The 69723-nt window shown below is 46.6% G+C and overlaps 9 protein-coding genes across 14 annotated transcripts; 5 read left to right on the top strand and 4 right to left on the bottom strand.

Annotated features, from left to right (window-relative positions):
* The first annotated feature begins 5705 nt into the window (after positions 1-5705).
* LOC127306741 (uncharacterized) lies at positions 5706-6425 on the top strand. The gene has a single exon (XM_051337436.2). It carries the CDS (start codon positions 5802-5804, stop codon positions 6201-6203), a length of 402 nt encoding a protein of 133 aa, XP_051193396.1. The 5' UTR covers positions 5706-5801; the 3' UTR covers positions 6204-6425.
* Positions 6426-17090: 10665 nt separating this feature from the next.
* On the top strand, positions 17091-17890 carry LOC127306742 (uncharacterized). The gene has a single exon (XM_051337437.2). It carries the CDS (start codon positions 17268-17270, stop codon positions 17703-17705), a length of 438 nt encoding a protein of 145 aa, XP_051193397.1. The 5' UTR covers positions 17091-17267; the 3' UTR covers positions 17706-17890.
* Positions 17891-21769: 3879 nt separating this feature from the next.
* LOC127306744 (uncharacterized) lies at positions 21770-23662 on the top strand. The gene is made up of 3 exons (XM_051337441.2): positions 21770-21974; positions 22961-23121; positions 23211-23662. Exons 2-3 carry the CDS (start codon positions 23016-23018, stop codon positions 23351-23353), a joined length of 249 nt encoding a protein of 82 aa, XP_051193401.1. The 5' UTR covers positions 21770-21974; positions 22961-23015; the 3' UTR covers positions 23354-23662.
* A 1399-nt stretch (positions 23663-25061) lies between these two features.
* LOC127306743 (uncharacterized) lies at positions 25062-26668 on the bottom strand. The gene is made up of 3 exons (XM_051337438.2): positions 26130-26668; positions 25779-25918; positions 25062-25334 (listed from the first exon to the last, which is right to left on the bottom strand). The coding sequence occupies exons 1-3, from the start codon at positions 26343-26345 to the stop codon at positions 25172-25174; spliced, it is 519 nt and encodes a 172-aa protein (XP_051193398.1). The 5' UTR covers positions 26346-26668; the 3' UTR covers positions 25062-25171.
* A 2080-nt stretch (positions 26669-28748) lies between these two features.
* LOC127309427 (uncharacterized) lies at positions 28749-29548 on the bottom strand. The gene has a single exon (XM_051340292.2). It carries the CDS (start codon positions 29472-29474, stop codon positions 29034-29036), a length of 441 nt encoding a protein of 146 aa, XP_051196252.1. The 5' UTR covers positions 29475-29548; the 3' UTR covers positions 28749-29033.
* Positions 29549-29730: 182 nt separating this feature from the next.
* On the top strand, positions 29731-32685 carry LOC127306746 (uncharacterized). The gene is made up of 5 exons (XM_051337444.1): positions 29731-29864; positions 30423-30622; positions 30929-31013; positions 32173-32241; positions 32318-32685. Exons 1-5 carry the CDS (start codon positions 29781-29783, stop codon positions 32408-32410), a joined length of 531 nt encoding a protein of 176 aa, XP_051193404.1. The 5' UTR covers positions 29731-29780; the 3' UTR covers positions 32411-32685.
* Positions 32686-32815: 130 nt separating this feature from the next.
* Positions 32816-34875, bottom strand: LOC127306745 (purine-uracil permease NCS1-like). Its single transcript, XM_051337443.2, has one exon. The coding sequence runs from the start codon at positions 34726-34728 to the stop codon at positions 33109-33111; it is 1620 nt and encodes a 539-aa protein (XP_051193403.1). The 5' UTR covers positions 34729-34875; the 3' UTR covers positions 32816-33108.
* Positions 34876-50508: 15633 nt separating this feature from the next.
* LOC127306747 (uncharacterized) lies at positions 50509-53981 on the top strand. Of its 6 annotated transcripts, none has more exons than XM_051337449.2 (5): positions 50525-50651; positions 51322-51424; positions 52721-52818; positions 52918-53039; positions 53399-53981. In XM_051337449.2, the coding sequence occupies exons 3-5, from the start codon at positions 52740-52742 to the stop codon at positions 53624-53626; spliced, it is 429 nt and encodes a 142-aa protein (XP_051193409.1). In that variant the 5' UTR covers positions 50525-50651; positions 51322-51424; positions 52721-52739; the 3' UTR covers positions 53627-53981. The 6 variants fall into 6 exon arrangements, with proteins under 6 accessions (XP_051193405.1, XP_051193406.1, XP_051193409.1 ...); XM_051337447.2 differs by having other exon boundaries at positions 50526-50651; positions 52713-52818; XM_051337445.2 differs by lacking the exon at positions 51322-51424 and having other exon boundaries at positions 50509-50651; positions 52713-52818.
* Positions 53982-68520: 14539 nt separating this feature from the next.
* Positions 68521-69499, bottom strand: LOC127309428 (uncharacterized protein At1g08160). The gene has a single exon (XM_051340293.2). The coding sequence runs from the start codon at positions 69309-69311 to the stop codon at positions 68718-68720; it is 594 nt and encodes a 197-aa protein (XP_051196253.1). The 5' UTR covers positions 69312-69499; the 3' UTR covers positions 68521-68717.
* Positions 69500-69723: the final 224 nt, after the last annotated feature.

The following is a 69723-nucleotide window of genomic DNA, read 5'->3' as shown; positions in this document are numbered from 1 at the left end:
GATATAAATAATAACCACTTTATTATTGCCTCTAGGGCATATCTCCTTCATTGGGACGTATCAACGGCGCGGCCGCCGCCGCCACTAGGCGACCCCAATCTCCGCCCACCCGTATGATCTCAGCCTCCAGGAGATTGAGCCATCGTTTACGCTTGCCGTTTGACCGATGACATCGAGCTATGCTTCCTACAGCCCTTCTAAGATGTACTGCTCCATCGACATCTGTGTATTTGGACGACCACCACATCTGCTCCATATGTATTGACAAAGGCACAATTAAATTTTAGGGGCTTTACAGTCTTTACACAACACAACACAAGGAGAAGCTCAATTTTCATAAGCCGAAAAGAAGGGTCCAAGACAGTTTACTAGAGCTTCTCCCCACCGGAGTTTTTCCCCACCGAAATCCATAAGCCGGCTTCTCTATAAGCATAATCCCAAAAGAAGTGGCCCTATAACTAGTGAAGTATGGACCAACCTTGTCATTCACCTTGACACTAAGGGTCCCTCCAGTAACAACTTTCCTGATCCAGATCATCCAGTTATCACTGAATCCTTTTTGCTTGCAACAGTCAAACATGAATTCCCAATTTACTTTATCATATACTTTTTTAAAATCAATTTTCAAAACAACCCCTTGCTGTTTTCTAAATTTGTTTTCCCTAAGGACCTCTTGTAACAACATTACTTGATCAGTGATGTATCTTCCTTTAACAAAAGCAGTTTGACAGGAGTGCAACAACTTGTTCATTACAGGAGCTGCTCTGACAGCCAAGGCTTTGGTCACAATCTTGAAGAAAACTTGTAACAAACAAATAGGCCTGAATTTGTCTATAACATCAGCATCAGCAGATTTTGGGATCAAAGTAATAATATCTGATAATTGATTCTATCAAGATCAATTTTGTGATCAAACAAGTCATCAAACACTTCCATGACTTCATGTTTAACAATCTCCCAACAATGTTGGTAGAATTCAATAAGAAAACCATCAGGCCCATTAGATTTATTTTTTTCCATCTGGTCAACAATATCTTTGACTTCTTCCATAGAAAATCTTCTATCCATGTCTAGACGATCTATGTTATTCAATTTCTCCCTTTCTTTCTAGATCTCACTGTCCAAGCTGATACCTGTATCAGCTACAGGTCCTCCTTACAGAAGAAAGTAGCATGATCCAGTAGAGCATCATCATCCTCAATAATACTATCTCCTTTTTCAAAGGAAAAAATATTATTTTCCTTTTACACCCATTGGAAACTCTGTGAAAGAAAGCAGAATTATTGTCCCCATGTAGTAACCAGTTTTCTCTTGATCTCTCACGCCAAAAGCATTCCTCATTATCAAGAATTTTTTACAGCTCCCGCTGTATCAGAATTTTTCTTTTTCTTTGATGTGGAGATAAATTACCATTTTCCACTATTTCCTCTAACTCTTTCAGCTCCAGAGAGATATCTTTCTCTTTTTTTTTTAATATCAATACCTCTCAAATTTGCTCCCCACCCCTTCAAGCATTTTTTGACATTCTTCAATTTCTTCTGTAATATGTCCAAGCTATTACTGGCCACCACATTTTGTGTCCAACTTCTTCTGACCATGTCAAGGAAATCATCTTCTTTTATCCATCTTTTTTCGAATATGAAATTTCTATTTATTTTTGTTCTGGCTTCCATTGTATCTAGAATCAGAGTGTTGTGATCTGATACATCTCTCACAAGGTTGTGAAAAGTAGTCAAAGGAAAAAATATCTTCCCAAGAACTACTCATAAAAATCTATCCAGTTTTTCCAAAGTGGGGCCAGCATGATTATTGGACCAAGTGTACTGACCACCAGACATGTGTATCTCCCTGAGAGCATAAGTATTAGTGATAGAACTGAAAATATATGTCCATTTATTGTGACACATAGGTTTATTATTTTCAGAGAAAAATCTTAACAAGTTGAAATCTCCCCCAATCAATATTGGTAGGGATTGGTTGCTGCAAACATTCCCCAATTCCACAAGGAATTCCTCTTTATCATAAATTTGTGCTGCTCCATAGACAATGACCAGACACCATTTTACCATCATTTTCAAGTCAATCAAAGTCACTTTGATATGGAATTTGCCAACACAAGTGTCACAAATGGTAAACCTGGATAGCCTAAAACCACCCACGATACCCCCACTTCTACCAACAGAGTTGATCCACTTCCAATAAAACTCACCTCTGGGGTCAATCCTCCTAAAAAAGGCAGGAGAATAATCTGTCTTAATGGTTTCTTGGAGCACAATGAAGTCCAATTGTTGATCTTTCAAAAAATCTGACAGGAAACCACTCATGTCTTTTTTACCCACCCCTCTGCAATTCAAGATTGCACCTATCATAAATACTTAGGGTTTTTTCCTTCTCCTGGTTCCATCTACACAATGCCACTCAAAGGTGGTCACTGATAGCCTTCTCCCGGGCAGCACATGATTTTGATTGTGCTCCCACAGTGGCATCACCTGATTTTGATTGTGATCCACCTCTCCCAATCTTACAGGCAGATTTCTTATCTCTCTTATTCCTTCTAGACATAACAAGAGTGAAGCCATCATCATCTTCCATCTTAGTACCACTCTGATCAGAGCCAAAACCAAGCAAAAGTACCTGGCTAGTATCAGTAACATCTATAGGAATATGATTGTCCTGTACCTCAACAATAGCATGTCTAGCAGTTTCAAGATCTTTCAGGTAATTAATTTTCTCAAGAGAAAAGGAGTCAGGTCTAACACCCATCTCCAAGGCTCTATTCATAATATCATCATCATCAAGTAAGGCAAATGAGTTATGAGTATTTAAATTAGTACCTAGAATATTTCTAGCTTCAGTATTCTCCCTGGCTCTGGTGTCAATTCTTGTATTGTGAACTCCAACAGACTCCAACCTAGAACTCATACTGGGAGCATGTTGTTGTACTCCACCACCAGCAATTAGAGGATTGCCATCACCTGGAGATTCATTGTCAGCAGGAGGATTGTCAACCTGAGAGAGAGGTTCTTCTTGAGTATCAGGCTATGGCTGTGAACCATCAACAGGAATAACCACTGCAGTTCTTTCATGTCTGAGAGAAGGGGCAACAAGGGCAAGGACACCCTGACCCTGTGTTAGATAAGGAACATCGGAGGTTTGAGAACTTTCATCACTGCTGTCATAATCCACCATTTCATCAGAAGGCCCAGCTCCTTCATTCATATTTTCATCAATTGGGTCAAGAATCCCACTATATGCTTTCTGAATCATGAAGGATTTATCACTCTTTGACTTGGCCAGAGAATTGATGAATTTACGGAAGGAATTATCTTCATTATGACTGGAAGAACTCCCTCCATCCTTCACAGGCAAAGAGGCCACTGCATCAACCACTTCTCTATGGACCTCAGGAAGGTTAGGAGAACATTTGTCAGTATTAGCAGAAGAGGAACCTAGGTCACTCTCCAACTGACAAGGGTTAGTAGAGGAATCAATTTCAAACAATTTCCTTTTCCCACTATCCTTGGTTCTTGGAGAGGTGAAACATGCATAGAATTCTGTCTATGGTTGCTAGGATGAGAGTTGCCAGTGATCTTGGGGGGAGCAGATTGTGATCCAGCATCAGAATCTTGCAGACCAGTTCTCTGTCTTTTTGGCGTACCTTGGTCACCCTCATTGCCTTGAGTATCAGCAGGCACACTTACCTTGTTACCAGCATTGGAGGATGGATCAAACAACTCCCTGGAGTATTGGAACTCATAGAAACCCTTTTTAATCTCACCAATCCTGGAACTGGGAACAAGGGGCAGGTCTTGACTACCAATCTTCACTCTCACATATGAAAAATGTCTGAGGTAGTTCTTGTCCAGAGCAAGTGGTTTTCCAACAAAGCTAGCTGCATAGAAAGTTGTTGACTAGCTTGTTCCTAAACTTCATAGGGATCCCTTTTATCCTGACCATGCCTCCTGCATGATAGAAATTGGTTCAATATCTCCAGCCAATTTCTCTAGGCTAATGATAGCACCAGGTACAGTTCTCACAAACAATTTCCCAAAGTGAGCCAATTCATCAATAGCTTTGGCAGAGGGGAATCTGATTCTAAACTCAGTGGAGGAGACTTCTTTGGCAAAAAAACGCATTCTAAACTCAGTGGAGGAGACTTCTTCGGCAAAAAACGCCAGTTGGTCTTCATAGACTCAGCCCAGACATTAAACTTATGCTCAACGTTTCTGCAATTCACCTCTCCCTTCTCCACAGTGATATGTGCATAGTTGAGCTGCTCAACAGGGTAGTTATCTTCCTCAGGGACAGGAATTGAGTAAAAGCCAGATCCAAACTCTTCACTGCCGAAGAAAGGGGCATTGTATTCCCAGGGATCACATTCTTGACAGATAGAGAAATGATGGTTGCCACCACAGTTACTACAAGTACTGAAGCAAGAATTTCTAGAAGCATTGTCCATCCTTCTGCTAGCAGGAACTAGGGAAGCAAGGAGCAGGTGGAGGTACAGAGGACCCCATCGGCTTCGGCAAAGAAACCCAAAACTGAGAGTTGTCTGCGACTACCACTGACTAATTCTAAGGATGAATCTGAGGGGCTACTGCTATAATATCTGCAGCTACGGTATTAGAGGATGGTAGGGATGAAGTGATTGGACTTACATCAACAGATCGAGCAAAGGTAGGGTTGGATGAAGCGCCAGCAATCATCTCTACGTGATGCACCCACCATCTCCACGCATCTCGTCTTCTTTGCGGATCCTCTCAGCAAGGGCACGCTCACGTGCCGTCTTCTCGGAGATTCAAGTTGCTTCCCGGTGACGTTCTTCATCGAGTCGTCTGCGTTCATCGACTCTGCATCGTTCTTCGAAACGGAGGCGTTCTTGATCCGCCATGCGCTGTTCTTCTTCTCTGCGGCGGTTATCTTCCTCCCGCCGCCACTCCTCATCGCGGCGGCGCTCATCTTCACACTTAGAATATTTTACTGCAAAGCCTGAACACTTAGGTACCTAACTCAACTGTACCGGGTACACGCGCCGTGTGTAGGCGTATGTGACGGTGGAGACGTGCTGCCAAAAACTGAACAACCTGCCGCTGGTCCTGCCCCGTCTCCCGGTCGAGGTAGTGACAGTTCGTCTCAACCACTCCGGTGTACGTACGTACGTACCTCCGGACGTGCACACCATTTATTGTACACGTACGTACGTACGCGCCCCTTCCGCTGTGTCTGCGGATATATTCCTTTCCATTTCTCTATACCGCCACCTATATATATATCTGTACGTCCGCTGCATCGCCCATCTGAAAGTACAGACGCACACGGAGGCACATGATCACATGTCACCAAAAGGCCACAGCATATACTAATGTCCATTATTCACTGGCGGCAAAATATTTTTTTTCTTTTGTCACGCAAAGCTAGCGAATAATAGTCCTCTTGCAAAAGGCCATGAAAATCCAGATCAAACCTGCAGGGATAGCACTAACGCTAGTCTTCAGAAATTCTCGAGCAGCATGTGATGCATGGGCCCTACTACGTGCTGTACCCATGCTATTGTTAAAATTAACACAAACTAACTAATCCCATTGAAGAAAAAGATTCCACCTGTGCCGTCCCTAGCTTTCCGATCCTTATACACGGACAGGTGGCCGTGAGCTGGCTCGCTCGTAAACTTCTCTATATAAAACCCTAGCTTCAGACGCGCAGAGACGTTATATATTCATTCTCTACTGCCCCTCAGTACAGCGAGCACTTGAGAAAAGCAGGAGCAAGCGAGCAAGAAGGGAAAGCTAGAGATCCGATCCATGGATTTCGAGGCCGCCGCGCAGGAGCCGAGGAGGGACGCGAGGAAGCTGGTGCGGTGCCCGAGGCTGCAGCTGGACGCCAAGACGGTCACGGCCGTCGAGCAGTCCACGGGCACGTCCATCGCCGACCCGGCGCCGGCTGCCGCCGGCCCGGGCAGCGGCGCGATGCGCGTCAAGGTCGTGCTGAGCAAGCAGCAGCTCAAGCAGGTGGCCGCGGCCGTCGCCGCCGGCGGCGCCTTCGCGCTGCCGCCCGCGCTGGAGCAGCTCGTGACCGCTCTCAAGCGCCAGCACGCCAAGAAGCAGGCGGCGGCTGCGGCCGAGGTGGCTGCTGCCGCGAGAGCGAGACGCCAGGGGCGGTGGTCGCCGGCGTTGCACAGCATCCCGGAGGATATCTTCAGCTAGGCAACTTCCCTAGCTACGTGGTGTAGTCGATTCGCATGTATAGCTAGCTTCCATGGCCTCTCCAAATTTCGTTTGGCCTATTTCATGCTTGGTTAATTCCTGGGTTGCAAATTTGCAACGTGCTAGATCCAAAGCGAATGCGCGCCCAACGGGTTGCGTTCCAACTTTGAAATGCCGGAAATTTTAATCTGGCATTTGGGACTTTGGGTCCAATATTTTTTCCATCGATGTACATATATATTCTCTGGACGAATCAATAATAAGAGAGTGATCTGGAGAAAGGAAATAACAAATCGTGCGAACTTTCGTGTCTCTTTCTTAGCTCCGAATCTTGTCCGGTGCCAGGTAGAACCACTGCATGCGTGTGGCGCCCGGTGAGCTGGACAAGGGCTTTGCTCGGAAATGCAACCCCAGCCCTAAAAGATTCCTCTCCTGTACGACAAGATCTACGCGAAATAGCTCACAGTTCACGGCCCAGCGCGCACAACAGTGGCTGATTGATTGTGCCGGTCACATGCATGCCATGCCATGCCAGCGTCTAATCGGATGATTCGTTTCTGAGCCGACCGATAAGGATGAGATCGAGTGTGGCCATCTTCTTTCCATGACATCTAATCCATCAACACATTGACGCCAATAATGCCCCCAGATCAAGGGTATACTTGGCTATGTTCAACTTCAACGGGACCACATATTTTAGATCGAAATGCGTCCTTTTCGATTAGTTTGGGCAATGTGGCAGATAATACCAAAGCCTTCTTGTTCAGTTCTTGGCCACCATCATTGATCATGTCCGTCATAACACATTCATAACCATCGTAGTACACTAGATCGGCCGTAGTCGGGGCCGGCACATGGGGATGCATTTCTTCAAATAATTTCGGGCATCATGACTCGGGAGGTTACCTCCGGAGAGCACTCGTGCAACCTTACTTTGTGTCAATGGTGAGTCGCCGGCAACTTGTGTGCCATTGAGATGAAAGGGCGACACATAGGGGAAGATCGACACGGAATCATCGATCTCCAGCGAGCCATCATTTGGCAACATCGAGAATCGAAATGTTGGGAGGGTGTGGCGGTACGGCGTCGATAACGACAAGGAGAGGACGTGCGACTCTAGGCGCAGAAGAGAGGCGGTTAGCGGAAGAGCCCGAGATCGATGTTGTGGTGTTGTTTTATGGCTAGCTGGCGACAAACGCCTCTTCCTGGAGTAGCAGTAGAACCGCATCGACCTTGGCACCGTCCCAAAGACAATCGCCGTGAAGCTCCTGGATGGTGAAGTTGAAGGACGTCAACAACATAATTACCATGGATCAAGGGCTAGGCTTGTTTCTGCACGTTGGCCAAAACACATGCCTCAAACCGTACGTCGGCCAACACTTGGAAGCCGGAATTAAGACACGATCGAGCCATTCACAACCCACAGCATATATAGTAAACCGTACCGAAGTTTAACGAGCAGTCCCGGCCGGTCCAACCCTTGCGATTCCTGACCACCGCGCGCGCGGTAGCTAAGTCCACGCCGGCAACCATCGCAATCGAAGCACCGCCACGGCCGGCGCTCGTTCGTTTCTACTTGCCCATGCATGTCACGTCCCGAAGCGCAGAATACCGGGAAGACCAGCGGGAACCCAGCCCGGCTCCGCGCGCGGATCGGCGGATGCACGTACTTTGCGTAGGTCGGACTCGGACGGAGCCGGAGCCCCCCATCGAGCCAGAGGCCACTGCACTGCCGCAAAACAGTGGCGGCATCCGGTGACCTACCTGAAAGGGACCGAGCCTGACTTGCCTTGCCCCCAAGGGGACACACTCACAGTCGCACGCAGATCGAGCGCGACACGCTCAGTCGCACAGCTAGCCAGCCCACACGTCTCGCGCGCGTACGGACACGGACCCGCCAGAACGCGTGGGCGCGTCTGATCGATCACTTCCCGACGAGCGGTTTCGGGCCGGACGTGCCGCGCGCGGCGTCGGCTGCCCGATCCTGACCGTGCAGCCATGATCAGGCGGCCCCGACGTGCGCTTTGCAGTAACGGTCCACCGGACCGTGCGTGCGTGGTGGATGGGGGTCGCTGAACGCCTGAACCGGTGGTCCCAACCACTATTTTGTTAAACCCAAGTTGTGCGTACTGTGTATCACGCGTCCTGCACAAATAACTCCCTGATCGGGACACTTCTCCGTCTGAAAAAAATCGGTGTCACGCTCGCGTCACGGTGGCGTCACTGCCCCGAACTCTTTTTTTTTTCTCTCGCGAGAGTTTTCTCGATCTTTTTTTTTGCGAGAGTTTTCTCGATCTAGCACTGCATGTGATAAATAATTTGTTGTATACAGACTTCAATGGACTTCGTGCTACTCGGCTACGTACGTACGCCTCCGTCGTGTGCCGTGCCAACGCCGATCTCGAATGCCACGGAACGCCTTTGCGTCTTCTCTTCTGTTTGACGGTACGGTACGTAGATATTCGTAGCAGCCGTACTCACTCACCGTCCGATTCGCTACGTGGCTACCCGTCACGGGATGCTGAAACAGTGTTCTCGACGCAAACTCTTCTGCCGAGAACGTCCGCGGTAGGATACAACACAAAATCTGACCTGAAAAGCTGCGCTCGTCACATGCGTTTCGTCCGTAGCGTGGACACCTCACGTACTTGGCTGCATGTATTCCGGGCCAACACACGCGCGCAAGCCAACAAGAACAGCCGCAGATCGAGCTCCCTAGCCGCTTAAGTTAACCAACATCTCTCTGTTCAGGGTTTGTGTACTACACCACAGTACATCACGAAACTTCCCTGAAGAAAAGCCCCAGCGCCAGCAGGCAGCAAAGCGAACTAAAGGTTGATAAGATCGGGCATGACATGGGTTATGGGTATTTGGTATTTTAGACTCACTTCAACTCAAAAATCACTTGTCTAATCATCGCTGCACTGATAAACATTGCCCATACTACCTGAGACGCGGCTGGCATCCGGGCCAGGGCGATCGACGCCGCCGGTCCCACAGCACGCCAAGTACAGCGCAAAGATCGATCTACTCGCAACTTTTGTGCATGTGAAGAAAGCCATTATCCCCGTCAGCTCCACCAGGGGAGATTGTTGTTTATCTGCATCCTTTGCGGAGTACGTATTTGTTTAAGCACTGGTTTGGTTTGCACACAAAGAAATGAAACGGCAGCTGCTCTGACCTAGCAGCAGCCATTGCATCGGACCCAGCCCATGTTACTTCCTCCCCAAAACATGGCATGCAACTGCAAACGCAGCGCATATGCATTGTATGCTGCCCAAAGCCGCAAGCTAATCCCCCGGAGAAGCCTAAGACCGCGCACTTTGACAAGTTTGTTCAGCTAATCATGAGCAGCTAGCAGGGGAAACTAACAGTAGAATTCATTTCACACTGCCGTCGTTATCTCTGATCAATCATCAATTATGGATGCGCGCGTGTCACCGGCTAGTCGCCCAACGGCCCCGTATACCTGCTGTATCCCAGTTCGGTGACGCAATCTCGTCGTCGTCGTCGTCATCGTCGTTTCCAAAGATAGATCAGCAGCTTACGGTTTTGTGTACGATAAATTTAAATCCAAGCTAAGTACTTATAAAGCAAATAGACTCTCTCATGCAGCAAGATTAACTCTTATAAAATCTGTTTTCTCGTCTATACCAGTCTACTATATGTCCAACATCCTATTTTCAAAAAAATTCCTAGCTAAGTTGACTGCCATCATTAGGAATTTTTGGTGGACAGGTGTTCAAGATGACTGGACCACTAAAAGCCTATGTCTAAGAGCATGGACTGATATTTGCATTGGAAAAAAAATTGGTGGTCTTGGTGTTAGAAATTTGCAGGCAATAAACCAAGGACTAATTCTATCGACGGCTTGGAGACTGGCAAAGGAACCACAAAGTCTAGTTGCGCAGATTCTAAAAGCAAAGTATCATCATGACACATCCATTTGGAGAGCCAACCCAAATGTACCAAAGTCAGCATTTTGGTCTGCGATTCTCAAGGTAAAACCTCTATTGATTTCAGGTTCAATATGCCAAATAGTTGATGGTAGTAGCTCGATTTGGAGTGCACCCTGGTTTATGGGTTGGGAAACCATATATGATCATCTCACAATACAGGAGCAACCCTTCACATATCCTTCTTTGGTTAAAGATCTTTGGATTCCAGGTCAAAAGCTTTGGAATACTAATTTAATTGCTTCTTTATTCAGCCCTGAAACAGCTCATGCAATTGTTCAAACTCCCATAATTGATGCAGATGGTCAAGATACTCTAGTTTGGAAACTAACCCCTGCAGGTACTTGCACGTCTAAAAGTGCATATAAGCATTGCTTCAAAGAACCTCCGACTCCCACCAAGGCAGCGCCGAAAAGCTGTTTCTCCGCAGATCATCTCTCTTCTTAACTGTGTCTGGCAGGATAAAGAAATGGCACCAAGAGTTCAAACATTTGCTTGGAGACTTCTCAGGAAAGCTCTTTCCACGGGTAAGAGGGCAAGCAGGTACTCCAAACACATTAAAGAAGGTTGCTCTAGATGTGATAATAAAGAAGATGAAATGCATATGCTATTCTTATGCCCTTTCTCTAAAGCAGCATGGTTCTGTTCTCCCTGGTACATTAAAACTGAATCTCTGGCTGCTCATCACAACTCTATTCCTGATATGATTTATGCTTTGCTTACATCTGGACATCCAATCATAAAACCTACAACTCTTTATACTTTTTTGTGGTGTCTATGGAAGGCTCGAAACGACACTGCTTTGTAGGAAACCCGGTAAGCCTTCGCAGGTTTTTGCGGCAGCTAATGCTATTATTAGTGCTACAAAGTTGGAGGTCTCAAGCTCCACTGGACAACATAGTAAAGTACAAGTCAACAACATTCCAGGAACAAACATAGTTGAACCATCAAGCATCATAGGCACCAAAATATTCACAGATGCGTCTTGGGGACAAGTTGAGGAGCGCGGAAATTCTCCCAAACCGGGTGGGCTAGGAATTTGCATTAATTTGGAAGGCAATCAGAAGTGTTCCCAACTCCTTATCTCGGCTGTCTCGCCACCGGTATCTTCAGCGCTACAGGCTGAAGCCTTTGGTCTCCTTCTCGCAGTGAAGCTAGCAGATCTTCTTCGACTTGAACAAGTTACTTTCTTCACCGATAATGCTACTCTTGCCAAAGTTGCAGCTGATCACAATGTACAGGATGCCCCTGGTCATTGGGAAATCAGACCGCACCTTGCTCATGTATTCAACAATAGCTCCTTTAACTCTGATAGGATATTTCATATCTCTAGGAGTTTGAATGTCAAGGCAGACCACTGTGCCAAGCTAGCTCTTAGGATTCAAAATAGAACTTTCCTTTTTAGATGCTTGGCAAGTTCTCAAGAAAATGCTTCTTGCTCATTTTCAGATGTATTCTCGAACCAAAGTGTTGCCATGTGCACACTACTCTCTGTAAAGTGCTGTTAAGGTAATAAAATCTTTGTTGTTCAAAAAAAAAAAAAAAAAAAAAAACACTTGGCGGCGTTGGCGGGCTACGGACAACGGATCCACAGTGTAGCTAGGCTCTCGATCGCGTGGCGTCATGCCTGCGTACGCGCGCTAGCCTGGTCTACTCTGACCTCGACCGATCGGTGCCTTGATCACTCTGCATTGATCACGATCATTCATTGCAGGGGGTTCCGCGTTACCATTGCAAATTTGCAATTAGCCGTCAATCATAGAGGTTGGCTCACCGTCCATCCGCGTCGATGGAGTACGTCGCCGCGTAGGTGATGATTGCGCGCGCGCGCGCGCCTGACCATGGACGTAGGGCTAATCAAACTTAATTAGCAGCCAAATGTCAAGATCGATAAATATACACACACTAACGGCCAGCGGCTGGCAGGGGTTGGAGATCTGGTGCTCGTTGTTAAATAATTAATTAATTAACTGACGGTTATGAGTAGTTCGTTGAAGTTTTTTTTTCTCGAGAATGACAGGGGTTAGTTGAAGTTGAGAGTCCAGGAATATGAAACGCATTCCTGCCCAAAAAGAAAATGGATGTCAAATACGAGTATGTGTAATCAATGTTATTAGGACCGTCCGCTAAACTGTAATGTCAAATACGGCCAGCTGGGTTCATCTCCTCGGCCTTACTGGTTCACAAGGCTGGCTCCCCTCGGTCGCCTCCTCCAGGCGACAGGGGAGCCCAACCCTAGTCCCCCGCCGCCGCCACCTTAGCCCCCTGTCCCGCCCCCTTGTCGTCTCCCGAGGCCGCCGCCGGCTAAGCCGTCCGCCGCTGATGAAGGGGGCGGCGAGGCCCTATGCCTCTCGGGATCCCGCGCGCTCGTCTCGGAGGGAAGACGCCGTGCCGGGCCCTGGAGGCCGTCGCCGTCGCCCGCCCCTCCTGCGCCCCTCGCCGGTCTCGCTGCAGCCTCCTGCTCGTCGGCCGACAGCCCGGCCATGGCGTAGTCTGGCTGGGGAGGGACCTGAGGCTCGGGGTCTACCGCGGTCGGGCCCGATCTGGGCTTCGGCGGGCCTGTGTCCAAGGCGACGTCGGTTGGTGGCCTGGGCTCCCGGCGGCTCAGCGGTCGACGGCCGGATCTGCTGCCTCTGCGGCAGTCTGGCCAGGTTGCGCTTCTCAGGCGAATGGTGGGTGTTTGGTGGACGGCGACAAGGTCCCATGCTCGGCTGGCTACGCCTACTGCTAGGGCCTGCGTTGCGCATGCCGACAACATCGACACTCCAGGCGAAAGCCTCGCACCAATTGGTGCCGATGTCGGTGGTGCCCCTGGGTACCATATTTCCCTGTTGAGGGCTTCATCGGGGAGCTTGGTCTCCTGCTATCGCGAGTTGTTGCGTTCTCCGGGTGAAAACCTCTGCTCCTCGGAGCGGGTGGCGGCGACACACTGTGCCGTTACCTTCTTGAAGGCGCCGCTTTTGGAGTCTGTGCTCCTCGTGGTGTGGTAGATGCGTGGCAGTTGTGCATGGTTGCCTTGTCGTCGAGGATGGTGGATGCCGGGGTGGCGGCCCCGGACGGTCGACGTGCGCCGAGGCGGCGGCCTCGGATGGTCTTGCAGTGATGACTCCATGGGGTGACGTCATGGTCTTGCAAGGCTTGGGTGGCGTGTTGGTGCTACGTGGGTAGCGAGCTCGTCGGCCCGGTCTACACGACGGAAGGTCGGTGTGGCTGGCATGTCGGGGCGGTGGCCCCGGATCTTTTGGCGCGGCGTTCGTGGTCTGTGTGTGGTCGTCTTGGTAGTTTAGGCTACAAGACGTCCATGTCGTGCGGCGTTGCGGCTCGGCTCGCCTCCGAGCAGGGGACGCCGGAGCAGCGGCTCCGGGTTGGGTGGTGTGTGTTTGGTCGTCGGTGGTCTAGTATCGTGTGGGCGATGAGGCTTCGATGTTTGTGCGGTTTTTGGGCCGGTTTTCCTTATAAACTCGGCCGCTCTGTATGGTTTTTGGGCCCAGTTTCCCTTATTAACTGAGCCAAATTTTCCTCTATCAATATATCGTGCAGCTCACCTGTCGAATTCTCAAAAGTAAATACGGCCAGCTCACCATGCATCCCAGTAATGGACTGATGGCTCCATCGTCGAGTCTAAAGTCACGATTCAGTTCCGAGCGTCCTGAAAGGGACAGTAATACCAACATCTGAAAAGACTATACTTTTTTTGTGAGTAAAAAAGAATTTTATTAACCAGGAGGGGTTACAAATTGATCATGTTCTAGGACCTGTAACACATCCTCCGGACCCGAACCTAACCAAAGATCAGTAAGGCCTTCCAACGTTGCATGATTTGCAAGATTATGACTAGTTCTAACCTGCGATCGTTCCACTTTTATAAAAACACACTCATGCTCTTGATTACAAAGAGTTCTAATCTCCAACACCCAATGTTCAAGAAATCGTTAATCTTAACTTATCGGTCGGCCTTAAAATGAAGATTAATCGCTTATCGGCCGATTAATCGATTTTATCGGTCAGCCATTTATCGCTTATCTTTTTGTAAATTCTAATTTTCGACACTAAATTTTCTATAATATGCTATGCACAAAATAATATTTAAGCATTGCACATAAGTATTACCTTGATTCCTTGCATTTGAATCAATAATAATGGAAAATTTGAGCTAATGTATAATTCTACAAAATCATAGGATGAAAATATCGACTGTCATACCAAATTTCATTGAAATTTCTCTGACAATCAGCCCAAATATCGGCCATGAGAGTGAAATCGGGCGAAATATCGGCTCCCATACAGAAAATCAGCCGAAAGATCGGTGGAGCGATAAACTGGCCGATATGCCAAAATGTTATCGGTTACCACCCGATTCATGATAAATTGGCCAATAAATCGGCATCTCGGACGATTTTTAGAACAGTGCCGACACCCAATGCCAATGAAGAAATGGTGATCTATCCTGCACAGAAGAATTAACGGCCTCTACCAACTGGACGCAGTCGGTCTCTACTATTATAGGGTAGGGACTGCGGTGAATCGCCAAGTCCAAACCCTCCACGCAAGCTCGAATTTCTGCCTCAAGAGGACCATCACAATCATCCATGAATCTGCATGCAGTGAAGATCGTTGTTCCAACAGTATCGCGAAGCACCATGCCAGCCCCGGCGCTATGATCAGAAGCACCGAAGGATCTATCGGTGGAGAATTTCACCCAGCCCACTGGAGGCTTGATCCAAGGTTTATTAGGTCCCTTTTTTACCACCCGAGGAGCAAGTAATGCCCCATCTTCAACCATCATTTTCTTTCCTTTGACAATATCCTGTGTAGAGGAATCTTTGCAGTGATGAAGCAACTTCCAGTAGCCAGAAAGAAAATACCGAGAACTATCACACGAAGGCAAGGGTTTATCATGTGTAGCCTCATTTCTTGCAAACCAAACGACCAAAAGAGTAGCATCAATCATACTGTTTGGAAGTTTACTAATAACTGTCTGCAACCAAATGATAAGGCTCGATCTGCAAGTCCCGATCCTCTGGTAAATTCCAGACCTTTCTCACTTCGCCCCAAAGACGACGAGCATGGGGGCATTTGTATTGAGCATTATGTGAGGTATCATCCAACTCAGTACCACAAATATTACATTTCCCTGAAACTCGCATATTACGATCCCTGAATAGTTAACTGAATTCCCTGCACTTCAAAGCCGTACAATTTGCTAGCTTAATGCAACACTGTAAAACATGTGGTAATACACGCTCCTATTACCGCAAAACCAAACTTTGTGGTAATATCGTGAATTATTGCAACAAAAATTTGGCATTGCAATAGATTTTGTTGCAATAGACCGGAATTCCTGTAGTGGGGGTTACAAGTTGATCATGTTCTAGGGCCTGTAGAACAACCTCTGGACCCGAACCTAACCAAAGATCATTAAGGCGTTCCAACCTTGCATAATTTGCAAGATCATGACTAACCCTAACCTATCGTTCCACTTTTACAAAAACACACTCATGCTCTTGATTACAAAGAGTTCTAATCTCCGACACCCAATGAAGAAAGGGTGATCTATCCTGCACAGAAGAATTAGCGGTCTCTACAAACTGGGCGCAGTCGGTCTCTACTATCATAGGGTAGGGAGTGCGGTGAATCGCCAAGTCCAAACCCTCCACACAAGCTCGAATTTCTGACTCAAGAGAACCATCACAATCATCCATGAATCTGCATGCAGTGAAGATCGTTGTTCCAGTAGTATCGCGAAGCACCATGCCAGCCTCGACGCTATGATCAGCAGCACCGAAGGATCCATCAGTGGAGAGTTTCGCCTAGTCCACTGGGGGCTTGATCCAAGGTTTATCATGTCCCTTACTTACCACCCGAGGAGCAAGCAATGCTGCATCTTCAACCATCAGTTTCTTTCCTTTGACAATATCCTCCGTAGAGGAATCTTTGCAGTGATGAAGCAACTTCCAGTAGCCAGAAAGAAAATACCGAGAACTATCACACGAAGGCAAGGGTTTATCATGGGTAGCCTCATTTCTTGCAAACCAAACTCTCCAAGCGACCAAATGAGTTGCAACAATCATATTGCTTGGAAGTTTACTAATAACTGCCTGGAACCAAATGATAAGGCTCAACCTGCAAGTCCCGATCCTCAAGTAAATTCTAGACCTTTCACATTTCGCCCCAAAGATGACGAACATGGGGGCATTTGTATTGAGCGTGTGAGGTATCCTCCAACTCAGTACCACAGATATTACACTTCTGTATAACTCGCATATTGCGATCTCTGAATAATTAACTGAACTCCCCGCACTTCAAAGCCGTGCAACATTAGTTGCAGAAATCCAATGGCGCCAACGCCATTGCTGGGCGAGCTACAGAACCGGCAACAGGAAACATGGAGACTGCGCGCGTTGTTGTAACCAAAGGACCGATGTCTACCGTCAAACTGCTCCATCGTCGTGACCAAATGTACATCGGTCCTTCACTCCACGAGATCCACATCGAGTCCGGCTCGACAACACGTCACTTCGTCATCGGACCTCCGATCGATCCAATGATGCCCGGTCCGATCAATCCTCTCTCTCCGGCCGCGAGAGCGACGGCCATGTGAGGCGTCCATTTCTCTATTCAACTGCCATCGCAATTAGTCCCCGTCTCATGATTGTTTAGAGCCTTAACAAACGCTGCACTTGGTTACTATTCTGTAATATTAACCATATCGATCCATGTTCGTTACCCATTTATTTGGTTGATTAACTTTCATCATCTAACAAAAGCTTGGACGGACAGGTCGGGCCACACGCTCATCACAGGTGGGGAGGAAGCGGGGCCCGCGGGTCAGAGACCTGGGGCGGTGCGTGCTTGGAGCCAGTTGTGGCTGCGCGCGCTCAGCAAAAAAGGCAAGCCACCCGACGACTGCCAGTATATAAACCGTGCTAGCAATGTCGCATTGCTCGACAGGCCGCACAATCACTTTGCCTTCGCTTTAGCCTTTGCGCTCTGCCTTGCAAGGAACGTCGCCGGAGCTACCAGGGACTGCCCGGGTACTACTGCCACCACTTGCCCCGCCGGACAGCACGCCACTTGCGGCGTCGGCGGCCACCGGCCCGTCAGAGAGATGGCGACAAGGTGCTTCTTCCCGAGGGACCACGCCGCCGGGCAGGGCCACGGCCACCGGCAGCAGCAGCAGCACCAGTCCAAGGCGGCCGCGGAGGCGCTGGAGCAGCTGCACCACGGCGGCCGCGTGCTGTCGCGGGAGGAGGTGGGCGGCGCGGTGCGCGTCAAGATCGTGGTCAGCAAGCGCGAGCTCAAGAAGATGGTGGCCGCGCTCGGCACCGGGGGCCCCACCGCCGGCGTGGCGGGCTCGACGGCGGCGGCGTCGGGGGATCGGCGCAGCTCCCGCCAGCGCGCGTCCTCCGGCGGGACAGACGCCGAGCAGAGGCTGCAGTCGCTCCGGCGCCGCAGCATGCGGCGGGCGGCGGAGGAGGCGCGCCGGATGCAGGCCAGCGGGGAGTGGGAGCCCGGCCTGCAGAGCATCCCCGAGGAGGCCTACTGATGAGTTAGACGGCGGCGTTGCGTTGGTTAATCGCTTTCTACTAATCTACTACTCGTACCATCAAGGCGGGCTGGGTTTTGATCGCCTCCTGCTAAATGCTAATCGGTGTATGTGTACAGTGCTCTTGGCTTGTTTTGTTCCGGATCCTTAATTATGATGATGAGGCTACTAAACGCTTTGGTTAATCCTCCTTCAGTTACCTGTGCATTATTTCCTTCTGATTCTTCCTTTGAGGTAGTTTCCTTGTGAATTTTCGGAGATGGAAACAGAGAGGTGATCTGGCTGCATTCATCTCGAAATTCTCCTTGTGGGTGAATGATTATGTGCGGGAAAATCACGAATATGACCGCCATTCAAATGGTAAACGGCGAGTTTGCCATTTGACTGTAGATGCTGTTCCTGCCTTTCTGGCTGTCTTGTGTTCTTTTCGCCTTTCTGTTGGGCATGGAACATAATCAAAAGTGGGAGTACTATTAACGAGTTGTTAGCAGCTTTGCAAAGCAGAACCGGTGACAAGATTCCATCGCACATGGCCAGATTGTCTGTCGCATTAAACAAACCATCTCCCCCTTTGTTGTTTCTGTTATCCACCAGTGTCAGCTTTGCCATGTTGTGGCTGCTGTTGTTGCTGCTGTGCAAGTGTGGAGGGTCGTTTTCTCCTTGTTTACAGTACTCCCTCCGTCCATAAATAGAGGTAGTAGTATTTCTCAACTTTTGATGTCCGGCGGATTTAAATTTTACCTAGGTTTCATCCTTTGATCAGATCTTGCATCCACGTTTTGGCCTAAAACAAATTCATAGGGACCAGTAACTCACATTCGCAGACGCTACAAGTAGAGGTCGATGCGCCTGAAACAGGCTCAAATCCTATTTTCACGCCGCCCCATCCACCGCTTCGTCGCCACTCTAGGGTTACATCCGACGAGGAATTACCTCGCCTACACCGCATCCATCGCTCCATGAAGTTTCGTCGCAGCAACGTCGGACAGGGGGACGACCGGATTGGAGTCGACATCGCCTCGCCGTGAGGCGGCGGAAGTCCCACAACACCCCCGCCGAGGAGCACACGAAATGGATCCGATCGGAAGGCACGAAGAAGCGTACGACAAAGAGGTGGACCAGCCGCATCCTGATGCCGCCGTCGTCAAGAAGCTTTGCCACATCTCAGATCAAGATGTTGATGTGGCGCGTCAACGCAAGGAGAAGGGCGTGCACTTGGCCCTCCACTAGGTGCGCGCTTACGAGGAGTTCCAGCAGGAGGCCGCCGTCCGCCTCATGAAGATGGAGTGCTCGAGTAGGAGGTCGTCGTCCACAGCCGCATCCACTGGCGAAGTGAGGTATCTCGAGGCTGAATTTTGGTAAATCTAGGATTGCGGTAGGCTATATTAGGTTGAGTTTGCTTCCGTATGATGTATCCATGCGATCAATGTTTCGATGAACTGCTTGATCAGCTCTGGATTCTCCAGCAAGCATAGTTTTGACAATTAATCAATTTCGAGTAGGGTACTGATCTACGCAACGAGTTTTTGGGCATGCAAACGTATTTTCAGTAGCCCGTACGAGTTTTTTTAAAACGGAGGCAATTTTTTTTTATCTCATCCATCCATTAAGCAGAAGGTGTCCTGTTTTTAGGAGAAAATCCCATACGCGAGTTTTTGCATGCTCCTATTTACAGTATCCGCTATACTTGCTCTAAAGCGCTCAGCACAGCTTAATGTACAGTTTCAGGTACAGACAGCATAGCATGGCAGCCCGGGCTGCTCCGGGAAATCTCTGGTTTCTTGCTGTAATATATATAGGCATAATCGTGTATGAAGATAACGTGGCACTCACCGCATCTCATCTCTGCAAAACAACACATCCTACTTGCTGCCAGTGCCTAATACGCCCAAGCAGAGCAGAGCAGCCCCGTGAGCATGGCCAGCACGGGGGCGTGTCGCGTCCTGAACCCACGACAAATACTGAACTGTCGAATTCCCCACAAAATAAGAGATCAACAGTGGTGTGTCCACTTCCAGTCTATCTCCGAGCCCCTGAATAACCTGTCCGATTTTCATACGCGGTACTGCCAGGCCAAATCAGGATTCAGACATGAGCACGAACCACCGGTCGGTCTGCTCGTGCTCACCAGGCTCGGAACAATAATTCAGCAATTATGCTCCGCTTTTCCATCGTCCCTGTACGGGGCATTGACATGTAGCATCTCTGCCTGCGTCCTGCGATGATAATTCATCGCTCCCACCTTTCTTCCTGCTCCTACTACTCCTACTAACAACCAGCCATTGCTTCGGCTTCACGCTCGCTCGCAGGGACAGAATGCGTGGACTCAACCTGACAGGCGACAACGCGACGCGGCATCGACCGGCTGCAGGCTGCAGATCTCAACCCTGCTTCGAGCCTCGGCGTCCTAAAAGTTGAACGAGTCTAGGAGACGGAAAGATCTCTGCTTTCTCGAGACGGAAACCGATGGCGGAATCGATGGAACATCTGGGAGTTGCAAACGGAGGTCGCACGTAAGGTCTACTGCTCCGCGTTGACAATGGCGAATCTACGGCGATGGATATGCAACGCAGTGCATGCCCCCGAGGTCTCTGTACGGTTTACGAACGAACTTGACGGACTGCCACCTGCAAGGTTACTTCAACGAACCTACGCTCCTAGGCTGCAAGTTTACTCCTGGTAGGTCAACACTCAACAGCATTACTATACGAAGATTTTGTTATTCCTGATCTAATCTGAGCATATGATCAAACACGGAACCACGGAGCACCCTTTGCCGCAGGTGGCGGATCCAGAGCAGAAACGACAGAGATGCACCATGTGCCGTTGGGTACATTGTGTAATGTGTATGATGTTAAGTGCTTTCTAAACAAAGCAAAGTCATTAACACGATGCTACTTAAGCCATGTGGTCACTTCGGTAATTACGACAATCTCGTAGTATATGGGTATTTGTATATAAGAAAGAAACAAATAGTATATGGGTATTTATATGTTGTCCTACTTTCATAGAGCCCCAAATCTCATAAAAAAAATGTACGCTTCTCCTTGGTGACGTAATATTTTAGATCATGAGTGCCAAAGGAGCAACCAACCACCACCATGCTCCTTCCTTTCGATTCTTCTCCTTTACCCTTGGAAGTTTCTCTTCTTCCACCACCTACCCAATGTACTACCTCTTGCACCTCAATCACGTACCCTATTTGAAGGCGTCCTAGAGCTCTTCAACAAGCTTCTCATGGTGGTCGAGATCTTGTATCCATAGTCTGGTCGGAAACAGTGAGCAATTGTTCAGTAATGGCGGGAATCAAGCTCTTAGAGCCGAGAATCGAGTTGAAACTTCACAAACCTACTTGATTTGGACGGGCAAGTGGCTGGACGGGCAAGCTGCATTGAAAATTTTGCAAATTAATTGATCAAAGTGGGCTAATTATTCGATAACATTCCTAGTAATCAGGTTTTCAAAGCAATTAATCGGGTTAAAGGATTAACACTAGATATTAGAGGAACTCGACACGGTCAAGCCCCTAGTAGCGATTAATCGGCCTATTAATCGATGATTTGGCCTAGTTTTTGAATAGTGATTTGCACAACATAATTTATACTCCATTCGATACACTTAAGTGTCGAAAATTTTGCACAAGCTTAGCACATTTTGTACTACAGATTTTCCAACGCTTATTATTGATTGTAGGGAGTAATAAGTTTAAACCTTCTTTTTTGTTTAATATTTTAGCAGCCTCCAAGGATACCTCTGTTTGTTTGTTTGACTTAGGAAAAAAAAACTTCACACTTAATTTGGATGGTGATTAGCAAAACATTTTAAGAAAACGCCTTCTCAGTTTTTAGGGTAATATTAGAAAATTTCATACAAGCATAGTAGTAAACCATAGATATTTTTTGAGAGGCAGCTATATAATAATCCATAGGCCATAGATAAACAAAAAAAAAACTCTAAATCTAAACCTGGCCTATAGGCTTATATAGTGCAATTCTGTGGCCCATCTCCATTCTTCTGATAGCTAAGCCCATCTCCACTCTTGCATGGCGAATAGCGAAAAGAAAAGTGCAGAACGTTGACGCGGCCCGACGGACGTCTAGCGGCGCGGTCGGTCTCTCAACGCCGGGCCGCGAGATCTCCGTGCCCTCTCTCCAGCTCGCCGGAGGCACCGGCGGCTGACTAGGCGACGTCTTCACTCCATGCTCTCGCCCCTATCCAGCACGGCGACCGACGGCGACTCCGGCAAACAAGACGGCGGCTGGCAGCGAGGTACTTCTCTTTTCACCTCTCAATTCCCCCCTCTTCACCTGTCTTTCTGAACCCTGGAATTTGATTCCCAATAGTTGTACCAATTCGTCCCTTGATGTATGTTACCATGGAGCGTGAATTTCCCATTCAACAATATTTTGCGAACTTGTCATGCCCATTCGGGAAGTTCTGCGTCTGCCACCAAGCATTCGTAATACCGAGACGTTTGAGTTGCGTGCATCGACTGTGGATTGTGTTAGAGGCTTTTGCTGCGGTGGAATTCCATTTCTGAATCGAGATGAGCGCAAGGTATTCGTTGAAATAAGATATCTGTATGTGTGACAGCGTGAGCAGTAGGTGTTCGCTGAAATGCCCAGGCAATTTGCTCTATGAACTAGCAGACTCATACTTATACGGTTATACCATCTAGTTGAATCTGTGTCCTGTACTTAAGTACTTTGACTAGAGTAACTAAGGTCGTGACAGTAATAGAAACGTGTGGTTCCAGATGGACAATTGAGTACGGTGCACTGTAGTAATCTGTAAATATCCCTGGAACAAAGTGGCAATCATAAAGTTATTACATGAGCATGGCTTACATATGTTATGCTCACCGTTGCATAGGGAACCATGAGAAGATGATTATCCTTGGTAGATCCTTTCGAGTTAGACATATGGTGCACACGTTTTAGCGATAGAGATCATTAGCAGATTATCGTTTCTGAAGTACAGAGGCACTTTGCATGTTATTATTGTGAGTATCAAAATGTAGTATCGATGCAGAATTGTCAATATAGAATGATGAAAACATGGTTATGTGATTTATAGTGCTGCTGAGGCATAAGTAGTCGCATACTTGTATACACATACAGTACACTCCTACTTTTTAATAGGATTTATCAGACACATTAACTAATTGTGTATAATGCAAATGTTGAAAGTGTCGCATAAGTGCAATAGTTTGGTATTTATATATTTGTAACCATTCAGTCTTGTTGAATTTTCAGTGTAGGAGTATCCAACTGGTGTGATCATTGCTTGCTATTTCTAAGGTGTTCTTCGATGGCTCAATTCATGGATTTACGGGCATTCATCATGCGTGCACGTGTCTTGAAATTTTATAGGCAGGCACTTCGCATCACTCGCCGAGCTCCTGAGCACGCTCGTGGTCAGTTATTTTTATACCTTGCACTTTATTTTGTTGTGTGCTGCTATCATTGAAGTATATGCTAACTATGTTTTTCGTTCTTTGTCCAGATGAGCTGAGGCAGACAGTAAGGTTGGAGATTGAAAAGAATCGCCACTGTGATGATAAGGCAAAGATTAGGTTTCTAATTAGTGAAGGACTACAAAGATTAAAAGGTCTTGATGAGATGCTTGACATGACAGGAAGAAGTTGATTTGAGTTGTATCACTGGGAACTGCTCCAGTATTCAGTTATCTTCCCTGATTTTATGAAATCAATAGTTCGATGCAGCTCAGTTTTGACAGATATCAAAACAACACTTGCTAGACTTCGGTGCAAAATCTGTGCAACTTTTATTTGAGAATGAAGGTTTGGGTGATCAATAGTAGCACCAACTGTGGAAAGTTACATCACAAGTTCTAGATCACTTCTTTTGTAAAACACTGGGATTGAACCAGCACACTGTTGCGACAACCTCTTCTTATTTTGTAATTTATTACAGTCTATTGAGTGTCTTTTCTTATGGTGTGTTTGTGTTCATTGGATTAAAGTCAGATGGTAGAAAGGGTATATGGTATGGCCCTACTGGAATCCCAGCCTCTACTGCATATTGTATAATACATATGCATGTGAAAGGATGAATTTCTTAGGATTAAGTATTTGGCATTGTCTAGATTTTTTAGTAGTCTGGTGTAGGAGGATATAACAAAATCTGGGAATTTCTTGTTTGGATGACTGTTGAATTATACCCTAGAAGTGCATAGAAATACATCCATGTTATAATTCTTTTATCTATCTTTGTGTTTTGCCCTTCTGCTATTTTTTTTTGGCTTTATACACGTACTCTGCTAGAAATGAAACATGTTTTGTCTTGTTTGATGCTACTTCATGCAGCCTGAAGGTTTATCCTGGATGCGAATCCAAGTAAGATTTCCTATTATCTATTTTCATATAAGCTTTATTTTTCTCTGGTTGGTAACAAGTCCAAGATGGACAAGGCATTTCTGAACCTGGGTGTAGATGCTCCTGATTTAATAAAAAAATTCAAACAAATCTGATTTTTTTGGACAATGAACGTGAACAAGTGTTCTATCTGCACACCAAAAATCTCTTGAAAAAAGCCATATGTATTGGTCCGTGCAAAAAAGACAAATCGGAGTGATGTAAGAAACAGATCTAGATGTTCCAAACAGCACCGCATTTTGTATTTTTTGCACAAACCAATACATATGTATTTTCTCAGAGATTTTTGGTGTGCAGTTAGGACACTTGTTCATGTTCGTTGTCCAAAAATTTCAGATCTTTTTGTTTACTCTTTTTTTGATTTTTTATTCGATCAGGAGCATCTACACCCAAGTTCAGAACTGGTTTTGCGGTCCAAGATGCCTTTATACAATTCTTCTTTTTCCTGTGCTCCGCCTTTCTTCTTAGCTTTATGTGCTACTATTCTCATACTTTGGTCTAGGGCCAAAGAACTTAGAATTACCGTGTTAGATTGCAGTGGTTGGTAGTGTCGGTTTGCTTCTGTTCATGGATACTTGATTTCACATACTAAAACAACCTTGGTCAGTTCATACATTTTTCTGAGCATACCATGATGGCATGATCTGTGCCTATGAACTTGAAGCACACATATATGTACATGTATGGATTTTGTTGAAGGGCACTCATTTAAATAAATCATGACTTATTCATTAGAACATGCATTGTACTGTTAATTTGATTCGGTAATGGATGTTTTGAGTATCCACTATCTAGACTAGAACATGCATTCCAGGTAAATGAGGTTCGGATGATGTTTTGAGGATCAACAATAAGTTCATGCAGTCTCTGGAACATAAATTAGCTACATTAAAACTCACTGCATCCCCAAATATGTGAAATGATAAGGCATTCCATGGTCAACTCAAAAGTACCTTCTCATCAATCTTATTATTGACAAACAGTCAAACACAACAGAAGACTCAAATTTATGTTCAGACGCATAAGCAATATGCGTTTCTATGGTTCATATTATTCTTGGTATCAGCGCTTAAAAGATCCCAATAGCAGTTACATTTATCTGGTGTGCCTGTGAGCAGCACCTAAAATGTATCTTCTGTGGATTATATGTGGCGGTATCCTTTGGAGCGCTGTTACCATCCATGGATGTTACTGCTGGTTCATTTAGATATGCACAGCTGCTTTTCCTCCACCTGCAAACAATCAGGAAGGATAATGTGTTACCAGGCACCATAAGAAATATAAATGTAGCAGCTGTGGCGGCAGCACATTTGCAGGCACTTCCAAAGTTTCTTTATAGTCACCACTTGACTAGTATCTATATGATAATTTTGATTCTAGTTTTATGTGCAGGAAACGAGACATCAAGCCTTGTTTAAGGGAGCAAACTTCAGTTCCCGATTGAGCAATTTTGGAGCAAGGCTGGTAAAATAGTCTATCCTAAATTTGTGCATACTTGGTGCAGAGCATTCAACTGGTGGATTTGTTGAGTGGGATACATATTGCTCTGCACTGTCCACCCGCATCCAGGTTACATAAATATGACGAGCAGAGCCAAGGAGTGTGCTCCACCACATCAAGATCAACAGTAACACAGAAAGAATATTAATGGGAAGCGTCAGGAAACGGGAGCATACCAATCCTTGATGCCAATTCGCATCTGAATGTTCCTGGCATCCTCGTCACAGTTATTGGTGATCTCTCCATCCATCGTCTTCTCAGAGTTCCCTTCTATTATCCCTTTTATATTTTGTTCAAAAAGCACATATTCTTCTTGCTGCTCTTAACGTAGTTTTAACCAATCCAAATTACAAAAAAAGGGGCAAGGGTATCAAAATGGTGTTTTCATACAGTGTCTTTTCAATGTACAATTGTTCGATACTGAAGTCAACTGATATGCAGCTTAGTAGAAATTTGGTAGTAGTAAATAAAATAATCAATTTATTTCACAAATTATTTTTGATCTATATGAGGAAAAAAAATCTTGCCTTGAGAGTCCTGACTCTGATCCTTGCAGCCTCCTTCTCATCGGCGAGCTGGTGTTCCTCCTCTTCCAGCTTCTTCCTCCTCCAGAAATGGTCGATCTCCGCCCGGGTGATGCTCTGGACTCGGCCTGCCATCCTTTGCTGACGAACACAAGGACCACGAGGCTGATACAGTGGTGCCGAAGGCCTCGTCATTGGAACAGTCGCCATGTTCTTCATCCCGCACTCTTTGGTCGTCTTCTCTTCTCTCTAGAGCTCTCCTGGACAAGCTTATGAGGAGAACGATATGTCAACTCTATCCACCCTTCTCAACCATCAGTCTTGAGCATCTTTTTGTTGCTTTGGGACATGGGAGTCACCGGTGGAGAGGTCTTTAAGTAGAATATTACGGCGGAAAAGGCGCTTGTGTTTAGGAAGAACGCAATGGAGTTGTTTCGCCGACGTGCCCCCCCTCGAGCAAGCACCAACCGCTGTATGTATATGCATTTCTTCTCGTTTGAATAAGCTGCAAGTGGGATGTACATGTACGTACCGTTTGGTGCACTCTGAACTCTTGCAAGCAATGATTTCGTCTGGGTTTGGTTCATGGATATATAATTGCTTGTCCTAATGGCCTAGGACTAGGAGATAAGGCTGTGACTGAGTTAGACTGCTGATGTTGGAAGGTAGCTATGTTCGGAGTGCAATTTCCAAAACATATGTACATGCCAATACTCATTTTCACTGAAATGGTACCGGAGAATTACAAAGAAAATGTATCATCTAAAAAGGAAAGAAAAACTTTGATGGATATACAAGCGCCATGTTGATCAATGCGCAATGCTTTCTTAGGTTGACTCGCGAACGCGAAGGCTCATGGACTGTTTTAGTGGCAAATGCTTTATAAAATAATTTAGTCCAAACCACACTACAACATTAAGTTTTGATGGGTTCAGAAGTAAAGGGTCCTGATTTCTGAATGATATAAGCAGAGCCGCTTGGGAATCCTAAGTAACAGAGTTCATCTTTCAGAAGCATAAACTGCAGCACTGGTCATCAGCCACCTGACCAGTAAACATATAATTCTCATTTCCACTAGCCAGTGCTATGCTGGTATACTCCATATCACTAGTAAGTACACTTGGACTGAATAGTGCCCATTTATCTGAGCTACAGAAGTCCAAGTTAGTACTCCCTCCGTCCATTAATAGATGTCTGATGGTTCGTCTAAATTCGGATGTATCTATGCACTAAAGTGTGTTTAGATACATTTGAATTTAGACAAATTTTTGACATCAAAAGATGGACAGAGGTAGTACAAAAAAAAGTTAGCCCCAAATTGGGTAATTGGACTAAAAAAAATAGCATGGCAATACAGGTTAATCAAGAAACAAGCCTACAAGAGGTTGTCTGAGCTCATGAGCGTTCACAAAACTAAATAAAAATCTGAAGCATCTGAACATACCTAACAAATCACATAAGTAAGTTGATGTTTGGCAAAAGACTAACGGATTTTTATTAACAAGTAAATAAAAGATCAACAGATGGGTAAAAGTTGAAACATATCGCACGCGTGAAGAAAAAATTTAAGCTTCAAGTTCTGCAGTACTACTGTAGTACTCATAAAACTCAAATGATCATTATGCAACAGAACATGTAACATTATGTAAACTATTGGAGCCTTTGATCAGATGTTTAACAATGAAGTAACTCAAGCAGCAATCCAATTGTTGAGATTATAAAAAAAATGAAGTACCATGAAGGCATCAAACCAGTACTGCCAATTGAAACATCAGGAAGCAAAATGCTGATTACCGCTTCTTATTTAAGTGAGGCATATAAGTCCAAGCAGTTAAGACCACAAAGTTAGCCGCAGATTGGCCGATTAAACTGAAAGAATAGCATGGCAACAGTGGTTAATGAAGCAAGAAAACTACAAGAGGTTCAGAACCATGGAACATGGTAAAAGCACACCTTCTTAGAGTACCATGACTCGTTCACACAACTAAATAGAAATCTGAAGCATCTGACCATACTCTGACAAATCATGTAAGTTAACGTTTGGCAAAAGACCAACAGATGAGTAAAACATATCAACCACGTTCGAAGTTTTAAGCTTCAAACTCAGTGGTACCCATAGATCTCAAGATAACCATCATGCAACATAATAGCAAACAAGATCCATACTTTTGGAGCGTTTGATCAGAAATATAACAATGAAGTAACTCAAGCAGCAATGTAACTGGGGACTTAATAAAGATTCTAAACAACCATGAAGGCATCAATCAAACCAGCATTGCAAATTGCAATTTTTTTTTATCAGGAGGCAAAATGTTGATACCAATTCGGACTTTCAACGACAGGTTTAATGCTACAGGCCTTCAATTTTTCAATTTGCAGCTCTAAGAAAGAACCAAATTTGAAAAAAAAAAGAGACTGAATTAGAAAACTTGTGATTAATAGGATTGATATGCTAATCCCGCAGCATAATGTGGTATCTTCACAGCATTTACTTTACTGTTCGCCAGTTCATCAAATCGACCAAATCCGGCCGAATGTGATGATCTGCTAGAAGAAAAAGGTCGCATAACTGCAAAATCCTACGGATTTCTAGCAAGAAACTTAGGATTGAGGTGAGGCAATTACATGCAGTCTCCTGTCGAAGAATCCTGTACACAGCCATGAAGCTCACAAGGACGCATCAAGAACCACTCTTCGAGCCAAGAAAACTAACTAGAGTTGGTCAAGCACGCTTCTTGATCAGAAGTTGAGAGCCAGACCAAGATTCGCCAGGAACCAAGAACGCGCGCGCCGCCCCCATGCCAACATCCCGGAGCAGTCTTGAAATGCGCGCTTCTTGATCAGAGGTCGAGAGGCAGACCAAGATTCGCCAAGAACCAAGAACGCGCGCGCGGCGCGCCCCCCATGTCAACATCCCGGAGCAGCCTTGAAGGCCGTCGGCGAGGCCAGCGGCGACTGCGGCGTGGCCCAGACGTTGCACACGGGGCAGCGCGGCGAGATGGCGAGCCACCGGTCGACGCAGTCCTTGTGGAAGGCGCGGTTGCAGCCGGGGAGGACGCGCACGGCGCGGCCGGGCTCCATGGCGTCGAGGCAGATCGGGCAGAGCGCCTCCTCCTCCTCCTCGTCCGCGGCCTCCGCCTGGACGACCCCGCCAAGCTGCCTCAGCTCCGCCTCCGACAGCCCGTTCTTGTCGTCGCCGTCGTCCGTCTCCGGCGTATCGGGCGGCGGGGCGGGAGGCGGCCCCCGCGCCACCGCCTGGAACAGGTAGCAGAGCCAGACGCCGAGCACCCCGAGCATGCCGATGGCCAGCGACCCCACGGCCAGGAACACCGCCCAGAGCTGCGCCATCCTGCTCTCTCTCTCTCGCTGCCGGTGAGCGCGCGGCGGTGGGCTGGTGGCAGTTACTGGCTCACGGCGCGTGGCAGACGTTGTGGGATGCAGGGATTGCAGGTGTACTGCATTTAAATACTGTAGCACTGGGCTATCTCGTATGGGCCGAAACAGGTGGGCCGAGGCCTAGTTGGAAGGGACGGGGAGTCGGCCCAGTTCGCTAGTTCTTGTTCCTATCGAAGACTGATTCGGCTGAAAAAATTCCGCATACAAAATCCCGGGGCTAGTAGGGAGAGAAGAGGAAGGATCTTGTGCAGCGCGGCCATGGCGAACCAGGGAGCGAAGAAGGTTGTGGAGAAGAACAAGCAGCGCATGGAGCTCCTCTGGCGCATAATCCTCGGGTCCAACGTGAGCAGTCCCCTTTGATTCTCCTTTCCACCCCCCAGATCCGTGAATTTGCTTGGGACGTTCGTAGATCGTTGCTGCCCGATACTTTGTATTTGACGGATTTGCAGTGATATTGAGCTTTACGTAGTGGTTTTGGTGAAGCCTAACATCAGATTAGCTCATCTGGTCTGGAATAGTCGTCTGGAGTCTAGAGTAGTAGTTCGTGTCCATTCAGCCCTTTCTTTTTGGAAGGCGTTGAATTGAATATGGCATGCCAGGATTGGGTGGTGAGAAGAAGCAAGCTAGGGGGAGGGAGGAGCCCTGCTGATATGGCTTAATTTTGAATGTGGGATCACTTGCGCTACCTTGTTTAGTTTATTTTTAATCACCTCTAATGATTTCTTTAGCCTTCTTCTGTGAATTGCATTTGTTGAATCGCATGTAAGAGCTACAATGCGTATTTCTGGAAGCATGCCATCATCATCTATTTACATGTTTTTACTCAGCATCTGTGGGGTTTAACTATTTAGAGTTCGAGGACTAGTTCATCTGTTCATGTGTAACTTTCTTTCTTTGCAGATTTTCTACATAGTAGTGAGGATGGCCATAATGTACTCTTCCTTCACCTGGAAGCATTGGTTTGGCCTCGTGGTGACATCTGCTGCATATTTTCTTTCGTACAAGCAACTCGCTAGTATGACAAAGCCAGAATATTCTGATTCGGGTGAAAAAGAACTGCTGAGTGCTGGCTATGATATGCGCACTGGAGGGATTTCTGAGTAAGCAACTGCTTGCCACTGTGTAGTTGTTAGCTCTTGATCATCTTACTTGATTATGTATCATTTAATAGAGGACTACATTGTCTGCGGCTCTCATCCTTAAAAGTAATTTACAATATTAATGCTTCATGTACACTTATAACTAAAGCAAATAGGGCTACAAAAATGTGAATATTATAGTTAAAAAATGAAAGCCAAGAAATTGTTCTGTTCCACTAGAGGATTATGTCAATTTGTATATGTGATGCTTGGTTCTCTTTCTTATATAATCTAATTACAAAATGTTTCCTGCATCCTTTTGTGCAGATATTTAGAAGATGTGATATACATCACAGTGTTTGTGCAGCTTGCGTCCATTATTTCTGGAAAATTTTGGTGGACATATCTTGTGGTAAGATACACACATGCTTTTATACTTCATACTGTATTCTTGTTTACCATAACAATTACTTCTCATGGCGGCCCTTTTGAAATCACCCTAGGGTGTCTTCTTTAACAAACAACATACTGAATGTAAAGTATAAAAGACCTGTGCTTATTATGTAATTTCTCTGTCCTTAAACATAAGACGTTTTCTATTTTGGGATGGAGGTAGTAGTATCTTACAAGATGGAACCTTGGTTGGTAATAGTTTATCATTCTTGGCTACCTTTTTTTTTATCTGTGACAGAACTGCAGCTATTTACTTTGATTTTGCATCATTGTGCACTGAAATTATAGCATTTTTTATCATTTGACCTAATAAGTTCATTAAATTAGAAACATTATCATTGTGTACCAATGATCATCTGATCTGTGTGTATGAGTTTTGCTTCAACTACCGGTTCATTCTTAGGGGATTGTTTTGACAATTTTGCAGTAGGTGTTTCAATGTATAGCAACTGGACTGGAAGTTTGCGACCTGGTCCAGTTAGAATTAGGTCCAACTGCAGCCCATTACTGGTTGTATTCATGAGGTGTGTAAGAGAATAGTTCCCACTGCTCAGGGAGATAGAACCCCAATATTTAAGGTCAAGGGTTCCAGGGCAACTAACTATGGATTAACCATTTTGCATTATTAGAGAATAGCAAATGGTTGGTTGTGTAGTGTGTGGTTGACCCAGATGGAGTTTACTGGGCTCTTATACAAATATCAATTCAAAAGGCCATCACCTGCCGCTAAATGCAGTTTTCCCAATCTAAAATGTTTGATTTTTAAATGTCATGTTTTTTCTTTTCAATTGTCAATGTTCATTATGTTCTAGTGTGTATACTTGAAAATTTTGGTGCGAAAATATGGCCTTAAGTGTTCTGTATAGTAAACAGTCATGCAATTTGAATGATGAATGTAGTAGCATGTTATTCAAACTGTACCGATTTGGTTTGGGCGGATGCGCAGTCATATTTCGGACCAAGTTAGACTGAACCTTTTCTTGGCTAGGGGTTTGTGTCATCGCCGTGGCACAACCAAGAGTTGTATGTAGTCTCGTAGACACTACCAAGAGGTTTCCCCAATAATGTCAACTCCAAATTATATTTCTTATTTTTTATGCATACTTCTTGATCTGCAGATACCAGCTTTTGGTGGATACAAGATTTTTGGTCTGTTGAGAGGAACATTTTTCGGTGGTGGTTCAGAGGTATAAATAGGCCGTGTATGCTAGCAGTTATCATCATCTGGAAATGACTCATAAGCATTGTACCTCCTGTTTTTAGGGTGAAGTTGAAGATGAGAAGTCCCGAAAGAAAAGGGAGAAAATGGAAAAGAAGGCATCTAGAGGGAAGATGGTCAAAACGAGGACTCGTTGATATGAGATACCCAATTCCTTGGAAGGGTAGGTTTGGTATTTTCATATTGTAGCTGTCCAACTGGAGTGCAAGCTGTCAGCGCTTTCGCCGTCACAGATGATATGATTCTTGTATCATATGATCCGACAGCTAGCACAGTTAGGTATGAATACCATCATTGGTATTTGTATATTTCCTGATACTTCTGTTCTGCCCCAAGTTATGTAAACCAACAATGAGGCATGGTAACTGAGAAATCGTAGTGACACAGTTGAGACATAGTTTTTTCTTTGCTAGAGCTTCTTGTCATCTTTTCCCAGATAACTTATGTTGTTTCGACGCTCGGATCTAACCTTTGTTGCAAGCTGTATGTGTTGCCTTTGTGTTAGCTCTAGTTCAATTAGAAAGCCTTCCGCTTCCGATGCATGAAAACACAACATCTAAAACTGGGCCAGGCAGTACAGCTTAATAGTGATAATTCAGACTTTGCAGTTCCTATAATGTACTTAGAAGTGTATGCTCCTGTCAATATTTTACTTTTTCTGGAGCTTTTTTTTCCCATCATGCCATTCTGAAATCAACTTCAACATACCCTCCGATCATAATAAGTGTAGCTAATTTAGTACAAATCAGCAACACTTACTATGAATCAGGGGGAGTAACCCTTTACAAATCCCAATGGACTGAAATTAACGAGTTTTTGCAAGTCTACTTCGGTATCAACTGTTTTGGTATTTCACTTGACCGCCTCTCCGGCAGCAGAGCAGACAGTAGACGGTTCCGGCGACCAAAAAGCTGACGAACCAGGCATTGTTGTACGCCGTGACAAATGCCTCCGAGACACTCGGCAGAAGTCCAACCTTGTGCAGAAACCCAGGCACGATGGGCGCAACTCCGGCCGCCATGGCCACCATGGCCGCAACGTTGAAACCGCCCTGGAAATAGTACGGGCTCTCCCTGTTCTCGGAGTAGAGCGCGTCGACGTCCAAATCGGTGCGCCTGACAATGTAGTGGTCGGCGAGGATGACGCCTCCGATGGGGCCCATGAGTGCCGAGTAGCCGAGCAGCCAGGTGTAGACGAAGCTCTCGCTGGAGCTGAGAAGCCGCCATGGCTGGCAGGCGATGCCGAGCAGCGCGGTGATGAGCGCTCCCTGCGCGAACGTGAACCTCCTCGGGCTCATGCTGACGAACGCGTTGGCCGGCGCGACGACGTTGGCGGCGATGTTGGTCGTGATGGTGGCCAGGCTGATGCCGAAGATGGCGAGGACGGTGGTCGCCGGCCCGCCGATGCGGCCCAGGAGCTCGATCGGGTCGGAGATGATGTGGCCGAAGATCACCTCGGTGGAGGAGGTCACCGCCAGCCCTGCGAAGGTGAACATTCCCATGAACAATGGCAGCCCGGCCTGGCCGAGCACCTGGTCCGCCTGGCTCCGTGCGTACCGCGCGAAGTCCGGTATGTTGATGGCCACCGTCGCCCAGAACCCAATGTTGGCGGTGAGCGCCGGGAAGAAGACCTTCCAGAACTCGGCGCCGGTCAGCCGCGGCGGCAGCGAGAGGATGCGGCCGAAGCCGCCGGCGGAGACGTAGGCCCAGGCGAGCAGCGCGGAGGTGAGCACGATGAGAATGGGCGCCGAGTACCTCTCGAGCTTGCGGATGCCCTCCATGCCGTTCATGATGACGCCGAGCTGCGCGGCCCAGAAGGCGAGGAAGCAGGCGAACTCGAGCGGCGCCGCGCCGAGGCCCGGCACGGGCGTGAGCAGCGGCTGGTGGGACTTGAGAGCGGACGGCAGGAGGAGGAACACGGCGCGGCCTCCGATCCAGGACTCGATGCCGAACCAGCCGCAGCCGACGAGGGCGCGGATGACGGCCGGGACGTGCGCGCCGCGCACGCCGAACGTGGCGCGCGCCAGCACCGGGAACGGCAGGCCGTGCGTGGCCGCCGGCGCGGCCGTGAGCACGAGGCAGGCGAGGACGACGAGGTTGGCGAAGGCGACCGTGGCCACGCCCTGGAGCGCCGACATGCCGAGGTCGACGAGGCTGCCGGCGAGGTAGTAGGACGGCACGCCGACCACGAGGCCGACCCAGAGGCTGGCCAGGTCCCAGCCCGTCATGGTGCGCTCCGAGGGCGGCGTCGGGGACAGGTCTGATTCGGTTGACGAGAGCCTCGGTCTTGCCGGCAGCATCCGCGGGCTCGCGGCGAGCGTCAGGCTTGGTCTGCGGGGAAGAAGAGGCTGCCGCGGAAGCGACGGCTGCTGAGAGCTTGTCGCCATGAGGCGGTGGCGAAAGTGGCTGGGTCCTCGCACGGTGAGAGCTTTGGACATCGCCGTGGAGACGGCCATGGTCGTGGGAGAAGCAGGGACACGAGGTGAGGAGAGCGACGGACTGACGGAGACTTTCTTGGCTCGTTGGAGCTTCGTGGGAGGGATGAGAGGTGGAGGAGGATATGTGATCTTGTTGCTTGGTTGATTGTGCAGAGCCAAAAAGCCCGCGACCCTCGACAGATTCCGCTGGTGCTCGGATTCCACTGAATCTTCACTGTCGAAAAGTGATCTGAGCCGTTCGATGCGAAAAAAGATGTCGAATGGACGGCGGTAGATTAGTCAGGTGGAGAATATGAGGCATTTTTTTAGATGGAGTGGAGTATGTGTTCGGGACGGTGATGACGCCGATGATAGGGGAAGAGAGACTTTGAGTGTTGGAAGATACTTTGGCATGACAGTGATTTGTTTGATTTATTTTGTTGATGCTACAAGAACTCTACAATTAACTTTCATCTCACTCCATATTTTGTCAAAAAGAAAAGAAGAACTCTCACTCCATCTTCGATATATTCATGTTAGAGCCATGTGATGATAGTTGATAGGTCACTTTACTTGATCTCGTCCAAGCTGCCATCGACGCATAATTGGACTGATTGCTCAAGTTGAGCTTTGTTTATAGTAGAGGTCACGGCTCTATCACAACCACGTTTTTCTTAGATTTTGAGCCTTCGCTCGAGCGCTTGCTCGAGCATTGGCCTGCAATGTTTCGTTCTGTAAAATTCTTTCTTAGCTAATAAGATGAGGCAAAGTTTTTATCTCTGTTTCAGAAAAAAAGAAATAACCATGTTTTTCTGAATGATACTACTAAGCACTGGAGTAGTAACTGATTAGCATCACCATATAGGCAGGGCAGTTTTTTTTGTAGCCTTTTGTGGACAGAAGAAGAAATTATTCCAGAATGCGAATCACGTGTAGTCACTAGTAGAAAATCTCTCATCAGTACCGGTTCCAGAGGGGCATTAATACCGGTTGAGCAACCGGTATTAATTATCCGGCACTAAAGGCCCCCCCTTTCGTACCGGTTGCTTACGAACCGGTATAAAAGGCCCTCCACGTGGGCCACCAGGAGAGCTCAGGGCCAAGGAGCTTTGGTACCGGTTGGTAATACGAACCGGTACCAAAGGTTCCCACCCGCGGCAGGGAATTTGCCCAAATCTCTGCCGCGGCAGAGAATTGGTTTTTTAGGGGTTTTGGAGGGGTTTAGGGATATCGGTTTGTTTCATATCGCGTCGATGCACCAGAAACGCGTTTGGGTTTAGGTAGTACATGAAGATCAAGATGATGCATAGCAAGTTGGTGCATATAATATAACACACATGTTATTGCATAAGATCGCAAATTAAGTAGCACTATGCATGAAGATCGATCTTCATGCATAGTGGTACTCTCCGAGGCGTACTCTATATATGTCTATTACATGTAGCATAGTGGTACTCTTCGAGTCAACTATATATGTAACATGTACATCTTCATTCATAGTGGTACTCTGCGAGTGGTGGTATGACGTCCCGAAGGAAAAATTCCGCCAATTCCTCGCCTATTGCTATGAAGCGGTCATCGATTGAGAGCTTGTTCCGCTTTCTTGCCAACTATAAAAGAATAAGATACAAATGAATACATGAAACAACTATTACTGAAACTCAGCACAACTTATGATAACAAAACAAATTTGTGAAGATTGTTTTTGTACCTCTTTATTTTTTTCATTATTCGTTCTCTCGCTGACAATTCTGCGGATGTACTCGCAAACGAAGAATCCACAGAGATCGGTCCCCGGAGGTTGTTGCGGGCATTTCTTTACAAGAATATAATTCAATCAAACAATAGTCAAGTATGATAATTAGAAGGTGTGTGGACCTAGGTAGTTCTACTTACTTTCGCACGCCATCGCAGCTTCGGTGTCCATTCACGGGACGTATCTTCCTTGATGAAAGTTTGCCATACGCTGCTCGACAAAAGAAAATGCATAAAAGAGTCATCAATTAGTTCAAAGCAGGAAATTAACGAAACAAACCGATAAGAATTAAAATTACCTTCTGAGCATTAAAAAACAAGACACGTATAGTTCCGATTTTTTGCTTAGTGAGTCAAAGACTTCAACTTCTCCAATTTCCAAATTGATGACGAGAAGAATAAAGTGAAACCTACGCACGTTTCAATATGTAGTGTCATATATATAAGTCATTAGTTAAAATTTTGACATACGGTGAGCAAAATATAATGTGTTATAAGACAGTAAGACTCACTCGAAGTTGTAAGGCCAAATTATTAGCTTTTTGTCACGTTGTCGCTTCAAAAACCTTAGCAAAGTCTGCGGTGTATCCTTGTTATAGAGGGGATTCTCTATGGTTTTAACATGCATTGTGTGCGGGTCAATGAACCCAATGTCTGTGATATCATCCCTTTTGCATTCGAGCATCTTCGATCTGCATAATATAGCGCACAAAAGATTATAATCTGCAGACAATGAACGACTTCTCAAATTAAATAAATAAATCACTTACAGACAATAGCAACTGATGATTGATTTGTCGAGGGCCCGGAGATTGTATAACTGAAAGAGTTCGGCGAAGTCAACATTCACATAGTACTCCTGGAAGTAGTGCTCTTCCCTAACTCGCACCATGATAGTCTCGATCCCTTACTTTGAGGCCTTAAGGTACCACGAATGCAAGTTACGCATACATGTTGGTACCTTCCTGAGATTCTCGACCAAATCTTTCCCTTGAACAAACTGATATGCTCGTTCAGTGAAGGCGTAATCAGTTGCGTCTTGTCGAGAACTTTGAACGGTCTTCCCGTCAAACACCTTGAGAGGGGCGACCGATTGAACGGGTTGTTGTCCGAGCTGGTAGACACTGTGTATCCCTTTTATCTCCCTGATACCCGATTGAACGGGTTTTGTCGCCTCGATCATCTTGTCATACGATCTTTCAATAGAACGCGCATAGTCAGATGGCGGCGATGGTACAGGGTCATATAGATTGTCAACGGTACGCACAACTTTCACCAGATCTAGTGTCTTCTCGAAAGGTATCTCTGGCACTTTCGGTGCAAACCATTTCTTCAACTCGGCCTGAACGGCCTCCGCGTTTTCCTCTGGAGTTTTTTCCCAAGGTAACTTCTTAGTAGGCGGCAGTTGTTTCTCCTTTCTAGCTTTCTTCCTAGGCGGCGTACCGTTCCGCTTAACGGACGTTGTCTTACGTCGCGGAGGATCTCGAGATGGTGGACTCACGCTGGGGTCCCTCTCAGGTAGGTGTGGACTTGGCTGCTCACCAGGACTGCCACCAGGAGGAGTCGATGGCATTTGCTGCTCATGTGTAGGAGTCGGTGGCCTTTGCAAAAGGACGACGTACTTCTTCGGCCATAGGGCGAAACCGTGCTTGACATCGGCCAGTGTCCTCTCATCTTCACCTCTAGGAATATCAAGCTCCATTGTTTCAAAACCCGGAACAACTTCATCCACCCCGACACAAACACAGCCAGGTGGAATGGGCATATGATGGTGCATTGCTCCATCTTCACTTGGGTACACATAGCCGACCGCCACCTTAACGGACGCGGTCCTGAATAACATATGTAGCTCGCAATCTGTCTTCTCCGTGACATAATCCACGGGGTAGCTTCCTCCACATCCGTCAAGATGCGAGGAACCGACACTGCTTCTTCGCTGAGATGGGGCAACATCGGCTTGTGGATCCTGTAGAAACAGCGGCTGATCAGGTGCCCTATGATTTCTCTCAAGAGCCTCCACCCTAGTTAACAATTCCGTTACAATGTCGGCGTCCTTCTTCTTCTTTCGCGAACGGCTTCTATAAGTGTCAGCGCTGTCCGGCCACGCTTCCTTCATGGTGAGACCTGGGCGAGCTCGTACCCGTCCAACATGTTCAGGGTTCCCCAGAGCGAGTGTCAGCTCGTCATTCTCTCGATCGGGAATGTACTCTCCCTTTCTGACCTTTTCAATTGCATCTACAAGCTTCGGTACAATTGCCTCAATTTTTTCCTTCCATTTTCCCTTCGCAACGATCAGCCCTGTCTTTGGGTCCAACCCTGCCCCATGAGCGAACAACCAGAACTTGGACCGTTCGGGCCAGTCCCATGTCTGTGGAGTGATTCCATGATCAATCAGTTTATTCTCAAACGCTGTCCACTTCGGAATGGCACTCTTGTAGCCACCTGACCCCAAATGATGCGGAAGTTTCTTCTTTGCAGTATTTTCGGTATTTTTCTTCGATCGGGACACAAAAGTAGACGATTTCTTATACTCTTTAAATGCGGCCCAATGATCTTTTATCTTCACTAGATTATCATCGAATACTGAATCTTCATTCTTATATTTGTCCCATAAATTTTTCTTGAAGCTCTGGAATTGTATGGCCATCTTCTTCAATGTCCATTCCTTGACTTTATTCTTCTGGCCTTCCGTCATGTCTTCCGGTAGGCTGAACTTTGTCAGTAGCGTGTCCCAAAGAAAAAATTTCATCGTGTCGTTGACATAACTAGCACCACTCTCCGGGTTCTTCGGCTTATGCCACTCTTGAATGCTGATCGGTACATGGTCCCTAACAATAACTCCGGATTGACTTGTAAATTTGCGGCAAAACTCCTTGGGATGCACTGGTTCACCATTATCCTTGAATGCCGTGAGGGCTAACCTGCCCTCGCCCTTTAGCACCCGCGTCGGGCCTCGTTTTGTTCTAACAGACTTGCTCGATGATCCAGAAGGCTAAAAGAAAAAATTATTCGTTAATAAGTGCAATACAAATAAATGAATACATCTAGGGATGAACACAGACTAATTGATACATAGATATACACCTCGCCGGAGTTTGTGATGGACACTTCATTGTCTTTTCTAACTTGTTCAGACTCAAGTCCCTCGCCAAAATCATTCAGAAAGTCTTGGTACTCGTTGTCATCTCCATCGTCGGGTTCCGGACCACATGCACTCTCATAGATCAATTTCTGCACCGCTTCTTCCCCCTCCTCATCTCGGACGAAGGTGCCGTCCTCCATACCTCAATGTCACTGCAAAATGAAGAAAGCAATTATATTTCATTCATCATGTGCAAGGGTTTCATACATAGCAAAATTAAGTGGGGTGTTCGAATATAGCAAGAAATAGTGGAACACCCTCACATAGCATTTAGTTCTTGTTGCAATTTTAATTTGGCCGAACCAGAGATGATGTCAATGATGCATGGCATGATGATATTTGAAATCCTCATGTTTTTCTGATGCAATAAGATATAAAGTTTGTGTAAATTGGAGTTGTAGAAAGAGAGTTATGAATATAGCAAGTTTTATCATTTTAAGCCCAAATTAAAATGTTATCCGATTTCTATATCAGTGGTACAACTACTTTATTATTGTTCATTTTCTACAAAATCAGTATGGCCAACAAGCTAAGCAGTATAGTTCATCAGAAAATCATCGTACATCAGCTACGATGAATACATCACAGTGCGGAAGTCACAGAATAACTAAATAAGTTGCATTAGCATCCATAGCTTTATTTGGTAAAGCCGTATTTTATTATTCTGTTAAAGAGTACGTCTACCTATAGACCTGCACTTGATCACTGATATCTACAAAGTCATGTTGTTTTTGGTGCTATCACGGTTTAAATTTCTGAACAAACATTAAGTCGACGGGGGCGGTGACAGGGAATTAGTTTCAGTGTGTGTGCATCTTCAGTATCTACTCGAAGGCGATCAAGACGTCGCTCGGGTACGACCAACAGACGCTCAACACGTTGAGCTTCTTCAAGGACGTGGGCGCCAACGTCGGCATCCTCCCCGGGCTCATCAACGAGGTCACCCCGCCGTGGGTTGTCCTGGTCTGCGGCGCCGGCATAAACCTCGTTGGCTACCTCATGATCTACCTCTCCATCACCGGCCGCACGCGGCGCGCCCGCCCGTCTGGCTCATGTGCGTCTACATCGCCATCGGCGCCAACTAGCTCGCAGTCCGTCGCCAACACGGGCGCCCTCGTCACAGCCGTCAAGAACTTCCCCGAGGACCGCGGCGTCGTGCTCGGCCTGCTCAAGGGCTTCGTCGGCCTCAGCGGCGCCATCTTCACGCAGCTCTACCGCGCCATCTACGGCGCGGACAACGACGGCGCCGACCTCGTGCTGCCCGAGCCAATTTGAGTGGCAGGGGCATTTGACCGAACACCCTAAGGGCGCCGGCATCCAGCAGACGGCAACGGCGAGGCGGCGTCGGCGTCTGGGCGTCTGGGCGTGGCGTCTGCGGCGAGGCGGCGTCGGCGAGGCTCGGCGAGGCGGCGTCGGCAAGGCGGCGTCGGCGAGGCGGCCTCGGTGAGGGCGCGCGTCGGCGAGGGCGGCATAGGCGCCGAGGCCGCGTCGGCGTGCGCGTGAGCGGGGAGGAAAGAAGGGCCGGGGAGCGGAGGACTTAATCGCGGCGCCGGGGAGCGCGGGCGGCGGCCGACGGCGAGGCTGCGACGGCGGCTGCGACGGCGAGGCTACGAACGGCGGCATGGTCTGCGAGAGGTCTCTGTGGCGCGCGGAGAAGAAAGGATTGGGAGAAATTTGCCCCGCGCCGCTAAGTCCTAACTAGGTAGACCCTTTGGTACCGGTTGGTACCACCAACCGGTACGAAAGGCCTTTCGTACCGGTTGGTGATACCAACCGGTACCAAATGTATTTTTTTTTGTTTTCTTTTTCTTTTGCTGTTTTCTTTTCTTTTGCTGTTTTCTTTTCTGTTTCTTTTATCTTTTCTGTTCATTTTTCTATTTCTTTTTCTATTTCTTATTTACTGTTTCTTTTTCTTTTCTTTTTCTTTTTCTTTTCTGTTTCTTTTTTTTTCTATCTCTTATTTTCTATTTCTCCTTTTTTTCTTTTGTTTTCTATTTCTTATTTTCTATTTCTTTTTCTATTTCTTATTTTCTATTTCTTTTTCTATTTCTTATTTGCTGTTTCTTTTTCTTTTCTTTTTGTTTTTTCCTTTATGTTCATTTTTTTTCTATTTCTTATTTTTTTGTTTTCTATTTCTTTTTCTTTTTCCGTTTGTTTTCTTTTCTATTTCTTTTCTATAACCTTTTTTATATTTCTTTTCTACTTCTTTTCTATATATTTTCTAATTATTTTTATATTTTTTTTCTATATATTTTCTATTTCTATTCTTTACTCCCGCCACGACGCCGTCCGCGCGGGAAAGTTTCCCGCCACGTACGACGTCGCGCGGGAAACTTTCCCGCCACGACGCCGCGCGTGGGAGAAAAAAGGCGGGAACGAAAGGGCGGGAATAAAATTTTATTACGATTGAACTCGAATTAAAAGTACATAGCTTAACTGAAAATTAAAGATACATGGCCAAATTCTACTGTTGGAGTCATTCAGTCATACTCGTGCCTAGCCCTGTAGTAGTCGCTACTGTAGTCGTCGTAGTCGCCGTCATCATCGTCGCTGGCATCGGGGTCGCGGTACTCAAACGTCGGCGGGTGAGCACGCGTGGGCTGGGACTGAGGGTAGCGCAGGCGGGGGCCACGGTAGGCCATGACGCCCTGGAGAGTCCAGCCGCGCCACCACAGCCGACGGCCGGCCTCGTTGAAGTTCGAAGGAGGCGGGCCGCCCTCCTCGTGCCTGGAAAGCGCCCTCTCACGCCGATTGATGAAGAAGCTTTTCCAAGTCGGGCTGTAGTCGGGATGCCACTGGGGATTCCTCCGCTGCTCTGGCGTGAGCTCGAAGTAGTAGTGGTTCGTGATGGCCATCTCGCGCGCCACACCTAGAGGGACAGGAGGGACCGGTACGCCTCCGACGCTCAGCAACCAGCCGGTAGGGACGCGGTAGCCCGACGGGCAGGGGTAGTTCGACGCGCAAAGCGCCTCCGCCTCCCGGAGGGTTAGAGATACGATGGAAGCCATGTGACCTGGTGATGAGGTTTGCAGATATGAGTCTAGATGTGATATGTAAATGGTGGCCAAGCCAACATATATATAGTGAAAAAATGGCGGGAGGACGGAGGCGGGAACCGGTGGAAAGCGCGGGAAGAAAATAGGCGGGAAGACAGAGGCGAGAACCGGTGGAAAGCGCGGGAAGAAAATAGGCGGGAAGACAGAGGCAAACCTTTAGTACCGGTTGGTGTCTGCAACCGGTACTAAAGCTGTCGGCAGGATAAGGACGCCCTGCTCGATGAGATAAAGTATGTAGCGCACGACGCCCTGTCGGTGGGATAAGGACGTGTGGGTAACCTTTAGTACCGGTTGGTGGGTGCAACCGGTACTAAAGCTGTCGGCGGGATAAGGACACTCTGCTCGATGAGATAAAGTATGTAGCGCATGACGCCCTGTCGGAGGAAGAAGAAGACAAAGTAGAAGCGGCGCCGTGCCTATAAAAGGAGCATCGATACACCATGGGAAGCAGCTCAACAAGCCAACATGGATGGAGAGTTTCATCACCATGGATGGAGGAAAGGGTTGGGAAATCTCCCGTGGCGGAACTTCTCGAATATGCCCTTGGTGCACATGCCCTATATATGGCATATTCGGAAGTTCCGCCTCGGAAAAATTTCCCTGCAAGCCCGTGACTTAACTAGTAAAACAAGCCAACCATCTCCATTGTTAATATCTTACATACAGTAACATCATTACACAAAAGTGATTTCCATATTGAGATACACAAGTTAATTATGATCCCTATATGTAGCTAGCTAGTCTTCTGAGTTTTCTTCGCCCGTTTCCCTTTCTTCTTACTGCGACGCAACCATGGACAATCTTCATTGTTTAAGATGATGCTTGGGTCAATTTTTACCTTGAAGGGTGGAATATCGTCAAACTTATTATAATCTTCTGACAGGTCTGTCTTGTCCTCTACTCCCACGATGTTTCTTTTTCCTGAAAGAACTATGTGCCGCTTTGGCTCATCGTATGATGTGTCCTCTTGCCTTTCTTTTCTTTTTTTCGGTTTGCTAGACATATCCTTCACATAAAAAACCTGAGCCACTTCACTGGCTAGGACGAATGGTTCGGTGTCGTACCCTAGATTCTTGAAATCCACTGTAGTCATTCCGTACTGCGGGTCTACCTGTACCCCGTCTTTCAGGTTGAACCATTTGCACCGGAACAAAGGGACCTTGAAATTAGGTCCATAGTCAAGTTCCCATATCTCCTCTATGTACCCATAATATGTGACCTTGTTCCCATTGCCATCTTACGCATCAAAGCGGACACCTTGTTTTGGTTGGTGCTCTTTTTGTCTTGGGCGAAAGTGTAAAATGTGTTCCCATTAATCTCGTACCCTTGAAAAGTCGATATAGTAGAAGATGGTTGCTTGGCCAACAAGTACAGCTGCTCGTCATCGGTGACATTCATGAGACGTGTTTGCAACCAACCGCCGAAAGTCTTCATGTGTTCTCCATCAATCCAATCTTCACGTTGCTCCGGGTATTTAGAGCGTAAGATCTCCTTGTGTTCCTCTTTGTACGGAGCCACCAAGATGGAATTATGTAGAACTGTGTAGTGTGCTTGAGTGAAAGAATGTCCATCCATACACGTTGCTGATTTCTTTCCTAGCGTGCCTTTTCCACGCAGTCTCCCCTCATAGCGCGATTCAGGAACACCGATCGGCTTAAGGTCAGGAATAAAGTCAACACAAAACTCAATGACCTCCTCTGTTCCATAGCCCTTGGAGATGCTTCCTTACGGCCTAGCACGGTTATGAACGTACTTCTTTAAGACTCCCATGAATCTCTCAAAGGGGAACATGTTGTGTAGAAATACGGGACCGAGAACGCCAATCTCTTCGACCGGGTGAACTAGGAGATGTGTCATAATATTGAAGAAGGATGGTGGGAACACCAACTCGAAGCTGACTAGACATTGGACCACATCCTTCTGTAAATTTTGTAGAGTAAGTGGATTGATCACCTTCTGAGAAATTGCATTGAGGAACGCACATAGCTTCACAATGGGTACTCGAACATTTTCCGGCAGAAGCCCCCTCAATGCAACCGAAAGTAATTGTGTCATAATCACGTGGCAGTCATGAGACTTTAGGTTTTGAAACTTTTTCTCCGACATGTTTATTATTCCCTTTATATTCGACGAGAAGCCAGACGGGACCTTGATGCTACTCAGGACTTCAAAAAAGATCTCCTTCTCCTCTTTGGTAAGAGCGTAGCTGGCAGGACCTTGATACTTCTCTGGATTCAGGTTGTTTCCTTCGTGGATACTTTGCTGGTCCTGCCGTGCATCTGGTGTATCTTTTGTCTTCCCATACACGCCCAAGAAGTTTAGCAGGTTCACGCAAAGATTTTTCTTCACGTGCATCACGTCGATTGCAGAGTGAACCTCTAAGAATTTCCAGTAGGGTAGCTCCCAAAATATCGACTTCTTCTTCCACATGGGTACATGTCCGTCAACATCATGCGGAACAGATTGTCCGCCGGGACCCTTTCCAAAGATCACTTTTAAATCCTTGACCATATCATATATAACTTCCCCAGTAGGGCGGGTAGGCTTCGTTCGGTAATCTGCCTCACCTCCGAAATGCTTTCCTCTCTTTCTTACGTGATGTTGTTTTGGAAGAAATCGACGATGCCCTGTACACATTCTTGTTTCCCAAATAATTACTGTCGGTCTCACCTAAACGAGTGTGTGCATGCATTGTATCCCTTGTTTGACTGCCTGAAATGTTACCAAGAGCAGGCCAATCATTGATGGTTACAAATAACAACGCTCGTAGGTTAAATTCCTTTTGTTCGTGCTCATCCCACACAGGTACACCTTCGTCACGCCACAACTCTAAAAGTTCTTCAACCAATGGCCTCAGGTACACATCAATGTCGTTGCCGGGTTGCTTCGGGCCCTGGATGAGCACTGGCATCATAATGAACTTCCGCTTCATGCACAACCAAGGAGGAAGGTTATAGATACATAGAGTCACTGGCCAGGTGCTATGACTGGAGCTCTGCTCCCCGAAAGGATTAAAGCCATCGTACTTAGACCAAATCTTAAGTTCCTTGCGTCATCTGAAAATGACTTGAACTCTCTGTCGATTTTTCTCCACTGCGACCCGTCAGCGGGGTGTCTCAGCATCACATCTTTCTTACGGTCCTCTTTGTGCCATCGCAACAACTTGGCATGCTCTTTGTTCTGGAACAAACGTTTCAACCGTGGTATTATAGGAGTATACCACATCACCTTCGCAGGAACCCTCTTCCTGGGGGTGGACTCACCCTCAACATCGCCAGGGTCATCTCGCCTGATCTTATACCTCAATGCACTACATACCGGGCATGCATTCAAATTCTCGTACTCCCCGCGGTAGAGGATGCAGTCATTGATGCATGCATGTATCTTCTGCACCTCTAATCCTAGAGGGCAGACAACCTTCTTTGCTTCGTACGTGCTAGAGGGCAACACGTTCTCCCCTGGAAGCATCTTCTTTATTTTTTTCAGCAACTTTTCAAATCCCTTGTCGAAGTACCATTCTCTGCCTTCCACTGCAGCAATTCCAGCGTGGTACCCAGCTTTTTCTCGACCATTTTCGCAATTTGGGTACAACAGTTTGTTGTGATCCTCTAACATTTTCTCCAACTTCAACCTCTCCTTTTCATTTCCGCAGTTCATCTTCGCATCAAGAATGGCCCGACCCAAATCGTCATCCGGGTCATCAAAAATCGGCTCATCGAAAATGGGCTCTTCTTCAGCTTCGTCTTCCCCCATTCTACTACCACCGTCTTCAGTGAATAAGGGATAGTTGTCACTATCCTCCTCTTCTTCGTTGTCTTCCAATATAACCCCTCTTTCTCCGTGCTTGGTCCAACAATTATAGCTGGGCATGAAACCATTCTCCAGCAGGTGGACGTGAAGGGTCTTCGAGGTAGAGTAATCCTTCATATTCTTACAGGAACTACATGGACAATACATGAAACCATTCGACCGCCTGTTTGCCTCAGCCACGTTGAGAAAATAATGCATGCCAGTAATGAACTCGGGATGGCACCGGTCACCGTACATCCATTGTCGACTCATCTGCATTTTATATGTATATCAAAAATCATTAAATACACAACATCATGGATATATGAGTGACCAACTTAATTAATATTCAAGTTCATCACATAAAATTAATTGTTTTTTATAAAAGAAGAGGGGCTCACCGAGGTGGTACCGTGCCGGCTAGGGGACGACGCTGGCGATCGACAGCGGTAAGGACGGGGATGATACTAATTAAAACCTACAAAACATACCATAATTTCAGCTCAAATTGCATATAAAAAAATAAAATCACTAACTTAGGCATTTCATCGAACACCTTGCTTGCACTACAAAAATAGTACGAGTTAAAACTACCAAAGAACTGAGCTAAATTAGGAACGCTGGAAGGAAGGATGATATTGCTAACCCTTGGATAGATGTATGCCGTTAATCTTGTTAAAATGGTGGAGAAAAATAAAGATTATTGGAGTGTGAGAGGTGCAAAATATTTGGAAATGTGAGAGGAGAAGTGAGAATGAGATATGCAGGGAGGTCGGGCGCTGCCGCGCGCTCATATAGGGCACATACCCTTTAGTACCGGTTCCTTACACGAACCGGTACTAAAGGTGCAACCCTGGCCCCACCACCGCCTGGAAATCGGGCCCAAACCCTTTAATACCGGTTCGTGTTACGAACCGGTATTAAAGGTCCATAACGAACCGGTATTGATGTCCCACGCACGGAACCGGTATTAATGCCCCCTTTAGTACCGGTTCGTAAGGGAACCGGTACTAAAGGCTTAGATGGATGAGAGGTTTTCTACTAGTGAGTATTTTTGGTAATTTCGATGGATACATAAATACATACACCCTCTGTTCAAAAGGTCGTAAAAACGTGTATAGATAATGCAAATAAGGCACACGTGTAAAATAAAGCTTGCAAAAAGCATCCCGACAAGGGCATATACTAATAATAACTCATGCTTGGTCCTTCCAACTAATGGCTATTGCACCTCGTTAACGTTTTATGGCTAGGGGTTTCTACAATGTCAAAGTGTGGACCGACTGCTAGTGCTCTTCTTTTTCGGCGATGGCGAAGGATTTTGGTCCTTGGTAGTTACGGTGAGGACAGTTTGCAGCTGTAGGACCATTTGTTTCCTCCCTGTTGCTTGTATTCATACCATCTCTGTATTGCTTCTTTTATGAATACAAGTAACATATGCCCACTGACATACATAGGCAATAAAACTAATAACACAACTCAATTTACGCGCTGGCAACCCAAAAAAAATGGTAATGTAGAAACATTATAGCTCGCCAATGTTTCTTTTCTCCACATAGGTAGGTGTAGATTGAGAACTCAAGATATATACGATTCAAGCCTTTTGTCATCACACACTTAATTTTTTTTTTAAAAATGGCAAGAGCAAAACACCAAAGTTTCTTTTTGACCATTTTATGTAGAATCTTTTCTTGGTGACCAACTTATTTGAAAGGAAAACTACATTGAAATATATAAACCACATAAATAAATAGAATACATGTTGAAATAGTGGATTTGCATCACGAAAAAATGCATTTAGTTTCCTACCTTTCCAAAACACCGGTTCCTTAAATTGTACATTAAATAGAAATAATGATATAGAGTTTTTTTTAAATCATACAGACTTTAGATCCAATAATGAAGATATAACGAGGCTTGATGCCCCCCCCCCCCCCACCACCACCAGCAACAGAAAAGGGTAAAACAAGAAAACAATTTTTTTCAATAAAACCTAAATAACCTTTGTCTTTCATTTTATAGAATAGATAGAGTTTGTTACCTTCCTCCTAGGAGGCATGGATTGCACATAGTTATGCTTAATGAGCGCCAATTTTTACCCTAGCAACACCCAACATGATGGTTAATATATCAATAATAAAAACTACACAATGAGAAAATACAACAACAACGGTGAAACCCATAAGATCTCGTAACCAACTCATGGTTCTGGCACATGGATAGCAAGCTTCCACGCGACTCTTTCCATGGCAAGTTCTTTGGTGATACTCCAGTACTTCAAATCTCTCTTTACGGACTCCTCCCATGTCAAGTTTGGTCTATCACGTCCTCTCTTGACATTATCAACACGCTTTAGCCGTCCACTATGCACTGGAGCTTCTGAAAGCCTGCGTTGAATATGCCCAAACCATCTTAGACGATGTTGGGCAAGCTTCTCTGCAATCGGTGATACCCCAACTATATCCCGTATATCATCATTCTGAACTCGGTCCTTTCTCGTGTGGCTACACATTCATCTCAACATGCGCATATATAATGCAGCAGGGGCACCAAGGGCATGTTTTGTAATCTGTATCAAATTTGTAGCTCATGGGCGAAACGAGAATTTGGCAAAATGTCCAATCGTGAAATTTCTATTTCGCCCAGCAGAGAGACAAGCTTAGTCTATTTGGTTGCATACGAGCCTAATTTTACTCTCACCCTCTTGTTCGTTCATATGGTGACCTTGCTTCTCACCTGAAGAACTTACTATATAGTAGTTAGACGCACATCTACTCGTTTATGACGACCATGAAAAGGTTACAACATGAGAATTGTGTGAAATGGCAACGTGAAGCTACTCGTGAAAGGAAATTTCAATTGGTCGACTCAACGCGATCGATTGGATGAAATTCTTTTAAGCATTAATGAAACTCGAAATCCATTGCCGGAATGGAATCATATCGTCGATCAATATCTTTTTCATGGTGACCTCATGATAAAATGGTGGACCAGTAAACAAGATTATCAAGATGCAAGTGATAGGTTGAGTGACACGTTTAGAGTCACCCAAATTTAGAACAAAGCTTGCTTTAGCTTGACGTCATCAGACAATTTTGTATTATGCATGAACTTATTTTATTTTTTTACATTTTTAGTTGCAACACACTTGCAAATGGGAAAGATTCAGCCGCAATCCACTTGCAACTCACCTATACAAAATTCACGATGCAAATCCAAAAGCTTACGATATGACTAAAGATCATTATGTCTCAACCTGGCTCCGAATTAGTGAAATCGGAAAACATTAAACATTATACTCATTTTAACAAGAATCGGTTCACAATATCGATGAAATATGGGCGTTTGCATGGTATGCTATGTGCCTACTGTCTCCGTCCACCAATAATTGTACTTCTAACCTTTGTGCTAAGTCAAAGTTTTTAGAATTTGATCGACTTTATCAGGAAAAGTAGCGGCATTTAGGACACTAAATTAGTATGACAAGATTCGTTTTCAAATGTAAACTCGTAATATACCAATTTAATTTCAATTATATTGCTACTCTTTTTTTAGAAAGTGGGTCAAATTTATAAAAGTTTAAAATGAGACAAAAGTTAGAAGTACACTTATTTTTGGAGGGAAGGAATACGTGGTACTCACTCTATTTCAGAATAGCATTCGTGTATGCTTAGTAATAGGAAAATGAATGTCTTTAAATTTTATCAATTTTATGGACAACATTGGGTAGACTTAGGAAACATTAAATTTTGACTAACTACTTTTGGGACGAAGATATTAATGAATAAACGCATACAACTACAATTGTATATGTGATAAATCGGCTTGTAGGGCCGTGGGGGTGATGTTAATTCACATGTTCGAGGGTGTGCTTGAATTTGTGGCATCTTGACGCTCCTGCTTGTATGAAGGGACAGCTAAAGACTGGATGTGATGATCCTAAAATTAACCAATGGAACTCTCTCTTTAACCTCCTACCTCCCAAAAAAAAGGAAAAAATCAGCAATATATAATGGATCGGATCAGAAGTTACTGGGCTCCTTCTCCATGGCATCATTATACCTCGGAAATGTACTAGGCCGGCCAGTCCTGGCCCATAAGCACGGAGGAGCGAGCTTCCGACCCTGTTGTTCTGGTTGCTCCTAGTCCAGTCCCCAGTTCGAGGCTGCAGCGACGGCGGCGGCGACGACGTGCAGCGTCAGCGGTGTCGGTTCCGAGAGGTGAGCTCTCTCTCTCTCTCCCTCCCTCCCGCCCCCCCCCCCCCCCCCCCCCTCTCTCTCTCTCTCTCTCTCTGTTTGCTGGCCGTAGCACCTCAAACCGAAGTGCGAAAGCTTCTTGGGGCGTTCCCGGTTCGATCAAAGAACGGCGGTTAGGAAATTTTGATGCATTAGGTCATAAACGAATGTTGCTTTTTATGCAATATCCTTTGTACGGGGTGTGGAAGGTGCTTCGGCTGTGACATTGGGCCTGCTCTGGATTAGCTGAGCACAACATGTTCGGTGAAATGCCAAGCAGCCAGCGAGGACTGGCGGGTGAAGGCCGAATATATTGGTTTTCTCGGTGAAACGCCAATCTTGTTGGGCCCAAGATTTTTTTTTCTTTCGTTGTGAATGTACCTGGGAGAAACCTGTCATATCACAAGCCTGGATACACAAAGCGATCACGCTGGTTTGTTAATGTGGAATTTGCAAGCGACCCTCTGAAACTACACTGTGAGACGAAACTGAAAGAACATGAACTGCTCTCAGAGTTTTTGTGACGAGCTCTGACTTGCGTCTTTTCAGTTTTTTCCTTTCATTCAACAGAACAACAATCCGTGCTATAATTTTGCCCATGATCCGTTCTTTCTGTGCCATCCGACGGACGTGATCTTGGCCAAGTCTTCTGCAGGTTACTTAGCTGAAAACTAGGAAGACTGAAACTATCCTACGACCAGGACAACGCCTCAACGTGAACAAGCACGCTTTAAGCTTGACATTATTTCAGAGATAAGGTAATACTAAACCTGACATATTCAGGACAATCGAGGTTTACATTAACAAAACCTTCATATCTTCTTGTTCGTTGTGGTATCATAGAATAACATCATTTCTCATTACGTTAGTAGTATTGCTTTTGGATATCTGTACATCTTAGTGTTCCTCCAAGAACCGAGATATACTGATCTTTTGCTAACCCAAATTTTCACAGAGCTAAATGTAAAGTGCTATAATATGTCCAGGGCTACCTGGTATGTACTACTAGTGAGAGTTGTGCAACATAATACCTTGGATACATTCATCATTGATATATGCAGTGGGGTTGGGTTCATTGAGCAATGCTGATGAAATGAAGTAAAATGAGAATTTAATAATAACAGTTGTTGAGTTATTAATAACAGATTTAACACTATCTTTTGAGAAAATTTGAAAATATATTAGTTACTGGTCCATTCAAGTCAACTCAAGCCAGAGAGCTACCCATAGTTTCTTGATTCGATGCAGTATTCCGACTAATCCTGATGTTGCATCCAGCTAAGCTCTACTTTCCATCAGTTTTGAAACTTTATTCTGCTTGTGGTTTAGATATCTTGGGAAAATACTACCTATATTTTCGGTACGTTTGGTTTACGCCTCCACCTGCGCCATCTAACTCCTGGCGTGGACAAAATTTTGGCAGAGGATTCCTCTGCCCTCATTTCACCCATGTTCGGCAAAAAAATTCACAGCAGCGTGTATGCTGGGCTGGGCTAGCCAACCTTTTGGGGCCAATCAAACAACAGCCGTAGAGACTCAGGCGCACCATTATTTGGTAGGTCCAGCATTGGCGGGGAGCCAAATATACCCTTTGAGAGGGTCTGCAACGTGTTACTTGTACAGTTGTATTTATCACCAATAAGGAAGATCTTATGTCTCCTTATAAATTCCCCATCCATTTTTTTCCAGGCATATGAGGAACTTAAAATGTGCACATGTTCTCTCTATTTTGTTCTAAACCATTTATGCTTTGCACTTTAGTGCCACATCTTGTTCTCTGTGAAACCAAAATTCTCACAAAATTGCAGAAACGTTAACAAGAGGGCTCCAAAGGACTAGCTAGCATATCACAACTGAGGTGAGTTGAGGGCTCATGGACACTTGTAGGTTCACACTTTGGCTTAGTAGAAGTAATGCAACCAAACGTAAAACCTAATCAACACGGAAAGCTGAAAAGGACATGATCATGATGCATAAGCCTAAGTTGTTTTTGTTATTTATTTATCCACGGTATATTATTAGTGTGTGTATTGAGAGAATCCTTAGAGTGACAGGTAAATTTGGGCAAGCAAGATGGCTCTCTCATCAGTTTTCAGGCGAGTAAATGTCAAAGAACTGATCTCAAGTGTTCCGGCATACACTAGCACAGCAGGTGATGATTCAGGCTTTGCAGTTTGTGACATCAAGTTTGAACTAGGATCTTTTTGCTTTTTACATGTGGCTTTAATTTATTATATGCACTTAATTTCAGAGGCTTCTGGAGGACTGAGCTTGGTTTTTAGGCGTTGGGCCACCAAAAAGACTGCTGGATCAACAAAAAATGGCCGCGACTCTAACCCCAAGTATTTGGGTGTTAAGAAATTTGGTGGAGAGGTATCATCTTCAGAGGCTCCTTGTGGTTTTTATGTTTCCTTTTGTCCTTAGTGCTGAACAAGATTACACGAACAATTTCCTACAGCATGTTAACATAGCTAAGAGTTTGAAATTTTGGTATCTTCTCTAATGATATACTCCCTCCGTTCACTAATGTAAGACCATTAGCTTTTTTCCCCGTAAATGCATGTATCTAGGCGCGTTTTAGTGTGTAGGTTCACCCATTTTGGTCTATATCTAGTCCGGATTGAAGTATCTAAAAGGTCTTACGTTAGTGAACGTCGTCCTCATCTCGTAATTAAATAGAAAAAAAGATGTCATCTGCTCTCCATCACTTACACTTGTTTTAATTTTGTCAGAAAGTAGAACCAGGAAACATCATCGTTCGCCAAAGAGGAACCCGCTTCCATCCTGGGAACTACGTTGGAATGGGGAAGGACCACACTCTCTTCTCCTTGAAGGAAGGCCACGTGAGGTTCGAGCGGAATAAGCTGACTGGTAGGAAATGGATTCATGTGGAACCTGCAGCTGGCCACACTCTCCACCCTGTCTATGCCACCACGGCTGATACGGAGCAACTTCAGTAGCGCTCTGTCCATGGTTTGCAGTAACAACATGTCGCTGATAGCTTCCTGGGAAGGCTTTACTGTTTTGCTCCGGCTCGGATACCTTCAGTCAATGAACTTCTCTCAACGAAGATGATCCTAGGTCTGGATAATTGCAATAAGTAGTAACTTCAGCATGTTTCTGATGCATTTTGAGTATCCATTCTGCACTTCCATGTGTAGATTTTAGTCTGATTAGCTGCAATGAGTAGGTCATATGCTGCTTTTCTCTGAAATCATCAGTGTTACTTCCAGTCGTTCCGTTCTCCAAGTTTGCCTACTGACCCTTGACTCAGTGTAGTTGCTGTTGATGGTATGTCTTGCAAGTTATTATCCACTGGGTGTAGAATGTTGGTGTTTCTTTGGGCTTGTACTCTGGAACATTATTTTCACCTCTGTGAAACATGAAAAGTTGCCCATCTTGCACTTGGCGATGGACCTTCTGCTTTACAGAGTGGGCGCCAGGGCACACAGCAAAGTGGTGCTCAATCACCTCCCTAGAGACCCCAGACAACCTGATGGTTTCCAGGCCAACACGTGAGAGTTTTCCCCGAGGAAGGCGACGGGCGCGAGTTCCTATTTAGCGGAAAGGCTAGCACCGATGGTGGTCGGGAGGCTCCCGTCATCACACATTGGTACCTGCTCCATTAGCTTGCTATTATCCTTCACAACCTTCTTCTTTGGCGGGGCGGAGCTGAGGAGCTCGGCTCATCGGTGTACCCTGAAGAACATCTTTCCTATCAGCCTTGATGGTGATGACCCCCATCATCCTAACATCTTCAAGTCATTGTAGCCGACATGAACTTTGCCAACGCCGGACACCGTAGGATACCATTGTAGGCCAGATGGATATCAGCCATGTCAATGGCGACACTCTCAGTGCGGAAGTTTGTTGCCGTCCCAAGCGTGACCGGCAATGTTATCTGCCCTAGGGGCTGAGTCACGTCGGGTTTGACGCCCTGGAACATTTCTGTGGGGCGAAGACGCCCAATCAGCATAGCCTAGTTTTCCGATGGTGCATAGAAGTTGACTGTTCTCTCTATTTGCCCCTTAACAGCGTTATTTTGGTTATTGCAATGAAAATGGGTCACTACCCGCTCAACACTTCAGTGCATAGAAGTCGCATGCTGGAGGATCGATTTATATTTTTTTATTAGTGTAGGATATTTTGCACTAGTGCTTTTGATGATTATTAACAAATCGGTGGATTTTGTTTTCCAAAAAAAAAAAAAAATCCGTCAACTTGTAGAAAAAACATTTACGTAGAATTATATAGAATTATATACAGTACCAAATTTACCGAAATTGTATCTACATCAAATAATAATAACAACCCAGAAATGAAAAAAGTGACGCCGTTATCTGCCCTAGAGGCTGAGTCACGCCGGGGTTGACGCTCTAGAACGTTCCCGTGGGGCGAAGACGCATGAAAATTGACTTTGAGAAGGCTCTTGATAAGGTGGATTATAATGCAGTTATTAGCATGCTGAGAGCAAGAGGATTTGGACAAAAATGGGTCAAGCTAGTATCCAACATTCTACACTCAGCATCCACATCTGTACTGTTAAATGGGGTACCAGGGAAGAAAATTGTTTGCAAAAGAGGTGTGAGACAAGGGGACCCCCTATCACCTATTTTATTTGTCAACATTGCAGATCTGTTACAAAGTGCAATCAATGATGCATGGCAGAATGAAATTATTAATCTCCCACTTACTGATGATTTTGGACAGAAATTTCCTATAGTTCAATATGCAGATGATACACTTATGATTATGCCAGCTGATAATAATCAACTCATCCATCTGAAGAATATTCTGCAAATCTTCAGTGCATCTACTGGACTACATGTGAATTATCACAAGACTACCCTTATGCCTATCAATATTGATAATGCAAGAGCTACTGAGTTGGCAAATATATTTGGATGCAAGGTGGAGAGCTTACCCTTTACATATTTGGGATTCCCTCTAGGTACAACAAGGCCATCAGTATCTGACCTTATGCCTATGGTATCAACAATTGATAAGAAGTTGTCTGGAATTTCATCTCTGATGTCATATACTGGAAAGCTTACATTATTAAATTCAGTGATTCAATCTTTACCTATGTATGCAATGTGCTCATTTAAAGTACCAGTCACTATATTTGTTCACTTTGAAAAGAGTGGAAGACAGTTTTTTGGTCTAACAGAGAATTCAAGGGAAATGCTTAGCAAGCTGGGACATGATGTGCAGACCAAAGGATCAAGGTGGACTAGGAATCTTGAACCCCAGAATACAGAATCAAGCCCTTCTCATGAAAAATCTGCACAAATTCTATAACAATGCAGACATTCCTTGGGTCAAATTGATATGGCATGCTTATTATGAAAAGAGAGGTACTCCACAAACAATCAACACAAAGGCCTCCTTTTGGTGGAGGGACTGTTTGACTTTTCATGATAAATACAAGGAAATGACAACTGTGGATATACACAATGGAAAATCAGCAATCCTATGGAAGGACAGTTGGAATAGTGATATCAGGCAGGACTTATATCCCCATCTGCACTCATTTGCTAAGAATCAGAAGATCACAATCCAAAAGGCAGTTGAAGTAACTAATGAAAATATATATGAAATGTTTCATCTTCCCCTTAGCACTGTTGCTCATGAAAAACTGCACAATTTGGAACAGGAATTACTGGAGTTAAACATTATAGCAATGGATGATATATGGTCCTTTAATTGGGGCAATAATTTTTCTACGAAGAAGGTTTACAAGGAACTTATTGGCAACCACTCAACACCAGATTGCATCACTTCAATATGGAAAGCTTGTAACATTCCTAGACACAAATTCTTTGCCTGACTCTTACTCAATGGTAGGCTCAACACAAAGGAGATGATGAAGCACACACACTTTTTGTGGAGTTCTCTGATTGCATCTTGTGTGAGACTTGCCCTGAGGAAACAAATATGCACTTATTCTTTGAATGTACCTTCAGTCAAAGCTTCTGGTGGGCTCTTGGTATAGAATGAAATGTTGATCTGGATCTCTACCAAATGATGAATGATGCCAAAAGAAGGATGTCCTTGGATTTCTTTATGGAAATAATGATCATAGGATGTTGGAGTATTTGGGACCAACGGAATGATGCTATATTCAATGGGAATCTGCCAAATATTCAGAGATGTATTGGCAAATTTAGAGCCACTTTCACTCTTACTATGCATAGAGCTAAGCCTAGTCTTAAGGAAGGGATGCAATCATGGATTGACACCCTATGAACATGTAATAAGTGATTTTTCATTGTAAATATTCCCCCCATCATTTAATAGAAAATGACACAGTAGGGAGCCTTTCCCTACTGTATTTGTGTCAAAAAAATAGCCTAGTTTTCTGATTTTTCGATAAAGAGTATATATTAATATCGTGGAGATACCAATTACACCTAGCCTCTGCAACAACATGATACCCTAATGACATAAAGGATGCACACAACCAAAAAAAGATAGAAGAATTACAGAAAAGAAAAGTTCTGCTACATAGATCGAAAACTTGAAACAACAACACTGAGACCACCAAGACAATACTAGAAGATCAACTTCTCCATAAGCGACGCCTCCAAGAAACAAACAATGCATAAACGCTGTCGTCGCCCGATCATATATCTTAGGTTTTCACCCTGAAGAAAGTCCCCCCTCTCAAAAAAATGCCTTCAACAAGAACATTGCCAGACACAACCAATTAAGGCCAGACCTTGGATTTTCACCCTGAAAGGTAGAACTCTGAACTTCACTTGTGCAGTCGTCCCCACATACAAGTCGTTGTTTGAAGTCACGAAGCTCCAAGCTAGTTTCACCTCACCACCAAGATCCGACCACCATTGCTTTTATGACCTTCTCCGCCAGCACCATGAAAAGAAAACGAGCTCAATGATATTAACAGCCAGCTGTTGCGGTCAGAAACCCACCGGCGAGCAGCGACGGGCAACACAGTAGAGCCGGGAGGCTCCCAGGACTGCGGCTGGCCCTGGTCCCTCCGAGCGACGGCCCGCAAAGACTCGGCACGCACGTCCGATGCTGGTGCAAGGGCGTGCCACCTGACCTATACCTGGTCAGGAAGGTGATGGATGTGCCTCGCTTAATTTCCTGCATGGCATACACGTAAACATTAAATACGAGCCTCGATCGGCTCTCAGGTTGTCCTGTGAATCGGCTCAAAGAGCCGATCCACCCATGATTCGCACGAGGTGTACGAATATATGGTGGTCCTGCTTGATCAATATAAAGCTAAAACGATCTACTACGATTTAGGGTTTTCACCACATAATCGGAACATCCTACTCGTGATTGAGCCTGGCGGCCACGCACGGTGATCGTAAACCAACCCTAGACAAGGCCTAAAAACCAACACGAGGTTGATCCCCGGAACATCCTGTCTAGGGCTAGCAAACTACACCCTACGCGCCACTGGATCCTTCAACCCGTTTGTAAGGCCTAACTATGCAGATATTAAACTAATCCTTGAAGAACAAGGAGCAACCATAACGGATCGGATCTACTAAATAATGATCAAGCGGGGTGCCGCCCCTACACCTAAGATAGGTGTAAGGGCGGCTAGACGTCTCAGGGTTGCACTACGACAGCATATGATACGATGAACAATGCTAACCCTAACACGTCTAAGATAACTACGTTGCTCGCCATCAAAAAGGCTTCAGTACGAGCAACGCATGAACAGCGGATGAACGTGTACTGCCTAGATCGCAAGATGCGATCTAGGCAGCATGATGCTTACCCGGAAGAAACCCTCGAGACAAGGGAGTTGGCGATGCGCCTAGATTGGTTTGTGGTGAACGTGATTGTTGTTTATTTCATAAACCCTAGATACATATTTATAGTCCGTAGACTTTCTAACGTGGGAATAATCCCAACCGTGCACGAGCCAAACTCTAACTAACCGACACGTATCCTACTATATTACAGATACACGGGCGAACTAGCCCAAACTTTGCATATAAGGCCGATTCATGTATTCCTTCCATGTATATTCTTCAAGCCCATCTTGATCGCGGCCCACCTCTGACTCGGTCAAATTCTGGTGATAACACATGCCCCCCTGGTTTTGGAATTGATAATTCCAAAATCACTCCGCTTTTTTCTTCGTCGGGTCATGTCGTGGCAGAGCAGAACCATCGCAGCATCCTTCATCATGATGCCTTGCCTTCCCAACTTCTCCGCGTGACTTGGCAGTTTTTTGTTTTCTTTAGGCACCACCTCCTCGGAAACTGCTGCGGCATTGAATCTCCACTATCCCCCCTTTATTTAACTGTGCCGAACGGTTCGCCACTTCATCCCCTTGCTCTGCTCAGGCCATCGGCACCTAAAAACCCCTCTTTCCCTGTAGCAATGTCTTCTTCCTCCTCCATCTCCTCAGGCCTCTCTCTCCAATCTTCCTCCTCGAGCGAGCAGGAGTGGAACTTTGATCCCGTGCCAGATGGCCCACCCGAAGCACTCGTCGGGTCAGATGGTGACTTACCCCTGACCGATGGGGAGGACGACCTCGAGTTCCTCATCGAAGGGGAACTGAAGAGCGAGAGCGAAGACGACCTCCACTCCTGGGCGAACTTCACCTCCTCCGACGAGGAGGAGGAAGAAGCAGAAGCAGAGGAAGAAGAGGAAGAGGAGGAGGATGATTCCTCCTCCTCCGCTGGGTATCCGCCGGCGAAGCGCTTCCGCGCTTGGGCGGACAGCGAGGACGATGATGATGACGAGGAAGAAGAGGTTCCGGCCAAGGGCTGGGGTAGCAGCGACGAGGAACTCTCCGGAAGCAGCGCCGACGGCGGCGACGCCGACGACGAAGCCAGTGAGGATTAGTAAAGTAGGACTAGTAGTCCCTGAGCAATCGGCTCTTCTTTTGTTCTTCCTTTCTTGAGCAATCGGCTCTTCATTGTAAAAAACCCCTCTTATTATGAAGAAGAAATTTCTCAGCTGATTCTGTCCTTTCACCAAATTTACCGATTACTAAAATAAGTCAACAAATTACGAGCCGATGGTAGCGCATCGGACCTTGCCATGAAACGCGAGCAAAGACAACTCTATTGTTTATCCAAATGGTAATCCGTGACTTGTCCACAAGGGCAAAACCCAAATCCCCAAAACGCCACTTGAACCGATCCAACCCACGGCCATGTGAACCTCAAATGTCAATCGCGCAGGTTCACAACTGCAATGGATCCATGGGCAACACCATCCAATGCCCACGCTTTGGTTTCCAGCCTGAAGGTGATCCTTAACTGCTCCTTGCTGTCCGAACATAGCGTCTTGTTCTACCTTTTCGCAGCAACAGAAACGGTTCTGACCCTGTAGACGATGACGGCTTCCCTTTCAGGCTCCTTTCAGCAGCTCTAGTAGTCTTCTTCTGCAGCAACTCACCGCTTTCGAAGAAGGTTATGATGCAGGGCCAGCCGATGACACTCCAAACGGCTTCCAAAAACAGAGTATCTACCAAATCAGCTGCCCCCCGAGCCTTAGTTAAGGCGAGAACATTGGCGAGGACACACAGTTCAATCCAAGGGCCATGAACCCAGGTAATTGAGACAGCCACCATTCCTATGAACGTAGCTGAGAAAGTGGCCAACTTAGCCAAGCCGACGGTAGATATACCGGAGCCGATCACCTTTCCTTCCACTTATAGCCGATATTGCAGACGAAACACCAACGGCCTAATGAGCAAAGGGTTGGAGATTGGCCTTGAGGCTGAACTGAAGACCGACTTGGTCGAAATTCGTGTCTTGAACACGCAGCTGGTAGATCTTGTGTAATCTGTACTAGAGTCGATGGCTGTGCATCGGCTTTGTTTCTTAGCTCTAAAGTCGATGTCCGTGCATCGGCTGTATACCATGAAATTTTTTTTTACTGGCCGATTTTTCTATCGGCCCCCAATATTTCACTGCACATGTATCGCACATGTTCATCTGATTAGGTGCCCCCCGAGCCGAATCTGCCAGGTAACTGCGGATATCGGCTTTGTAGTTAGCCAAAGCACTGTATTTGCACGTCGGCTCCGGTAGGACCAATGTTGATTTTTTCCAGCTCATCAGCCGACGTAAAACCGCTGCCCATTAGATCGACGTTGAACACAGGCAGAATGTGTGGTGAAGATAATTTTGGCCGATTGCTGGAATCGGCCTCCATGTTGATCGAATCGCTCAATGAAGGTTTTGCAATGTTCCTCCATAGATCTTTGGGGGCCGATCCCAAGGATCGGCCTCGCCACGTTTGTCCATAGGTTTGTTCTTGCTAGACGGTCAGGCCGGTGGATAAGACCAGCCTAACCCCGTCCTTCGTCACGTCGATGCGCTCGCAGTCGTCCAAATTGATGCCTGAGAGTGGCTCTTGGCCTGTTGTCTCCCAAGCGTTCATGCCGGCCGTTGAAATCTCGGCTGAGTCATCTGCATGGACGACCTCTACTTCATCTCCATCCCACTGTATTATGCATTGGTGCATCGTGGATGGAATGCAACAGTTGGCGTGGATCCAATCTCTTCCTAGCAGGACCGCATAGGTGCTCTTGCTATCGATAATAAAGAACGTCGTAGGGATGGTTTTCTTTCCTACGGTCAGATCCACGTTCAGAACACCTTGTGCGTCAGACGCTTGGCCGTTGAAATCGCTCAATGTCACGTTGGTCTTGATCAGATCCGAGCTAGAGCGTCCCAACCGACGTAGCATGGAGTATGGCATAATGTTGACTGCCGCTCCGGTGTCCACCAGCATCTTGTTGACAGGCTGCCCATTGATATAACCTCGCAAGTACAGGGCCTTCAGATGTCTGTAGCTTCTTTCTCGTGGCTTCTCAAAGATAACTGGCCGTGGGCCGCAGTCAAGTTGTGCCACAGGTGCTTCGTCTAATCCTGGAGCACTAAACTCCGTCGGAAGGATGAACACCATGTTTGTGCCAGCCGATGTTTCATCATCGGCTTTTTTTTGTCTGGGGCGCCACTCTTTCCTTTGTGGCCGTCCTTCTTCGTCTAGGGTTCGCTGAATTTTAGCGGCCAGATCAGGCCGCGCCTTCCTCAACGTGTGCAGGTATAACCTTTCGGCTTCCTCCAAACCACGTAGTCGCTGAACCCTACGCTTTTGGGAACGGCTGAGTCCATCAGGGCACCACCTTGGCCGGTGGTACTTATCTTCTTCTTCTTCATCATCGTCTTCCAAATCCTCGAGATCTTCCACCCGAGGGGACTCAGCGTGCTTGTTCCGAGGCGGGAGAGGCCCTAGACGTTTGAACACGGACACGTTAGCTGCATCCTTCCTCTTCTGTCTACATTACGGGCGATTGCCGATTGTAGGCAATCGGCTCATTCCTGAATCCCAGCAGTGTCTGAAGAAGGGGCAGTCCCAGTGCCTATCCTCGTCGTCTTGCTCTCTTGACTTTTCCTTGGCATGGCGCTCATATCTCTCCTCGTCGCGATCATGCCGACGATGTCTCCTGGCGTCCCTAGCCAGGCGATCTCTTTCATCATCGTCGTTGGGTCGTCGGCGTTGGTCATATTGACTCACATACTTGTTGAGGAGGTGATCAGAGAGAGGTCGCTGATATCTCACATTCCTCACTTCTCCCTCTGTAATGTAGCGCTTGCCATCGTGACGGAGCCGATCGCGTGCAACGGCTTCCTCTGTGTCCTTGCTACGAGAGCAGCTGCCCTCGTCTCCGTCCTTACCAGAGTGGTGTCCAGGTCCTACCATGTTGATGTTGAACGAGAATCCTGGCTGGCACCCTCCAGGGTAAGTGCACTCCACCATGTTAACGGCGGGGAAGGGGTGAGGTCGACTTTCATAGCGTACTGGTTGAAAATTAGACGTCCTTGTTCTATCGCCATTTGGATCTGCTGACGCCACACCCTGCAGTCGTTGGTGGTATGGGAGAACGAGTTATGCCATTTGCAGTATGGCTTTCCGTTCAGCTCCTGTACCGTGGGGATTTTGAGGCCTTCGGGTAACTTCAACTGCTTCTCCTTAAGTAAGAGGTCAAAAATTTGCTCAGTTTTAGTTACGTCGAAATCAAACCCTCTGGGCGGACCTAGTGGCTTAACCCATTTGCAGGATATGGGGGTTGCCCCCCGAGTCCATTCAGCCACTGCTACCTCTTGATCTCCCGCAGACCCTTCATCTTCATCTGCTTCAACCAAGACTACCGCACGCTTGAATTTGTCCTGGTACAAGTCTGGGTGGCGCTGTTCATATAACGTCAGTTTCTGAACCATGTGCGCTAGTGAAGGGTAGTCTGCTTGGGAGGCCATATCCTTGATTGGTGATGCAAGACCCACCACCGCCAACTCGACTGCTTCTTTTTCAGTCACACGAGCCGAATAACATCGGTTCCTAACAGTTCTGAAGCGCTGGACGTATTCTGCCACAGTTTCTCCTCGCTTCTGGCGTACGTGTGATAGATCGGCAATGGCAGCCTGGGAAGCCTCTGAGTGATTCTGCAGGTGGAGCTGCTCTTCCAATCGCTTCCACGTCCGGATTGAGTCCGGTGGCAGCGATGTGTACCACCCGAAAGCCGATCTGTGAGGGACTGTGCAAAGAACCTCACACGCAGCTCATATCTGCCGAGATCGTGCCCGACTGCGCCAAATATCGGCTCACATGCTCGATGGAGCTGGAACCATCGATCCATTAAACTTGGAGAAATCGGGAGCCGATATTTGGGTGGTAGCGGGATCAACTCGTACTCGTTGGGGTACGGCTTGGAATAGCCGATTGTCCTCCTTTTCGGCACCATGCCAAAGCGGTCTCTCGGATGGTACTGATCTGATCCGCGGTGCGGGCTGCAGAGTCGAACTACGAAGATTCGCGGAGTGGCATACTTAGCCAGCCAGGCTTGCTTTTCCGATTCGAGCCAGCTGCAGGAGCTGAGCTACGGAGGTTTGTCGGAGTGGCATACTTAGCTAGCCACGTACGCTTCTCAAGATCTGTTCCCGAAGTTCCTCCTGTTGTTCAGAAGTCCCTGCTGTTGCGATCTGGTTTGTGAATGCCCGATTCTTGCAGCCTGGCACGTATGTGCACGTGTATCCGTGAGGGATCTCCTTAGGCGCCTCATGCAAGAACTGGTAGTCACTAGGGTCACCACCGATCTTGTAGACGACGTATGCCGGTGAATTCGGCACTTCTGGTGCTGCCAACGCGAATGGCAGCGGTGGACGGGACTGGAGTGGCATCTCTCCTTGGTAAGTCCCGAGAGCTGGTCCTGACGGAGAGTACTGATGCCTCATGATTTCCTGGATCACCCGAAGAGCGACACGCTCCAAAGTGTTCACCAGGCTCTCGGAATGGCGGTGTAGCTAATGAGCTACCATGAAGTTAACCTCCTGACGCAGGGACATGGTGCGTTCTTCTGACGGGGCGGACAGGTCCACTCCATCGAGCGCGCCTTCAGGTGAGAACCCTTTCCACCTGATGCCATGTGAGCGGGTTCTGTGAAAAGAGCCGATGAGGTCGGCTTCGAGGATTGCTTTGACCTCGTCATACTTCTTCTTGAGCTCCTCGGTCAGATCCTCGTACGTGGATCGGAGTGCCGTCCGCCATCTCAGATGTAGATGGCGATGCGGTTGATGTCGCAGATTGTCCCACCGGGCGTGCCAGAATGTGTTGCGGTCAGAAACCCACCGGCGAGCAGCGACGGGCAACACAGTAGAGCCGGGAGGCTCCCAGGACTGCGGCTGGCCCTGGTCCCTCCGAGCGACGGCCCGCAAAGACTCGGCACGCACGTCCGATGCTGGTGCAAGGGCGTGCCACCTGACCTATACCCGGTCAGGAAGGTGATGGATGTGTCTCGCTTAATTTCCTGCATGGCATACACGTAAACATTAAATACGAGCCTCGATCGGCTCTCAGGTTGTCCTGTGAATCGGCTCAAAGAGCCGATCCACCCATGATTCGCACGAGGTGTACGAATATATGGTGGTCCTGCTTGATCAATATAAAGCTAAAACGATCTACTACGATTTAGGGTTTTCACCACATAATCGGAACATCCTACTCGTGATTGAGCCTGGCGGCCACGCACGGTGATCGTAAACCGACCCTAGACAAGGCCTAAAAACCAACACGAGGTTGATCCCCGGAACATCCTGTCTAGGGCTAGCAAACTACACCCTACGCGCCACTGGATCCTTCAACCCGTTTGTAAGGCCTAACTATGCAGATATTAAACTAATCCTTGAAGAACAAGGAGCAACCATAACGGATCGGATCTACTAAATAATGATCAAGCGGGGTGCCGCCCCTACACCTAAGATAGGTGTAAGGGCGGCTAGACGTCTCAGGGTTGCACTACGACAGCATATGATACGATGAACAATGCTAACCCTAACACGTCTAAGATAACTACGTTGCTCTCCATCAAAAAGGCTTCAGTACGAGCAACGCATGAATAGCGGATGAACGTGTACTGCCTAGATCGCAAGATGCGATCTAGGCAGCATGATGCTTACCCGGAAGAAACCCTCGAGACAAGGGAGTTGGCGATGCGCCTAGATTGGTTTGTGGTGAACGTGATTGTTGTTTATTTCATAAACCCTAGATACATATTTATAGTCCGTAGACTTTCTAACGTGGGAATAATCCCAACCGTGCACGAGCCAAACTCTAACTAACCGACACGTATCCTACTATATTACAGATACACGGGCGAACTAGCCCAAACTTTGCATATAAGGCCGATTCATGTATTCCTTCCATGTATATTCTTCAAGCCCATCTTGATCGCGGCCCACCTCTGACTCGGTCAAATTCTGGTGATAACACCAGCAGAGCTTCGAAGCGCTCACTCTGATACCAAACGGTCAGATAAAAAACATGGGTGCGCTCGACCGAAAACACCTAATCCATCAATCTCCAGGCATAGATCGCACAATGAATTTCGCTGGCGGGACCTTCCGGAACACGACAATCCAGCCAGCTCGGTGGGAAGAAGCTTTCGACCGATCTTCACTTGGCGCGAGAGAAACCCTACGATAGCCACCTTTATTAGGCAGAACGGCATGCCCCCTCGCTGCCGCCCGTCGGTCGACCTCATCGGCGGAAGAGGAGGCCACCACTGACCATAGACCCGTCGACGAGTCGTCCGCCGCCACCCCCAAAACCGAAGAAGGCCACCAACGTGAGCTGCCGGAAGGAGGGGGCGCAGAGGACTCACCGGCCACCACCAGGCACGGCCACGCCAGCCTGAAAGCCGGATCCGCAGCCTTCGGGGTCATCCCCGCCGCCGGCCGCATCGCCGAGCCATCACCCGTCCACCGCAGCCCTTGCCAACGCCCCGGATCCTACCCTGGATCCTACCACGCTGGCCTAGTTTTCTGATAGTGCATAGAAGCCGTCTGCTCCCTTTATTTGCCTCTTAACAACGTTATTTTGGTTATTGCTATGAAAATGGGTCATTGTCGGCTCAATACTTCAGCGCATAGAAGTTGCCTGATGCAGCTGTAATTGTTATTACTTTGCGATATTTTGTACAATACTGGTGTTTTTTTACTGATTATTAATAGATTGTTTATCTATTATATTATTAAAGCAACAAACAACCAACGGTTTAGATTAGCTTAGCATAAGTAAATAGGAAAAAAACGGCCAAGATTAATTTCGTAGCGCGTTCCCGGTTGCCACTTTTAGCCATCGTATACGTGGTGAATGCCTTCCTATGTGCACACGACTCCTAGCTTGAGCGATGGCTGTTGCCCTATTATTCTTTCTCCGCCGCCTCCACTCTCCCCGTCACGTCCAGCTTATCCGCAGGCTTTCTCCTTCCTAGCAATAGGGCAAGCTTCTTCCTTGACATGGTAATCAGATGAGTTGCACCTAGCATCCCTAGCGGCATGGTAATCTCAGGTTAGAAATAATTGAGATTTGAGTGCAATCTGATTGATTCCTTTTGCAGCGCTCTTTGCAGTTTACGTGATTTTAATCACTGTCTCCGGATCAAGCAAGACGGCAATCTGACTGATTTCTTTTGCAGCGCTCTTTGCAGTTTACATGATTTTAATTATTGTCTCCGGATCAGGCAAGATGGCAATCTAACTGATTTATTTAGCAGCGCTCTTTGCAATTTACATGATTTTAATTATTGTCTCCGGATCAAGCAAGATGGCAACCTTCTTCCTTGACATGGTAATCGGATGAACTGCACCTAGCATCCCTACCTGCCTGGCAATCTCGGATTAGCAATGGTTGAGATTTGAGTTCATTATCTGGCTACCCTCTTTATTACAGTTTACATGATTTTAATTATTGTCTCTGGATCGAGCAAGAGATAACAAGTTTTTTGTGTGTCGTTTTCTTTACATGGTTTTTTTTGATAGTTCTACTGAGAGACGAGCCGCGAGGGATCATCGCTGGCTACATCCTGAATCTAAGTCTGAGGTGGACCATCCAGTTAATGATTTGCTACCGTTGCACATCAATTGACCATGCGTCGTACAATCATGCCGCGCTTACACGCCTGACCGACTGGCCGGACAAGCTGGAAGTGTCGCTCTCCATGCTAATTGAAGGTACATATTGCACCGCGCTCGCAGGCATACTCTTTCATGTTGTCCAGCCTAAATATGTAATCATGGATGATTGGACTACAACCGCGCCGTCAATGGCATCAACCTCGGAACCCACGTAAGCACATTGATCTGACACCCTATGGTTCAACAAACAGAGGAAGCTCACATGTGATTAATCTATACTGAAAAGGTCGAAGATAGAGCAGATACCCCGCATGGTGGCTAGATGTCAATGCTTTAATCAGGGGCTGTACCATCAACAAACAAGGATATGGATACATAGATTTGTCTGTTCGATCGTTCACCTCATGGATCCACTTGAACCGCGTCGTCTGTACTGAACCAGTCCTCGAAGACCATGCATGATCGGCGACTATTAGGCCAAGGAACACGAAAAGGAAGATCTCGGCGATGAGCAGAAGATAAGTAGCTACATTAGGCAATCACCATGTCTGCAAAGGCGCGCGGCGACGAGATATCCGTCGATGCTTTAATTAGTCCCATTGTGCCATCGACAAACTAATGCATACAGCTACATGTATATTTGTTAAAAAAAAAGTATATTTGTTATGTCCAATCGTTCACCTCAAGCACCCACTTGACTCCGCGTCGCCAATCCTCCTCGATGCCTCTAGGTTCTCTCTCTATATCTCTCGACTCAAGATCCTGGTATATCATTAGCTCAATTTCTGAGTTCATTGCTTTTTGTTGTATCTCTCTGTCATATGGCTACACATGAAAAATACCAACCATATGTCTACACATGAAAAATACTATGCATGCACGATTGGCCGAGCTTAGCCCGACCTTTAAACAAAACTGTATTTGCAAACTCAAACGTGTAAAGGCCCCAACGGTATCTAAGACATTTGTATATTTTTTAGACACTCAGGCTATGAATTTCTTTACAAGTTGGACGACATTGAAGTTTGGTCACCGGGTTGCCTAAGAGACAAGGACAATCACTTCACTTCGAGGTTCTGCATTAGAAATCGACGATTTCTACATGATATTAATACTGCAAAAAATAATAGAAAAATAGCGAGAGCAATACAAATCTGATTAAAACACGAGTGACTTCATAAAAAATTAAACTAAACTAAATATCTTACCATTTTTGTGGATATATTCAAGCTATCGCCTTTTTTGTGATTTTAGAAAACTATCTTACCACTACAACGTCTTAACATCATTACTCTATAAAAGTAAAACAATCGACAAACCAGAGCACTATGGTAATAAGCTTAAATAGAAAAGCTAGGCGCGCAAATGCGCGGGTCACCCTGCTAGTTTTTTCAAAAACAAAAACAAAATACCGTCAACTTGTAGGAGAAACATTTACGGAGAATTATATTCCAAATTTACCGAAATTATATCTACATCAAAGAATAACAACCCAGAAATGAAGAAGATCAAAGAACAATATAAAGCCAATCCAAACACGCGCGCAGAAGGAATTAATCCTCAAATCAAACCAAACACGATACAAGCAAACACACGCTGTACAATATGCCTGACAAGTAGCACGAACTCAGAAATGCACATGGCAGTAGACCCGATCAAAGGACGTCGGCGACGCGAAGTCGACGGGCACGAGCGGGCAGCTCGCGCGCATCTTGTAGCGCCGCGTCCTGACGATGCCGTACCTGAACGACACCTTGCTCCGGACGTGCACGTCGAGCGGCAGCTTCCCGCCGGACCGGTCCCGCTTGATCGCCCGCTCCACCTCCCGCGGTAGCGCGCCCCGCACCGCCGGCGCGGCGACGTCGATCCTCGTCTCGTTGCGCGGCGGCTGGCGGAACCCGGGCACCTCGGCGCCGCCGAGGTACGTGTCGCCGAACCAGACCCCGACGTCGATGGAGCGGTAGACGACGGACCGCTTGTTGGGGTTGTAGGCGCGGAGAGCGAGGAGGAAGGTGCCGGCGAGGCCGCTGTCCCCCGCCGTGAAGTTGAAGCCGCGCACCGTGGCGTGGTCGACGGAGAGGTGGAGCTTCCCGGGCCGGAGCGCCAGCCAGATGATGACGACAATGGCGGCGACGACGAGCAGCGCGAACAGTGTCGCCGCGAAGCACTGCGCCGTCGTCGGGCGCGTGCGCCGCGTGGCGCTCATGGGCCCCCGCGCCATTTCGATCACCCCGGCGCCGGCGAGCTAGCTTGGCCGCTGCAAGAACGCAGTGCTATCGATGTCTCTCGGTCGACGAGTTCTTCTTGGCTTGTAGGAAACGGGTTAAGCTCCCCGGCATCCCTATATAGTGATCAGAGCGATGCTTTGAGTAGCGAGAGGATGTTTCTACGGGATGGCACAGGCTGTGGCTGGAGTAGCCGGCGGTTTTGGTACGTGCGTGCGTGCTGCGACGCGACAGCCGGCAGCCGTGGTCCGTGGTGCAACGTGTTGAATATAAATACACTGACTAGTCTCTTTCCATCAGTTCGGACTTTTGGTTCAATTGGCTAGTGCAGCAATTTTTCATGGTATCAGAGCCAAGACGTCTCAAGTTCAAGACCTTGCTCACGCAGTTTTAAAAACAAAAAGAAAA

Source organism: Lolium perenne, chromosome 6 (genome assembly GCF_019359855.2).
Source record: "Lolium perenne isolate Kyuss_39 chromosome 6, Kyuss_2.0, whole genome shotgun sequence".
NCBI classification, from domain to species: domain Eukaryota; kingdom Viridiplantae; phylum Streptophyta; class Magnoliopsida; order Poales; family Poaceae; genus Lolium; species Lolium perenne.
Note: the sequence above shows the minus strand (reverse complement) of the source record. Positions and strands in the feature narration are given on the sequence as shown.

Bases quoted from the DNA above. Each gene is read 5' to 3' on its own strand.
- LOC127306744 (XM_051337441.2), top strand. From the start codon at position 23,016: ATGGCTCAATTCATGGATTTACGGGCATTCATCATGCGTGCACGTGTC. The intron at 23,122-23,210 runs GTCAGTTATTTT...TTCTTTGTCCAG, and splicing joins AGCTCCTGAGCACGCTCGTG to ATGAGCTGAGGCAGACAGTA.
- LOC127309428 (XM_051340293.2), bottom strand. From the start codon at position 69,311: ATGGCGCGGGGGCCCATGAGCGCCACGCGGCGCACGCGCCCGACGACG.
- LOC127309427 (XM_051340292.2), bottom strand. From the start codon at position 29,474: ATGGCGCAGCTCTGGGCGGTGTTCCTGGCCGTGGGGTCGCTGGCCATC.
- LOC127306747 (XM_051337445.2), top strand. From the start codon at position 52,740: ATGGCTCTCTCATCAGTTTTCAGGCGAGTAAATGTCAAAGAACTGATC. The intron at 52,819-52,917 runs GTGATGATTCAG...ACTTAATTTCAG, and splicing joins GGCATACACTAGCACAGCAG to AGGCTTCTGGAGGACTGAGC. The intron at 53,040-53,398 runs GTATCATCTTCA...TAATTTTGTCAG, and splicing joins TTAAGAAATTTGGTGGAGAG to AAAGTAGAACCAGGAAACAT.
- LOC127306745 (XM_051337443.2), bottom strand. From the start codon at position 34,728: ATGGCCGTCTCCACGGCGATGTCCAAAGCTCTCACCGTGCGAGGACCC.
- LOC127306746 (XM_051337444.1), top strand. From the start codon at position 29,781: ATGGCGAACCAGGGAGCGAAGAAGGTTGTGGAGAAGAACAAGCAGCGC. The intron at 30,623-30,928 runs GTAAGCAACTGC...CCTTTTGTGCAG, and splicing joins CGCACTGGAGGGATTTCTGA to ATATTTAGAAGATGTGATAT. The intron at 32,242-32,317 runs GTATAAATAGGC...TCCTGTTTTTAG, and splicing joins TTTTCGGTGGTGGTTCAGAG to GGTGAAGTTGAAGATGAGAA.
- LOC127306741 (XM_051337436.2), top strand. From the start codon at position 5,802: ATGGATTTCGAGGCCGCCGCGCAGGAGCCGAGGAGGGACGCGAGGAAG.
- LOC127306742 (XM_051337437.2), top strand. From the start codon at position 17,268: ATGGCGACAAGGTGCTTCTTCCCGAGGGACCACGCCGCCGGGCAGGGC.
- LOC127306743 (XM_051337438.2), bottom strand. From the start codon at position 26,345: ATGAAGAACATGGCGACTGTTCCAATGACGAGGCCTTCGGCACCACTG. The intron at 25,919-26,129 runs GCAAGATTTTTT...CGTTAAGAGCAG, and splicing joins TCAGAGTCAGGACTCTCAAG to CAAGAAGAATATGTGCTTTT. The intron at 25,335-25,778 runs GTATGCTCCCGT...GATTGTTTGCAG, and splicing joins CGAATTGGCATCAAGGATTG to GTGGAGGAAAAGCAGCTGTG.